This window comes from Lactuca virosa, chromosome 8 (assembly GCF_052849685.1).
Source record: "Lactuca virosa cultivar CGN04683 chromosome 8, Lactuca_virosa_CGN04683_v6, whole genome shotgun sequence".
Lineage (NCBI taxonomy): Eukaryota > Viridiplantae > Streptophyta > Magnoliopsida > Asterales > Asteraceae > Lactuca > Lactuca virosa.
In genome coordinates this window covers 265054906-265126994 of record NC_136433.1, presented here as the reverse complement: position 1 = coordinate 265126994, position 72089 = coordinate 265054906, and the positions used below count along the sequence as shown (strand labels likewise).

Below are 72089 nucleotides of genomic sequence, written 5' to 3'. Positions count from 1 at the left end.
CTATGGGGTCCTGCACCAGTGAACTCTCAAGGAGGATGTCCATACTTTGTGACGTTCATTGATGACTATTCAAGGAAGTTTTGGTTGTACTTTATAAAGACCAAATATGAGGTGTTTGGGAAGTTCAAGGAGTGGAAGACCATGGTTGAGAAAAGGACTGGAAAATAGGTCAAGACTCTGAGGACTGATAATGGGTTGGAGTTCTGCAATGCTCCATTTGATAATTTATGCAAGGCAGAAGGTATAGTGAGGCACCGCACTGTACCGCACACACCACAGCAAAATGAAGTGGCAGAACGGATGAACCAAACACTCATGTAGCGTGAAAGGTGCATGCAAATACTTTATAACATGTCCAAGCAATTCTGGGCAAAATCAGTTAACACGGCTTGCTATTTGGTGAACAAGTCACCATCAACTGCAATAGACTTGAAGACTCCTCAAGAGGTATGATCCGGAAATCCCTCTAAATATTTTGGTTTATTTATATTTGGATGCCCCGCATATGCTCACGTGAACGATGGTAAACTTAAGCCAAGGGCAATGAAGTGTATATTTCTAGGATATACGACAGGAGTAAAAGGTTATCAAATCTGGTGTACAGAAGAAGAACTCCTAAATTTATAATGAGCATAGATTTGACCTTTGATGAATCTGCCATCGATAACCAGGGAGGAGGTGAAACAAGTTAAGCATGGAACAAAGATCAGGGTGCTAGCCAAAAGGTGGAGTTTTGTGACATTCCCATTTTCAAGGCCAGAAAAGACCGATTTTGTTTATGCTTTATAAAAATCAGACTACCTCTTTTAATAAAAATGTTGCGGAATTTGTTCCCAGAAAAACATGATAAGTACGTTATTAAAGCATTTCTGAAGAAATATATTTTCATTCATTTTAAAACATTTGAGATGTCATCGTCAATACAGAAACATAAGCATAAACAGAACTTACATTCATTATCACTAGTGGTCTACATCTCTTTAATCTCTCAGTGTAGTGCAGCTTTATATCGATACCTGTGATACAAATAAACTGAGTGGGTCAGGTTGGGAAAACCTGGTGAGTACATAGGGTTTTCAACCCACAATAATATAATTATTATGTTTAATCATCAAATAATCAACCCGATTACCCATCCCCATTATCTTTTTATTCTTAAGGATTACCCTAAGAATCAGTTATCCTTCATTCATTCATTCCTAAGGTTTATCCTAGGGAATATGCGCGAAGTCCATTACTGCTAATGTCATCTATTAGGCACAGCTGCCAATATTATCCTTTAGGCGCAGCTGCGAGGATTGTGTTGTTCTCAACTAGGCGCAGCTGCCAATATCATCTATTAGGCACATCTGCCAGGATTATGATGTTCTCTATTAGGCGCAGCTGCCGATATTATCCTATAGGCGCATCTGCTAGGATGTTTAGTGTACATCGCATTTCAAAATCATCTACAGGTTGTGGTGCAGCTAACAATATTCATTTATATCATCTTTCATACCTCATCATTTATCTACCCATGTTCTACCCAACATTTTTGTAGATATAAAATATATCTATAACTTTAGATTTGGAGAAAAAAAGTTCAGATCTGAAAACAAAATACATCTACTGTCCAGATCTGAACAAAAATGTTCAGATCTATAAACAAAGTACATCTACAGCCTAGATCTGAAGAAAGAGGTTCAGATTTTTAAACAAAGTACATCTACAGCCTAGATCTGAAGAAAAAGGTTCAGATCTATAAACAAAGAACATCTACAACCTACATCCGAAGAAAAAGGTTCAGATCTGTAAACAAAGTACATCTACAGCCTAGATCTGAAGAAAAAGGTTCAAATCTATAAACAAAGTACATCTACAGCCTAGATCTGAAGAAAAAAGTTCAGATCTGTAAAGAAAGAAGTTAGATCTTTCATCCAACATAGATCTCAAAGTATAAAATACATATATACAGCTTAGATCTTAAAAAAATAAAGAAATTTAAATATTTCATCTAGCACGGATCTCAAGTAGATATGCACACATAACACGTAATTTATATAAAATACTTCATATCTATGTGTAAGATGAAAGTAACTATGCACTCACCTGATAAGGAGTGATTCGAACAACACTTCGCTTCTTAAAATAACCTTCTTTGACGAAACCGAGAAGTTTGCTTGAAAACCGGGCTCCACGCGGGCAGAGTTTCAAACCGAAAAACTCTTTTTTATTCGAGACTTCGGGCTCTATGGGGCTTTCTTCTAGTGCTAGGGGGTCACCCTAGGCTTTGGAGGGGGTTGGGGAGTTAGAGAGAGAAAGTGAAGGTTGTAAGTGTGAGAGATGAGCTTCCCCCGACACTCCATTTATAGGCTGTGAAACAGCTCTACTCAACGAGTTATTACTTCTACTCGTCGAGTCCAGGCCAGGTGTCACCATTCTGGTGGCAGAACGTGGGTGGCCTACATTGTGCCACGTCACCCCTTTTGCAGCAGTACCCTGCCGACTTCTAAACCCCATAACTTTCGTATACGAGCTCCGTTTTCGACGTTCTTTATATCCAAGCGTAGGTAAAAACAAGATCTACAACTTTCCTTTTGACTTTATCAGCTAATTCTCGATCAATCTTAAATTTAACAGTAGGAGGAGATTATACTGTTAAATGACCGCGTAACATTCATAACTTCTACATACGGTTTAACAAACACTATGACTTTTGTTTAGATTACTAAGGCTAAAAAGTCCTCTATCATAAATTCACTATTTACGTCGCGCAGCGTCATGCCGGTTTTGTTGCGAAACTTCGACGAGCCATAACTTCTTCGTTATAGCTCGGATTTTGGCGTTCTTTATATATCCGAAATCCTTGTTTCGACCACTACAACATTATGTAAAGATATCGGGTTTATATCACACTTTAATTTTGACGCTTATTTTTATTATATATTAATTATATCTTTATAATTAAGTATAAAGCACATAAATTCACATAATTCACGCAATACTAAAATAATTCATATTTATTGCTTCAAAAAGAGTTACAATAGTTGACCTAGACTATTACATCATCTACTAATGCCTAGCCCCGAAACATGGGCGTTACAATTCTCTCCCCCTTAGGATGATTCCATCCCGGAATCATGCGTTAGCAAACAAATGCGGATAGCGACTCATCATGTCACTTTCTGTTTCCCAAGTGAGATTCGGCCCATTCGTATGTTTCCAACGAACTAGCACAAAGTCGACCATCTTGCGTCATAACTTCTTAGTCTTACGGTCAACGATAGCCTCGGGCTCTTCGATTAGCCTCTTATTCTCATCCATCGTTAACTCTTAGATTGGAATTATGTCGGGAACTTCTCCCGTGAATTTCCTCAAATAACACATATGGAAGGTGTTATGAATACCGTCTAGTTCTTCGGACAATTCGAGCTTGTAAGCTTGGTTCCCAATCTTTTGAAGAACTTTGAACGGTCCAATAAACCTTGGACTCAACTTTCCTCGTTTCCCAAATCTTATAAGTCCCTTCCACGGTGAGGCTCTGAGCAAAACTGAATCCCCATCTTCGAATGTCATCGGTCGCCTCTTCTTGTCAGCATATCTCTTTTGACGATCTTGAGCTGCTAACATGCTTTACCTAATCACTTTCAGCTTTTCAGCTGTCTGATAGACTATCTCGGGGCCCACACACTGCTTTTCTACGACTTCAAGCCAACAAGATGGCGTATGACACTTTTGTCCATATAAGGCTTGATAAGGTGCCATCTTGATGCTCGAATGGTAAATGTTGTTGTAGGAAAATTCTACCAGAGGTAAGTGTTCATCCCAGTTACCTTAGAACTCTAGGGTACACGCTCTTAGCATATCCTCCAACGTTTGAATCGTTCTTTCGCTCTGACTATCGATCTGTGGATGATAAGTTGTACTTAAACACAATTTCGTACCCAATTCCTCTTGTAGACTCCTCCAGAATCTTGACGTGCATCGACTATCACGATCTGATACAATCGTTAAAGGAACACCGTGAAGTCTTACCACCTCCTTCACGTAAGCATTGTCGAGCTTATCCATCGACCATCTTTCGTTAGCTGTTATGAAGTGTGCACTCTTAGTGAATCGATCAACGACCACCCAAATCATGTCGTGACCGTCCCTTGTCCTGGGCAGTTTAGTGACAAAATCCATGGTAATGTCTTCCCATTTACCCATGGAAACAGGTAAAGGTTCTAAACTCCCACACGGCTTCTGATGTTGTGCCTTAACTCTCGCACATGTCACACACTCGGCCACATACTTCGCAACATCGAGCTTCATCGTCGGCCACCAGTAGTAGGGTTTCAGATCCCTATACATTTTCGTGCTGCCGAGATGAATCGAGTACATGGTCTTGTGAGCTTCTTCCATCATAAGATCTCTTATTCCTCCCGTCTTAGGTACCCAAATCCTATCTTGGAATACCTTTAGCCCTTGACTGTTTGTACCGAACTCCAACGTTTTTCCCAAACGCTCTTCATTTTGGTCATTTTTCTCTGAAGCTTCTTCCTGAGCTTTTTTGATGTTCCCCACGATCGTTGTGACAACCTATATTGATTGTTTCGATTATCTTTCACTTCAATCTTCTGGATTAAGTCAGATTCTACATCGAACTTGGTTCTATGAACCACGTAACATACTCATCCTATTCGGACTCAATTGATATGACCACTATGGTCGGAATAGCAATCATCTTCTTAGTCATTACCGGAACGATGGTAGCAACGGACATGAAAAAAACAGAATCATTTACTAGCTTCTTGGTAACCTTGTGACCTTCCCTGATCCAAGTGTGAGTCTTGTGCTTCCGGTATTATAGGCCTCTACTACCATTCACACCTACTCATACTCGTCTCAAGTATTGTCTCGTACTTTTCCAAGTCACCATTCAACAATTTCACACAATCATTTAACACATCAAATGACAAAATAAAGGTTTTATATTATCTCTTGAAACGATTACATAGATGTTCAAGTTCACCTAGACTATGCCATCTATATTAGGATACATCACATGATCCTATTTATACGGATACTCTATAAATTCTTCCTCTTAATTCCTTGCGTCGTCGCCTGCTTCATCAAGGATCATCTGAAATGCTCTTGCCTTTGGCGGTGCATTTGGCTTTGTAGCTTCTTCCCTCTTTGGGCAGTCTTGCTTGTAGTGCCCTTCTTCATTATATCCATAACACACCCTTTTTTTGAATGTACACTCATTGGCTTAATGCCCATGTTTCCCACACTTGAAACATGTCACCTCATCGCCATATTTTACAGAGTGTTTCTTCTTGCACTTATCGCACCATCTCACTTCACCTTTTCCTCCTTCGGACTTCTTCGAACCAGACTTCGAGGATTTTCTCTTCTCGTTGGACCTTAAGGATCCATCAAACTTCCTTTTCTTACCGACTTCAGTTCCCTCCACACCCCTTTCTCTTAACTGGGTCTCAACATTCTTGGCTGCTCTAACGGCTGCCTTCAATGTGCTTGCCATTTTGACTGTTGGGCCAAATTCTGATGGTAATCCGTTAGCAAATTTCTCTATCTTGGTGAGTTCAGTCGGCACCAGGTATGGGAATAACTTCATCTTCTCAGTAAACTCAGTAGCATATTCATCAATGCTCATTTTCCCTTTCTTCAAGTTTTGGAACTCAATGTTTAGATCGATCAGATCTATCTCGGAGCAGTATTGCATCTTCAACTGTTCCATGAACGCTTCCCAAGACATCTTCAAAGCTTCTCCTCGTGGCATCGTATCCGCCAACAACTTCCACCAGCTCAAGACTCCGGTCTTTAGTTGTCGAACCGCAAAGACAATTTTCTACTTATCGCTACAGTTGTAGCTTTCAAATACCATCTCCATTTCGGAGATCCAGTCCATAATCTCCACAGGCTTTGGGTTTCCGGAAAGACTTGGTGGTTTGGCACCCAAGAAGTTTTTATACATACGTCCATCTCGGTCGATTTCCCTCTCCGGGTCATTCCTTCTCACCACTGGGGGTTCCACATGACTAACAGTGCGACTATTATTCCCTTCTTCAGACTCTCTGTCATTCAGTTCTGGTTGTTCACCAGGAATTGAAGGTTCATTTCTGTTATTCAGCAATAGTTGTCTCATTTCTTCCCTTTGTTCAGCCATCATAGCCTGAATCATGGCTTGAACTCCAGCCATTGTGACTGGCTCAGGTGCAACTTCGACTATCGGCACCTGCTCAATCACTTCGGGTTGAGGTCGTTGATTCCTATTTTCATTCGCGTTTCCAGCTCCACTTCGGGTTCTTGCCATTTCGATCTATACACCAAATTAGGTGAATTTAGATCTTTGTTCACGATAGACGTTTAAATTCTCCTTATCACTCCGAAACGTTACATGTTATTTCTAATATCGTATTCGGACGCTTAGAATCCTAAACACATAAGGTTTCCAGATCCGGCCGGCAACAGACCATAGATCCGAACAAATAATAGCACATAAGGAATGCATAAAGCATTTACCACATAAAAGCAATTTAGGCATCTTTCCTAAAATAAACTAGTGCTCGTGTCTAAAATATGGAAGACACTCATCTCACGATCATCGCTTAGCATTCTAAGTTTAAGTCTAGAAATCCTACAAATACCTAGTTCGCTTAAACTAATGCTCTGATACCAACTGTGACATTCCCATTTTCACGGCAGAAAAGACCGATTTTGTTTATGCTTTATGAAAATCAGAGTACCTCTTTTAATAAAAATGTTGCGGAATTTGTTCCCAGAAAAACATGATAAGTACGTTATCAAAGCATTTCCGAAGAAATGTATTTTCATTCATTTTAAAACATTTGGGATGTCATCGTCAATATAGAAACATAAGCATAAACAAAACTTACATTCATTATCACTAGTGGTCTACATCTCTTTAATCTCTCAGTGTAGTGAAATTTTATATCGACACCTGTGATAAAAATAAACTGAGTGGGTCAGGTTGGGAAAACCTGGTGAGTACATAGGGTTTTCAACCCACAATAATATAATTATTATGTTTAATCATCAAACAATCAACCCGATTACCCATCCCCATTATCTTCTTTATTCTTAAGGATTACCCTAAGAATCAGTTATCCTTCATTCATTCATTCCTAAGGTTTATCCTAGGGAATACGCGCGAAGTCCATTACTACTAATGTCGTCTATTAGGCATAGCTGCCAATATTATCCTTTAGGCGTAGCTGCCAGGATTGTGTTGTTCTCAACTAGGCGCAGCTGCCAATATCATCTATTAGGCACATCTGCTAGGATTATGATGTTCTCTATTAGTCGCAGCTGCCGATATTATCCTATAGGCGCATCTGCTAGGATGTTTAGTGTACATTGCGTTTCAAAATCATCTACAGGTTGTGGTGCAGCTAACAATATTCATTTATATCATCTTTCATACCTCGTCATTTATCTACCCATGTTCTACCCAACATTTTTGCAGATATAAAATACATCTATAACTTTAGATTTGGAGAAAAAAAGTTCAGATCTGAAAACAAAATACATCTACTGTCCAGATACGAAGAAAAAGGTTCAGATCTGTAAACAAAGTACATCTACAGCCTAGATCTGAAGAAAAATGTTCAGATCTGTAAACAAAGTACATCTACAGCCTAGATCTGAAGAAAAATGTTCAGATCTGTAAACAAAGTACATCTACAGCCTAGATCTGAAGAAAAAGGTTCAGATCTGTAAACAAAGTACATCTACAGCCTAGATCTGAAGAAAAAGGTTCAGATCTGTAAAGAAAGTAGTTAGATCTTTCATCCAACATAGATCGCAAAGTATAAAATACATACACAGCTTAGATCTTAAAAAAACAAAGAAATTTAAATCTTTCATCTAGCACGGATCTCAAGTAGATATGCACACATAACACGTAATTTATATAAAATATTTCATATCTATGTGTAAGATGAAAGTAACTATGCACTCACCTGATAAGGAGTGATTCGGACAGCACTTCACTTCTTAAAATAACCTTCTTTGACGAAACCGGGAAGTTTGCTTGAAAACCGGGCTCCGCACGGGCAGAGTTTCAAACAAAAAAACTCTTTTTTATTGGAGACTTCGGGCTCTCTGCGGCTTTCTTCTAGTGCTAGGGGGTTACCCTAGGCTTCGGGGGGGGGGGGGGGGGGGGTTTGGGGAGTTAGAGAGAGAGTTTAGAGAGAGAAAGTGAAGGTTGAAAGTGTGAGAGATGAGCTTCCCCCAACACTCCATTTATAGGCTGCGAAACAGCTCTACTCAATGAGTTAGTACTTCTACTCGTCGATTCCAGGCCAGGTGTCACCATTCTGGTGGCAGAACGTGGGTGGCCTACATTGTGTCACGTCACCCCTTTTGCAGCAGTACCCTGCCGACTTCTAAACCCTGTAACTTTCGCATACGAGCTCCGTTTTTGACGTTCTTTATATCCACGCGTAGGTAAAAACAAGATCTACAACTTTCATTTGGACTCTATTGGCTAATTCTCGACTGATCTTAAATTTAATAGTAGGAGGAGATTATACTGTTAAATGATCGCGTAAAATTCATAACTTCCACATACGGGCTCCGTTTTCGTCTGTCTTTTTATTGTTGAGCTCCTATTAATGAGATATTAAATTCTCATTTAGGTCACGTTGGCCAAAAATCGCTCGATCTAAAATTCAAGTTTTGGGTTGTGCACTACTGATCCGAAACTTCGAAAAATCATAAGTTCCTCATACGAAGTCAGATTTGGGTGTTCTTTTTATGGACACTCTTGGTTTAACGAACACTACGACTTTTGTTTAGATTACTAAGGCTAAAAAGTCCTCTATCATAAATTCCCTATTTACGTCGCGTAGCATCGTGCCGATTTTGTCGCGAAACTTCGGCGTGCCTTAACTTCTTCGTTATAGCTCGGATTTCGGCGTTCTTTATATATCCGGAATCCTTGTTTCGACCACTACAACATTATGTAAAGATATCAGGTTTATATCACACTTTAATTTTGACGCTTATTTTTATTCTTTATTAATTATATCTTTATAATTAAGTATAAAGCACATAAATTCACATAATTCACGTAATACTCAAATAATTCATCTTTATTGCTTCAAAAAGAGTTACAATAGTTGACCTAGACTATTACATCATCTACTAATGCCTAGCCCCGAAACACGGGCGTTACAAGTTTGCAACTCAAACTCCAAACAGAGTTGTTATAAGTGATAAAAAGCAAGGCAACAGTGAACTACCTGGACAAGATGAAACCCAAGAACAACCCATGGGATCTTTGTCTAATGGTGTTGTTGTCGGGAAGGATGATGTGTTTGAATCAATAGCAAAGAGAAGATCAAGGAGGGTCATTTGACAACCTGATAGATATGTGGGATATGTGAATTCATGTGAACTTTACTCCATTGTTTTTGCTTTAGCAACTGGAGAAGACATTGACACTCAGGAGCCTCAATCATATAAAGAGGCTGTGGCGAGTAAAGAATAAAATGAAAGGTTGATGGCCATGAATGAAGAAATGCAATCTTTAGAGAAGAATGAAACATGGGATCCTGTTCCATTACCAAGGGGAGCAAATCTAGTGGGATGCAAATGTATATTTAAGAAGAAGGAAGGGATACCAGGATTTGAACCAGCTAGGTTCAACGCAAGGTTAGTGGCGAAAGGGTTTTCTTAAAAATAAGGAATTGATTATCGCGAGGTGTTCTCACCGATTGTGAAGCACAAGGTAATTAGGGTTCTTTTGGCCATGGTGAGTGCATTTAATCTGGAGCTTGAACAGGTTGATGTGAAAACTGCATTTTTTTGTGGAAACTTAGAAGAGAATATTTATATGTCCCAGCCAGAAGGGTTCCTTGATTCTAAGAAGGATCATGTATGTTTGCTAAAGAAATCCCTGTATGGTTTGAAGCAGTCTCCAAGACAATGGTAGAAGAGATTTGATTCATTCATGATCTCGAATGGTTACACTCGGAACCAGTTTTACAATTATGTTTACTCAAAGGAATTGTCACCAAATTCTTACATATGTTTGTTGCTATATGTTGATGATATGCTCATCGGAGCTAAGGACATGGCTATAATAAATGACTTGATAGCGACCCTGAAGAATGAGTTCGAAATAAAGGATTTGCGAGCAGCAAAGAAGATACTTGGAATGGAGATAGAAAGTGATAGAAAAGCAGCGAGGTTGTGTATTTCTCAACAAAAGTATATTGAGAAAGTTCTGCAATCCTTTAATTGTGATCAGTCGAAGCCAGTTGAAACTCCTTTGGCGGCTCACTTTAAACTTGGTCCAAATACTATACCCACTACCAATGAAGAAAGGAAGTACATGAGTAGGGTTCCATACTCAAGTGTTGTTGAAAGTCTCATGTATGCTATGGTTTGTACCAGACCTGATTTGGCTCATGCAGTTAGTGTGGTTAGTAGGTTTATGAGTAATCCAGGGAAGACTCATTGAGAAGCTGTAAAATGGATCTTGCGATACTTAAATGGAATGATGGGTGTTTTCTTGGTGTATGATGCTAATACGAAAAGTGATTTGGTGGGATATGCTGACTCTGATTATGGTGGTGATTTGTTGAAGTGTAGGTCACGGACGTGCTACATATTCACTTTGTTCGGATGTGTCATCAATTGGAAGTCAATGTTACAAGATACTATTGCTTTGTCTATAACTGAATCTGAATACATCTCCATGGCGGAAGGAATAAAGGAGGAGATATGGTTACAAGGGATTATTCAGAGTCTTGGTCTGGTCTGAAGGTGGAGAAGCTTGTCTTGTATTGTGATAATCAAAGTGCTTTGAGTCTTGCTAAGAACTGTGTGTATCACGAGAAGCATGTCCTTAAAGCTTTAACCATTAGGTCCTTCCACTTTAGACAAGCATGTCCCTAAAGCTTACATGTCTCCCATGTTTCTTATTACTTTTGATTAAACAAACATGAAAGCCATACACTTGTCTTTTGACTCTTATTTTATAAAAAATAATAAAAGGAAGAAGGCAAAAGCTTTATATTTTGATAAACCAAGTTTATAAAATATAAACATTAACTTTTTGGTAAAAGACAAAAGAATTTATCTAGTCCAAAATGTTGTGCATGACTTATTAATTCATACCATATGAATTATATATAATGTTACTTGCTAATGGAAATTATTATTTCCTAGAAATAAATAATTTCCAATTTAATTATAAGAGTTTATTGAATATTTATTAAAATCAATTTCTAATAAATAATCAATTATATCATGTTGTTGTTAGTGTGACCCATTAGTATCATATGTTAATTAGCAATATCACTTTAATATAACTCTTGAGCATACTAGACCTTTCAATCTCCCACTTGCGCAAGACTCATATTAGACTGATATAGACAGTGGTGAACGTCTAGCAACATTTCACTGCCCCCAACAACATACGCCTTTGTGACATTCTATCAACGCCCAATTCCCAAAAAGTTCAAAGCTACAAGTTGTGTATACGGTAAGTTTATCAGTTATCCCTTTGCTACAGACATCATGTTGAACATGAGATACGGATCACGATCAATCTCATTAGTTGTTCAACTTTTGGTAAGGCGCCTTAGATGTCTAACTCTCAACACATAAGAGGAAAAAATCTCATCTTGACCACATAAGACTCTTGCATAGTTCACACCATACCTGAAAATGGCTTTTATAACTACGCGGTTAAGGAACAACATTTGACCATATCAAAGAATAGTACTCCCTACACTTAAGTCCCACTATGTATCTCAGGTGCTAAGGATACAAAGATAGTACCTTTTTAATCAAGTATCATTCATGATAGCGATCCATGAGATGATCTTGATGTGGGTCAGTTCAATACTAGTTCTCTAACAAGTACCTATGAAACTTCGTTACAACCACTTGTCTACTTTCATCTAATGAGAGTCAACGAATCCAATTTATATTAGTTTTACTTTATAATTGCTCCCACAATTATAACCGACTATAAACCTTTAGAATAATAACATTATTCATGGATTAAACATGTTAATATAGAACACAACAAGTATTAATGTGATGACTATATCCCAATATATCATAACATTATCTAATAGTTATTGTTACAATGTTCCAATATCCAAATACAAAATCCAAATCAAAAACCCATTTCTAGAATAATAAAGTCTTATAGCTGAAGTGTGACCATTCATACTTAGCTCAAAAGAATGACTTTATCAATGGATCTGACAAAATTTAATTTGTGTGAATTCTGTGAATACTATCATCTCTATACTTAACTTTACTCTAAGTATAGTTAAATATCTTGGAAAATATGATTGGTGTTCTTTCGTGACATAGAGTCTCTTAGCTTGATTAAGTATACTCTCGAAGTCACAACGATTTCTATGTGATCCTTGAATGGCTGAAATCAACATAGTTTTTCAATGATCTCGTTCATTTAATCATATTTGAATTCAAATTCTAAAGTAGTGTATTCTTATTTTGTAGTAGATTGTGTCATTATGTTTTGCTTGGTCCTCATTCCAACAAGACTTACCCTTCATTCCATAATGAAGTCAAAATCCAATTATAATTCATAATTATTTATATCTGTTTAGAAATTAACATCTTGTGTAGCTCTTTCCATATAGATCATTTCTGAACTGATTGTCTCATATACATTCTCTTAGTTATTCTAAAGTACTCTTAGAATTTTCTCTTAGTCATCCAGTAACTTAACCATGTATTCTATTAGTATCCTATGACATGCTTACAACATGATCAAATACCATGTCCTATGCATAATATGGCGTAAATGATGAATTCATTTGCCAAGCAAATAGAATATAAATCATTTCATCTAGTTCAAGCCTATTAGCTATGTACTTTTGAGGCTATCTTAAAATGATGCCATATGACAATGCCAAGAATTCTCCAAATGAATCTTGTGTCTTGATCCCTTTCAAGATATTGTCAATATATGTATAAGGGCATGAAACTTTTAACATTCATTTTATCTATCCCTCATGAATTTTACATTCCAAGAATGTATTTTCTCATTCCTAAGTCTTTCATTCTAGAAACACTTTCCGAGTCAAGGTTAAAACGACTTTTCTTAGTCAGAATGTGATTTTAAATGATTAAGTATGTCTCATTCATACAAGATTAGGAATTTCACTATGCTCCCACTAGTTATTAGCAAACACACATGTTCTATTCATTTTGATGTAAAAACATACCTTGTGGTTTTACATTAAAATGATGATTGCAACATTTAGATGTTTGATTTATATCCACAAGTGGATCTCAAGCTCTACACATTTTGTTGGGACAACGCGGATTAAGAAAACCTCCAGGCTAATCTATATAGATATCTTCCAGTAGATGTCTATTAGAAAAAGCGGTCTTTCTTGAAATCTATTTACTATATTTTATATTAAGAATATGAATTTATAGTAAACAACATCCTTATTGATCTAATCATAGCTACTTGTTAGAAAGGTTTGATCATAGTCAATGTCATGAGTATGATGAGGACCATAGTCAATGACATGAATATGAGAAAATCCTTTTACTAAAAGTCTTGCTTTAAATGTGTATGGTTATCCATGCAAATTAAGTATCATTTCTAGAAGAATTATTTACTCCTTCTAGCCTTGCTATAGGGATAAATTTTAATCAAGCCCATACTTGATTCTCATACATGGATTACATCTGATGTTTATGACTCTAAGTCATTTATCAGATTCGAGATCTGACATAGCATTTTGGTATTTGATGGATTTTCCAGAAACCATCAATAAAAGCTCATCAATGAGAGATTCCACATTTCTTAAGTCATAGATGATTTCTACCACTAATGCGAACAATTTGTGTTTGTGAATAACTATTATTCAAGTTTAACAATCCTTGTTAAAACTAGTGCCAACTATTACTACATAAGGTTATGGTTCTTGAGCTGCTTCAACTTCCATGTACCTCCTACTTGCTTTGTCATTAGAAGCTTGCTTTCTACTAACTTACCTTTCACAAGAATAAGAAACTTATTCTTGGTGGGTTTGGATATGATAATCTAAGCCACATTTAGAGTATTACACAAATATTTATTTAGTATATTTTGGGCTTAGAAGCTTTAGTCCAACATCGGCTTCATCTACAAAACATTAAGTAAGATGATGATGGAGCCCTTCCATACTACATCTTATAAAGTGTTTAATCTACTTATTAGTTGTTATTTGTATTCAAGATACAATTAATAGTGATTGAAGTATTATCCCAATGAGATTAAAGAAGGATATTTCTATCGAATAGAAAGTTAATCATACCAAGTAAGATTTAATTCGTCCTTTATTATCGTTAAGGCCTTAGATGGTTCTTACCGGTTTGTATCTCAACTTTTGAAACATTCAACAAAGATTTCACAATTCTGCTTTACCACATAAAATATATTTAAAACTACTATAGTTGTTAATAAAGTTGATTTGGTATCTTGTGCTTAATCTCAAACATTCATTAGAAAGGAAGGCATACACCAAAGTGTATAGTTCCTTAATTATTTTCTCTACACCTTAGTGAAAATATCATTAGGAATCCTTTACATATAAATAAGGTTTACATATATCAAATAAACTACATTATTTGCCTTCAAAGATCCATTTCTTGAAGTTGGAATATGTGAATGCCATTTATATAATAAAGATAACAATGTCAAAGATGAGTTTGATTTAAAACAAGTTTAAGTCAAAAGTTTTTGCATATAGAACTTAATTTTATATACAAAATGTTGATATTTACTTCACAATTCTATTAAGAGATCTAGTCTCATAAATATAAGTAAATCATTTCAGAATACGAATATTATCGTTACGAAAAACGATTGAGTAAACTATTAAACATTTGAATAAAATAACTGAGACATAAATTTAGACATGCTAAATTAAAACATACATTGTTCCAAAACCAATATTGTTTTACATTACAAGTAATTTATGTTCTAAGCATAAATAATAAACTAAACTCCAAGAGGTAGTTCCAACTTGGTTGTGCTCAACTTGGTTACTCTTCAATAAATATATGCAATCCATTTACAAATATTAGATTAACATTTAAGTACCAAGTACCTAAGTGTTATATGAAAAGTATAAGTTCTATCTAGTAGATACTAGAAGTACTAGTCTCTTCCAAACTTTCTTTCCAAATAAGAGGAGTAAATTCTTTTCTAGTGTCCAGTTTCTTCACAAAAGAAACAAGATCCATTTATGTGGGCCTTAGTAGATTTCTTGGGATTAAAGGTGTTCAGTCCATAAAACATGGGTCTCCTCGATCACACAAGGTGATTCTTTTAGCCTTGCATTATTCCAATAAAATATCACTATATTTATTGGAATATTGCTTGACCTATTATATCATCATATATATGTTTAAATTATCCAAGACTTCCTAGAATTCATGAATAACTATTCCTACTTTGATGTTAGAAGCATCTTTAGTATCACAGTGATGCCTTTACTAGGTATCATTTTTCAGGCTTATTACTCAAAGCAAATGGTTTAGGACTTGGACCTTTAAGTGTATACAATTTCATATCTCTCACGAGATTTTCTCTTAATACATGAACCCATTCATTGAAGTCGTATCTATTGAATGTTATTGTTTCATTAAGTCATTAAAGAAAATGACAATTCATGATAATGAGAATGGATTATTTAACTATAAAATTTTAACAAAATTCATTTATATTTTCAATATTTAAACTTTAATAATTAATACCCTTTTAGTTTCCAAAAACATTAATTATCAAAGTCTAGGATCCAAGTTGCAAAACAAATAAATGTTTAGGTATCCTTTATCCCATCCATTTGAATTCAACTCGGTAGATATCGATTATCAATTATATCTTGCTATATAATTCATAGATTTATGGGATCTCTAATAATAAATTTAATTAGACATGTTTGATCCTATCTATGCCTGAGATTTCTCTTGTTTAGTTATCCTTTATCACAAAAGATTTCCGATCAAATCGTCCAATTTGAAAAACTTGTGTAATCGGCCTATAACTTGGTTATAGGAATCGCAAAGACACCCCGACCATCAAAAGACAACACTAAGCGGTTAGGTATCCTTTATCCCACTAGTGTATACAAGAGATGTGCGAGTGTTCTTCAAAAGGATTGCATAGATTTGAGGTTTGTAAAAAGGGTCTTTATATGTTTTATAATTCTAGTTTAAAAACATATGATATCATGGTTTTTACATGGATATAATAAACCATGGTATCAATTTTCAATAGAAAATCACTTTTAAAGGTTCTATATAAAAATATAGTTTTTATATAATTTGACGCAATTTAATTTTAGTAACCGGTATTAAGTTTTAGTGCATTTTAACTTTTTATATCTTTAATAAAACTTCATTTTATTACTTATGTATATATGGAGTTTGTATAAGTTACAAAAATCACCATTTTAAACTTATAATGGAGTATTTCAAAAATTGTTGTTATTAACAATTTTATAAAACCGGGTTTTATTTTTAAAATAATAACTTGATACATCTTATGTCCAATTTTGAAAACCCAAACTCCATGTGATCTTTATTTTGTCCAAAATTATTTTAGCATGTGAAAACTAATTTATCAACCACACATAATAATTGCATAAAATAAACAACACAAACATGCGTAAAAATATATGTGCATAAACATAGCCAACTAATGATATTTTTTTGTGAGTCAACACAAAAAAAAATGTCAAGTTCATTCTTAAAGTGACATTTAAGGGGACCACAAATATTCTTGTAATGTTGTTGAAGAAACTCCCACTTGAGAAAACATCAATTGCTTGCAAGGGATTGGAAAAACTTCTTTACGGAAAAAATCAGTTGCATTCAAGACACTTTTCAGAAAGTGTCATCTTTATGTTTAACACATGTTCAACACATGTATAACATTTATGACACTTTCAAGAAAGTCTCATCTTTCTGCCCAGCACATGTTGAACTCGAAAATTGCCCTTTTGTCTTCAAAAAATGGCTCCAACTTCATTTCTTGTTACATCTTGGTACAAATAAATTATTTCTAAGAACTAATCTATTACTTTATAAAAATAAACAAGAAAACTAATATATTTAATTTTTACATACCATATGAATAAATAAATTATTACAACCATTTTTTATAACAAAAACAACAAACACAACAACACAACAATCACAATGGTCCTTGACTAGTTTATGCACATTATACCTATCAACATACACATAAAACAACTTTTGTTTTTCTAAGACAACTTTAAATAACAAAAGATGCATGAAGCTTATGTCACATAAAATAAATAACAATTATAAAGTTGTCATATAAATTTTTATACAAAAATAAGTTATCCATATTCTCCAAAAACCAAGATTTCCAAAAAAAAATCTAACCAAACTTACAAGGTGACTCTGATACAATTTATACCCATCAAGGATCTTCTTGCAAGTTTGGTTAGATTTTTTTTTGAACATATGGCAACGGAAGACTTAAAATTTATATTGTCTTAAAGTGATTTTTTTTATACAATTTATACCCATCAAGGATCTTCTAGAAAAATATGGCAACGGAAGACTTAAAATTTTGAGCATAACATAACATATTATACCCATCAAGGATCTTCTTGCAAGTTGTAGAAAGATTTAAACACCAACCAAATAAGAGGTGAAGAAATGACAACTTTTGTAGTTATTTGGGTCCTCTTGGGAGGCTTGGAAGTTGATGAAGAATGTGGAACCTTTGAGACACCAACAATGACTTAACTTGATGTAGATGCTAGTCCATAAACTCTTAATCCTTTAAGCTTTAAGTTCATAACCAATATGAACTTAAAGAGGGCATGAAAATGCAAGTAATCTTCAAAAAGAGATAGAGAAAAGAGATAGAGTAACTTCCTCTAAGGAGGTTACAGTTTTGGTAAGCATGAATGAAGCATCCAATTCAACAGTTGAAGCCTCATATTTATATTGTCTTAAAGTGAAGTCTTTAACCATTAGGTCCTTCCACTTTAGACAAGCATGTCCCTAAAGCTTACATGTCTCCCATGTTTCTTATTACTTTTGATTAAACAAACATGAAATCCATACTCTTGTCTTTTGACTCTTATTTTATAAAAAATAATGAGGAAGAAGACAAAAGCTTTATATTTTTTAAACCAAGTTTATAAAATATAAAATTTAACTTTTTGGTAAAAGACAAAAGAATTTATCTAGTCCAAAATGTTGTGCATGACTTATTAATTCATACCATATGAATTATATATAATGTTACTTGCTAATGGAAATTATTATTTCCTAGAAATAAATAATTTCCAATTTAATTATAAGAGTTTATTGAATATTTATTAAAATCAATTTCTAATAAATAATCAATTATATCAAGTTGTTGTTAGTGTGACCCATTAGTATCATATGTTAATTAGCAAGGAATGCATGACACTCCTTTCGTAAGTACTTCTGGGCTTGTATACTCGAGATGATAGGAAGGTTCGTCCCTGGTTTGTCGCCATAGATAACTAGAGTTTCGTTAGACGGTAGATTAAGACGAACGGTCTTTTCATAACACATGATGTCAGCAGGATAAAGACTCAACCAATCCATGCCGATAATGACGTCGAAACTTTTAATTGAGACCGGCATGAGTTCGATTGGAAATGAATGGCTATCTAGAGATAGAGTACAACCTATGTATATACTGCTAGTTCTCTCAGTCTTTCTGTTAGCCATTTCTACAGTGAACGGTTCTTGTTTAAGTATGTGTTCAAATTTCTGGTTCACGAAACTCCTCTCCGCTCCACTATCAAACAGTATGAATGCATAAGAGTTATCGAGGAGAAACGTACCAGTGACCACTGTAGGGTCTGCTACTGCTTCCTCGTGGCCTATACCCAAAACTTTTCCCACTTCGCCCGCGTTCCCTGCCTTCGGGCAGTTCCTTTTAAAGTGGCCCACCTCGCCACATCTGTAGCAAGCCTGACCCACACCAACGCTGGGGACTTGGGTGATTGGCCTAGCCGGAGACTTACAGAAACGGGCAGTGTACCCCTTCCTGTTGCAGTTAGTGCACTGCATTTCCCGACAGGGTCCATTGTGGTGGAAGCTGCACTTGTTGCACTTGGGCAAGCTTCCCGCATATTGTTTCATCGACGCAGTGGCAGTAGGTGCTATCGCAGCATGAACAGAAATGACATGTTGCTTCTTTGCAGAGTTCTGCGCAGCGTTGCCTTTCTTTTTGTTGTCCCAAAACTTCCGCTTGTTGTCGGAGGCTTTTGATGGTTCTGGGATGGCAAGGGTTGTTGTCGTTGTCGGGTGTGGACTCCGTGATCGATGTGCCACTGTGCCAATCGCTTGGCACTGTCGAAGGTAATGGGGTTTGAAGCTAAGACATTCCCCTGGAATGGAGGCACCAGACCCCAAATATACCTCTCGTCTTTCTTTCCCTCCGTAGGGACCATTCCCGGACATAGAGCCACCAGATCGCTGAACCTGGCGGTGTAGGCAACTATGTCGGAGCCCTTCATGGTTAGGCTCCAAAGTTCTTGTTCAAGTTTCTGAACCTCTCCCCTCGGGAAGTATTCCTCAATCATAAGCTCCTTCAGAGCTTCCCAGCCCATAGCATTAGCCACTATCAGGGTTAGTGACTTGACATGGCTATTCCACCATGTCAGGGCTCTGTCTGTGAAGGTGCAGGCAGCAAATTTAACTTTACTCCCTTCCGGACAGGAGAAGATCTCGAAGATCGACTCAGTCTTTTCGAACCATTGCGAGAGGAAAATGATTCCTCCAGTCCCGTTAAAGGTCTTGGGCTTGCAGTTGGTGAAGTCCTTATACGAGCACTCTCTAGAGTGCACTGGAGCATCACTTTGAGTGGAATGCACAATTGTTCCACTCCCGCTAGTACTGGTGGTGTTGAATTGAGCTAGGGTTTCCGTAACAACCACATCCACTACAGCTTGGATAGCTACCGTATTGTATTGTGGAGGAGGTAGTGGTGGTTGAATTGGAGTTATCGGAGGATTACGTCTCGTTGATCGACGTGGAGGCATATTTCAACTAAAAGTTTACAAAGATGAGGATGATAGTAAGAATTCAATTGTGAGTATAATGAGAGTGGTCCATGGATTAAATCAGCATAGCCCAACAAACAGATGAGAGTATGATTGAAATAGAAATCATACAATAGAAGGATGAAAGCATTTGGATAAAGATTTCCCAAAAGATTAGATGTATGTCAATAACATTGGCATTAAAGATGTAACGGGTTCGGGAAAATGACCTTGAAGTAGGTCTTACATCAAACCATAAAGAGAAAATTTTGACAGCATAAAGACCTAGCAGACTGAAAGTCCAAGGTCTTAAAATAAGCAGGAAATTAATAATAGAGTCTATACATAGACCCCGTTATATCCAAAAGACAGAGTAGAGTACACTCTACTTGCGACGAGAACCGCTCGGATGAACCTTTGATTCTGCCTGATGACGCTCCATTTCCATCATGCGTCTTTTGAACGTTTCCTGACATGCTCGAAGTTCCCTGACTTCAGCTTGGGTTGCAGTAAGTTCTCTCTGCAAGACCTCATTGTGGTCTAGAGTTCTTCCATGAGCAGCTTGTAGATGGCTGCCCTACCCTGCTCGTCATTTCTAGCAACCCTGCGAACCAGAATAGGCAGGATTCTGTCTGCTAAGCCTCCCTCGCTCAGATTGTAGAAGCTTCGGTCTCCGTTGTAGGGTAAGGGTTGACCCTACTCTTGACTCCATCTGCCCAAGTTCTCCGCCCACAAAGGCGTCGGGCCTTGAAAATCTGGACGAGGGTTAGGATTTGGGATTGGAGCCACTAGGGGTAGATCATTGACTTCTGGCTCGGAGTCAGAATCCTCTGGGAAGTTTTCTGCGAAGTCATCATCTAAAGGAATTGCATGATTCTCTTCGAGCTCTGCATTGAGCCATCCACCATTTCCTTGGTTGGGAAAGTACGGGTCGCCGGGGAGATGGAATCCAGCCATGTTATCTACGCGAGAATAAGGGGAAAAGAAATAGTTAATAGACGTACTACTTAAGATAATTATAGGATGATCCTTACCAGTTACTTCAATACTTGCGTAGTGCATACCAATCATATGTAACCAAACCAGAATAGACCTTCGAATACGTGACCTTAACTCTAAGTCCACAACCAATAAAGGAACAGGAAGTAAAGCAAAGATCACAGATTCTAAGTCTATGACACCCTAGTCACATATAACCTTAGCCTATCCACTCAACAATTATTGACCTACGAATAAAGACCTTTTAGTTCTCAAATAAGTAATTATAGTAACACAAAATACTCCTATAGTATTTTGGGTTTATGTTCTATTCTAAAGTTTTCATTGTAATAGTGTTGGTAAGTTTTTAGACTTGCTGCAACACCACAACCATTCCTAGGCACATGCTAATCACTTCTCGGAAAGGTATAGTTGATCAGGCTATATCACTCCCAACTCTGATTATATGTCCCCAAGCCTACTTGTGCTGTCCAACAATCGCAATACTTTTGTTCTGTTCTAGTATGACACTGATCCTAGTATGAATGCTTGTATGTATACTTTAGTTAAATATTTTATTATCTAAAAAGTATAAACTCTTGGTCAGTGTATTTTAATCTCGATGTGTTTATAGTTGTATATCTTTTATGGGTTGATATACTCAATTCACTAAAAACAGAGCTCTGATACCAATCTGTCACACCCCCAAACCAGAACGGCGGAAACATTCGGGGCGGAGGACGTCATGTACAATATCATAACAATGCATAATAGTAAACAAGCAACAACATCATCCATTGCATTAATAATATAATTTATTACAAGTGTGTTCTGTGTAAAGTTTGAAAGACACCAAAATATGAATCAAAATAAAAGACGAGTCCTGAACATGCTCCGTCTTCTCAAAACCTGGTCATCGGTACGTGTCTACTGGTGACCTGAGAATACAAGTTATTTTGAAAGAGTAGATCAGCATTTAAGCTGGTGAGTTCATAAGTATTTTAGTGTCAAATGTTTGTATAAGTTTGATGAAACTGTTTGTAAGTGTTTGATGTAAAGTTCATAAGTGTTTGATGTAAATGTTTGTATATCTCCTAGAAATCCTATATTTTCTACTTATAATGAAATGTAGCCTTCTACCAAGACCCGACTGTTCTGTATGTTTGTTCTTTGTAAAAGAGAGTGTTTTTCCCAAGTATGACTAACATTACCAGAAAATAGTTTACATTACCGTTTATGTGAGAATATCACTATATGAATGTAATGGGAAAATGAAGATGTACAATAGTATTATACAAAGTAACTACTGATGTACTAACTACCTTAAACCAATTGTTTAATTAAGGTACAATGTGATGAGATTATAACCTTACTTGATTAACTAGTAAAACACAACGATCAAAGACGTCGAAATGGTATGATATTCGTCACCCGTAGACCTGCAGGTCCCACTATAGCTAGCAGCAAGGTGTAGGATGGTCAATCCCATATAGATCTATACACAAACTCACGCTCTCCCTCCAGGAGACTCTAGTTACAAAACGTGACACAGAAGTATATTGTCATGTCATGAAGTAGTGGCTCACATTAATGTTATATTGTTCTTGTATTAGTGTAGTATGTTCCTTCTGCTCTAGTGTATAGTATGTTCCTTCTGTTCTAGTGTATAGTATGTTCCTTCTGTTCTTGTGTATAGTATGTTCCTTCAATTCTAGTGTATAGTATGTTTGAACTGACTCATGTATGAACTGACTCTTGTAAGTTTCATTGTTCTAGAAATAGTGAGTAGTAATCCTCTAAACTATACCTATTATAGTTTACTAGTATTGTTGTTTGAATGACTGATCATGTTTGTACACCTTTGCTACCCAAAGGTATTGAACTGATTGGAAGAACTTTTATATCTACATACATATACATAATATATAACTAAGATTTAAGTGAAACTCGGACAAAAAATTGATACCCTAAGTCCACAACCAAACAAGGAACAGGAAATAAAGCGAGTTATCAGTCCTAAGCCCTTTCAACCTTATTTATAGAACAAATTACTGAAATAGTCCCTGTGGTTTGGCTAAAGTTACGCGTTTGGTCCCTATGATTTGTTTTGCACTCGGACCATCCCCACGTTTTCTTTTTATTACCCGCCTGGTCCCTAGGTCCGTTAGTTGTCAATTCCAAACGTTAAGTCCCCCACGTGCTTCGCACATGAGGGGTATTTCGTCATTTTATATAAAAAATCTATTAGAACACCCTTAAACCCTGATTCTCTCTATCACATACCTTTAACACACACCAAATTACTTAAAATGCAGGGAGCAAAATGTGGTTTCATAGATTGGGTTGATGAGGACAACTTTAATGGTGAAAAACTGAAAAAAGTATCTCCCCTGATTTGCAGAAGTCATTGGATGAGCTTCAACATGAGAATAGGGCCTTGAGGCTGTTATTAGTGTTCAGTTGGGTTTTTTTTGTGTCAATTTTAATTTACAAGCTTTAATTTATGCTATCAATGTACTTATCTTTTGTTTCATCAAGGCAGTTTTCTAATGGGATGGAATTTAGTGGTTTGTAATGGAATGAAATTGAGTGGTTTGTACTGGAATGCAATTGACTGTTTTATAATGGAATGGAATGGAATTGATTGTTTTATAATGGAATGGAATTGAGTGGTTTGTAATGGAATGCAATTGACTGGTTTTCTATTGGAATGGAATTGAATTGAATGATTGAATAGAATTGAATGGTATTGAATTAGAATTGAATTGAATTGAATAATTGAATAGAATTGGATTAAATGGAATTGACTGTTTTATAATGGAATGGAATTGAGTAGTTTGTAATGGAATGCAATTGACTGGTTTTCTATTGGAATGGAATTGAATTGAATGATTGAATAGAATTGAATGGTCTTGAATTAGAATGGAATTGAATTGAATAATTGAATAGAATTGGATTAAATGGAATTGAATTAAAACAAAAACATAGCAACAGATTATAGCACTAATTGTTCATACCATAATTGAAAATAGAGATACATTAAAAGTCATACCATACATAGACAATAGGTCCCAACAGTCATACCATAATTGTTCATAACACAGACACAAAACATAATGACAAATATAACAAACACAAAAGATCATAACACCATAATTGGTTCATAACACAGACACAAAATATGAAAACATAATCATAACTTAAGCAATACTCTTCCCTTTCTTCCCAGCCTTCCTTGTCCTGCTTGAAATTCCATCACATGCACTTTGAGTTCCACTTTGCCTACCACCACTTACACTTTGAGCTTTCTTCACAACATTCCCTTTCTTGCTTGAACTACCATCACCTGCACTTTGATCTTTCTTCCCATCCTTCCCTTTCTTGATTGAACTACCATCACCTACACTTTTAGCTTTATTCCCAGCTTTCCCTTTCTTGCTTGAACTAGCATCACATGCACTTTGACCTTTGCAGCTTCTTTTATTATGACCAAGCTTTTTGCATTTTGAACATGTCACACTCTTGTCCTTCCTTGATGCCCTACCACCCTTCACCATATCTTCTAATTCAACAGCTGACTTCCTTCTTTTCTTCCTTGGTCTTCCAATGGGGACATGATGATTGGGAGGAAGCAAAGTGGTTGGACATGGAAACTTTTCCCACATTCTTCTTCCATTAATTGGTTCAATCTTGAAAGAATACATTTCCTTCCAAGTTTTTAACCAGTAAGTAGAATGAACCCATTCTTCAGGTACGCCAAAGTTCTGCTTATTTTTTCGCATGTCCCATATAGCAACAAGGGCATGTTTACAGGGTATACCAGTGAGTTCCCATTTTCTACAAGAACATGTGTGTTGAGCCATGTCTACCACACATTGGTCCATCCATGGACCACTCACCTGATATTTTCCATTCCCACAGAACTTACCCACACATTGAGCTACATCAGATTTGTTTTTTTCAAGCACACTTGTTGCAGTTGGAGTTAATGGTCCAACAGCCTTATCAATTACCTTTTGGACACTCACAATCCTTAACATAAGGTACTCTCTAATGTACTCAAGGCATGTGATAATTGGTTGGCCGCGTGCTTTCTTAATTTGATTATTTATGGTCTCACACAAGTTATTCAGAAGCCCATCACAATGAGCCCTCCCTACAATATAAATAAAAAATTATGTGAGAAAGTGAATCATTTGGTAACAATTAACCCAACAAAATAAAACAAACCTGTGAAGTGTGCCCTAGACCAATGTTGAGGTGGAATAACTTTGACCCATTCGTAGCAATCATTGTTTAGCTTTCTTAACTCTTCCATAGCATGGTTGAATTCTTGTATTGTTGTTGTACTTACACAGTTCCACAACATGTCCTGAAACACCTTTCCCCTCCATATTTTCTTCATGTTTTCATGAATGTGTCGCAGACAAAACCTGTGTTCTGCACATGGATACAATGTACCAATTGCTTGCAACAAGCCCTGTACAAAAAGTAAACAACATTAGATGTAATGTATACATTGTACAATTAGAACCAAGTCCATTGAAATTACTTACCTTCTGTCTGTCAGATATAAAGGTAAAGTTGGAATTAGCTTGCAAATCAATGTCATCACCCAAGCACCTTAAGAACCAAGTCCATGAATTTATATTCTCAGCCTCTACGACAGCATATGCCAAAGGATATGTACAGTTATTTCCATCAAGACCCTAAACATAGTGAAGGAGTTAGTAATTTAAATAAAATGGAATAAAATGACACAAGATATGTGTTTACATCTTACCACTGCTGTGAGTATCATTCCAGGATAAGGCCCTTTCATAAAAGTCCCATCCAAACCAAGATAATCTCTTTTACCAGCTAGAAAACCTTTCTTTAATGGCCCTAGACAGATGTAGATCCGTTTGAAAGTTCTAGTCTCAGAAGATGGATTTGGCTCACTTTCGACCTCTATCTTAACTGTTGTCCCTGGGTTTCGAGTGCGAAGTTCTTGAACATAGTCTCGTAGTGTAGTATATTGCCCTGCATAATCGCCCCTTACTTGATTCAATGCTTCTGTTTTAGCCCTAAATACCTTCATCTTCGAAATATCTACCTGGTATTCACATTGAAGTTGTTCTTGTAAAGCTCGTGTAGGGACTGTAGGGTTGCTTTCAATCTATAGCACTATTTTCTTTGCCAAGAACTTGTAGGTACAAGCTTTCACATTTCTTGTTTGTAGACATCTATGCTCTTTTTCGTAGGTCTTGATCTCCCAGTCAACATCTTGTTCCCACTTGCTAGCATAAAGTACCCATGGACACTTGTTTTCTTCACTTTCTTTATTGCTTTGACTGGGCCCACATGGATCAAGTTGACCAAAGTCTGGGATAGTACCTTTACAAATAGCTCTCACTCTGTTTTTGTCATTTTTTATGAAGTCTAGTTCCCACCTTGTCTCCACAGCATGTTGTCTTATTGCATTTTTCAATTCTTCAGATGAGGTGAATTTTTGGTACACATAGAATGGATCACTAACTCTTGCATCACTGTTTTCCATTGCCCTTCGTATTGCCTTAATTGACTTTCTTCTCTTGTTGCTCCCACCTTCATCAGATAATGACTCATATAAGAATACCTCATTATTTACAACCTCAATATCATCAATTTCCCTTGTTTCTGTTTCCTTGACATTTGACCCTCCAAGATCACCCACCCACTCTATATCTTCATCAATATTTAACAAAAACTCATTCATGTCTATCTCAGGTTCATCTAGGAGGTTATCTAAGTCTACTAAGAACTCACTATCATCACTATCACAACTATCACCACTATCATCAGCATCATCTCTATTGTCACTTTCATGAGTAATCCCTTCAGGTTCTTCATTTAGAAATTCATCAAATATACCTTGTGTTTCACATTAGGCATCAATTTGGTCACTTTCAGTTTCTTTTGTTGGCACAACATTTGGTTTACTTGATCCAATACAATCCCCTGTTTCAGTTTCCTTCCATTCTAAAAAAAGCCTTCTACTACACGAAGGTTGATCAACGATTTCTTCTATCCTAACTTTACTAGGGGTAGATGACATTGTATATTTATGCAACATTGTTTTACCATGTTCAACATAAACTTCAATCAGTTTTTGTTTACCCACGTATGTACCCAAATGGTTAATGTCACTGTCACTAGCCAATGCAAACAACCCAAAGTCCAAATCTGAAAAGGGTCTTTTGAAGTGGTAATAAAGCAACTTACCCTCCTCAACACAGCCTAGGGTCTCCATCATCTCATCAATATCGTGCACACAAAACTCATCAATGTCCAATAGATCAACGTATCGTTCTTTTCCCTTGACGTACCTCCTTCCAGGAAACTTCGTAAACTCTCCACCATAGAATAATCTAATGGAGAAGATAGTTGGTGACCAGCTGTAAAAGAGAAAGCTTCAACTTATTAGCTTGAAATTTGTAAGTGATAAATTTAACTTTTGAAAATAAGGGGTTACCGTAATGTTTTTCAACGTCTATTTCTTCCATGTTTGCTCTAATCCTCCAACCCACCATTGTTGCTTCGATGATTCTTGCAAAATTTTAAGGAGTTAGGGTTTCTACTCGATTTTGATGAGTTACAGATTAAGTGAGAGAGAGAGTGTGTGTGTGTGAGGGAGGTGATCGTAAAATGATCGGAATGAAGAAACGATCGGCATTGCATTTAGGCGCCATGTATAAAATGACGAAAATACCCCTCATGTGCGAAGCACGTGAGGGACTTAACGTTTGGAATTGACGACTAACGGACCCATGGACCAGGCGGGTAATAAAAAGAAAACGTGGGGATGGTCCGAGTGCAAAACAAAACATAGGGACCAAACGCGCAACTTTAGCCAAACCACAGGGACTATTTCAGTAATTTGTTCTTATTTATATAACTATATCTATAGATATGATTTTGACAATATATAAGTTTAAAAGAGTTTTGTAAAACGATAAACAGTTTATCGTATAAAAGAGTTTTAACCATTTGAATGGTTATTGATGACTTGATGTCAGTTTATAAAATGATTTGAAACTTTTTGTTTGATAACACGGTTTTGAAGTATAAGAAATTCTCTTGTTTGATAGTTATAAATCACATGTGATTGATACTATAACTATATTGTTTTCTACCTGTATTCCCCCCCCCCCCATAAAAGCATTTAAAATCATTAAAAGATAAGTTTAGGGGTATGAACTCACCTATAGTGAGTGATTCGAATAGAAAATCGATATAGGATGCTAAGTATGCCAAGTGAAGTCTTGAGCACAAACAGATCCTATTAAACATATAATGACACATATATGTATATAATTAGTGTATTTAACAACTAATCATGCAAGGGAACAACATTAGGGACTAGGAAACACTTGAAATGAAGTGTTACAATCACATATGATTGTATGAAAGGGTGTTCACGGCCACACAAGGATGTGTTCACAACCAAGGAGTGTTCATGGCCACACTTGAAGTGTTTACGGCCCTAGGCTTGATCCAATGAAGGGTTTACGACCATGGGTTGAAGGGTTCACGGCCACCACATGAACTAAAAAGGGTTTAGGACCATAACAAGATCCTAAGAAGGGTTCACGGCCACAAGAAGTGTTTATGGCCGTAAACACTTGAAGATCTTCCATTTTGGATCTTGATTCACGTTTAAAGGGTGTTTGTTTCATGAGGATTCAAGAGCTTCTAATGGATAACAAGTATATTGAAAGGATACTTACGTTTTGGAAGCTTTTAGGGTGATTACGGCCCAAAGAACAAGTGTGTGTTCTTGGTGTTCTTGGTGTTCTTGATGATTTGACGATCTAAACTCAAAAGAGATGAATTCATGGGTGAAATCATAGGGTTTCACTTGAATAAGAAGGATATCAAGAAAGAATGGAAGAATCACTTACACTTTTGAAGATCAAGAAGCATATCCTTGATGATACTTGAGAGAGAAATGAGAGCTCTTGACTTGAAGATGTGAGAAATGAAGAATAATGAAGGATCTTCATACTAATGAAGAGGGGTTCACGGCCAACATGGGTTTACGGTCGTAAACCCTAGTTTGCGGTCGTAAACTCCTTGTGAAGGTGGTTCCGGCTCGATTGCAACTCAATGATCTTAAGTTTATACCTCCTAACACCTAATCCTTGAGTGTATTAGGCTTAGAACTCTCAAACAGACCCTTAACAAAGCTAAAAGTCAACAGAAACAAGTCTGACTTTTGATTGAATTGAATAGCTTTACAAGATAGAAATTTCGGGTTGTCACATCATCCTCCCGTTAAAGGGAATTTCGTCCCGAAATTAGAGTTTAAGCAATTACAGATAACTAAGGGAAAAGATGAGGATATTTCAGTTTCTTTTGATCCTCGCGCTCCCAAGTGAATTCAGGTCCCCGCTTGGCATTCCAGCGAACCTTCACTATCGGGATACAGCTTTGCTTCGTTTGCTTGACCTCACGGTCCATGATCTCTACTGGTTCTTCCAATAAGTTGAGGCTCTCGTTGATCTCGATTTCGTCGAGTGGGATAACAAGAGTCTCATCGGATAGACACTTTTTTAGGTTCGAAACGTGGAAAATAGGGTGTACGTTACTAAGTTCATGAGGTAGTTTGAGTTTGTAAGCTACAGGGCCGATTCTAGCGAGAATCTCGAAAGGTCCTACGTATCTTGGATTTAGCTTCCCACGCTTTCCGAAGCGTATCAAGCCCTTCCAGGCTAAGACCTTCAATAGAACACGGTCACCAACCTGGAATTCCAAAGGTTTCCTTCTCTTGTATTCGTAGCTTTTCTGTCGGTCTCTAGAGGCTTTCAATCGTTCACGAATCTAAACGATCTTCTCTGTCGTTTCCCGAATGATTTCCGGACCTATGAAAGTGCTGTCAAGAACTTGTCCTTTAGCTAACTGTGTGTCACCCACCTCAGCCCAACACAGAGGGGATTTGCACTTTCAGCCATAGAGGGCTTCAAATGGAGCAGCCTTTATGCTTGTATGATAACTGTTATTGTAGGAGAACTCGACAAGGGGTGAATGAGTATCCCATGCCTTCCCAAAGTCTATCACTCAGGCTCGCAACATATCTTCCAAAGTTTGAATAGTCCTCTCACTTTGTCCGTCGGTTTGCGGATGGTAGGCTGTACTCAAGCCCAGCCTAGTTCCTAGGGAACCTTGTAGTGACTGCCAGAACATTGAAGTGAATCTACTATCTCTATCAGAGATAATGGATATGGGAACACGATGCAGTCTTATGATCTCCCTAATGTAGGTTCTCGTTAGTTTCTCCATCTTGTCAGTTTCTTTGATAGGCAGGAAGTGTGCGGACTTTGTTAACCTGTCTACGATCACCCAAATGGTATTGAGACCACCCGTTGTCTTGGGCAACTTGGTTATGAAGTCCATTGTGATCCGCTCCGACTTCCATTCTGGTATCTCCGGTTGCTGTAGTAAACCTGAGGGTTTCTGGTGTTCGACCTTAACCTTAGCGCAAGTAAGACACTTACTCACGAAGGTAGCAATCTCTGCTTTCACGTTAGGCCACCAGTATAACTTTTTGAGATCCAGATACATCTTATCTGAACCTGGGTGGACGGAATATCGAGTGTTGTGCGTTTCGGTCATGACCAAGTCTCTGAAACCACTGTGCCTCGTTGTCCAGATCCGATCCATGACATACAAGGCTTCACCACCCTTGACTTCCAAGTTTTTATCCATCCCTCTCAGGGATTCACCCGCCACATTTTCAGGTTTCAAGGCTTCTAGCTGAGCCTCCTTAATTTGTGTGGACGAATGTGAATGGATAGTCATAGTCAATGATTTGACTCTACGACCAGAGTATTATTTCCAACTTAGGGCGTCACCTACTACGTTGGCTTTACCCAGATGATAACAAATTTCGCATTCGTAGTCATTGAGTAGCTTGACCCACCGTCGTTGTCTCATATTGAGCTCCTTCTGGTCGAATATATGTTGAAGGTTTTTGTGGTCTGTAAAGATAGTGCTTTTTGTACCATACAGGTAGTGTCTCCAGATCTTCAGAGCAAATCCTAACTCAAGATCATGTATGGTGTAGTTGACTTCGTGTGTCTTTAGCTGTCTTGAGGCATAGGCGATGACCTTACCTCCTTGCAAAAGAACACAGCCAAGCCCTTGGTTGGATGCATCGCAATAAACTACGAAGTCTTCTATCCCTTCTGGGAGGGATAGTATCGGTGCGCTGCATAAGGCTCGCTTCAGCATTTGGAACGCCTTTTCTTGTTTCTCTTCCCAGTCAAAGGCCACGCCTTTCTGGCTCAATGTAGTAAGCGGTTTCGTGATCCTATGATGATGTATTGAATCAAGTAATTAAATTAAAATCAGAGTATCAAGAACGGAGAACACAGAATGTAAATAAGATCTTGTTTCAGCTCATATTATGCTTCACGGTTACAGAGAGAAAATAGACAAGAACAACTCCAAACCTCTTATCTAACTCTAAGTAACATTCCCTATTTATAGGAAAACAGTAAAGCATACAAAAAATTACAAAGGACTAAACTTCACAGTTTCGACATAAAATGCCTTTGCAAAATAACATTACATTTCGACACCTTACAATACAACTTCGACCCTTACAATCTCCCCCTTTGTAAGCAGTGTTGAAATCAGTTGATCAAAACTTGAGCAGCCAAATGTAATGTTCTTCGAATCTCAGCATACCAATTCATCACCTTCTTTAGTTCCGCCTTATCTCCATCATTATTCTTCTTACAACTATTCATACGAACAATTAAGTTTGTATACTGAGCAGTTGTATATCTTTCAATTTCGCTTGTTTGGAAAAAGAATTTCGATGGTTTTCCCTTCTTATTCTTCCTAGCAAAAACTACACCAAATGGCTTCAAACATATTTCACCATCCACATACTTCTTCAACTGAGCTTCACCCATTGTCTTGATTTTAGAAACAGTAACTTCTTTTTCCAATGTCGCAGCCAACTCAACGTCTGTCATAGCTAGACAATCATAGTAATTGTCTATGAAAAGTTTTATATGACCTAGACCCAATTTTAACACATCCTTGCTTGTTTTTTGGAGTTTAGAAGCATCCATATCCTTGAGTATATATGCAACTTGAATCAAATCATTCAAGTTCATCAAAGGAGAATCAGCAATGGAAAATTCGAAAGGTACTTTGTTTGCCTTCACCACGTGATATCGAAAATTCTGAAGCATATTTTCGAACATTTCCCCTTTCGTTATACCAAGTACCTGAACAATTTTCACCAGTGACCAAACCTCCTATTGTTCCTTCCCCAACACTGCATGGAACCTCAACTTCATGTGAGAAAAATCATCCTTGTTCTCAAATATATTCACAATCTTATATTGAGCAGTGAGAAACATCATCTCATTGATAGGAAAATCAAGCTGATTCATATCAGAGTTCTCAATTGCATAACTCTTTCTTGGCTTTTTCTCGAATTCATACATGGCTTCAATATTTTCATAATTGTGCAATTTTGTTGGATCACCTTTGTTTATTGTAGGTGGATCACTTGCACGAAGCATCAAAATACTCTGAATATGACGCTGCTTCTCCATCTTTACTTCAATTTCTGCCTTTCTTTCTTCTTTCGTCTTTTCAAGAAGAATTGTTTTCCCTTTGTCTGAGGTTATTGTTGTTTCCTTACGTTTTGCACTACTCCCCCCTTTAACAGTTGACCCAATTACAATGCCTTTTGAGATTGGCCTTGTAGTAACAACAGTTGATGTTACAGGATCAGCTTGCGAAATTATTGGTTTTGAACTGGGAATGTGAGTTGAAAAAACTTTTCCAACTATTTTCACTTCTTCACTTGTAATACCGGATGCACCTTCTCCTTTACCAACATTCACCTTTTCTCCCCCCTTGCGCCCCTGTAATAACAGGTGGGGCATTCGTTGATAAGATAGTGACAAACTGAGACAATGGAGTCAGCATCTTTTGAATTACAGCTTCGAAATAACGAAACTTCTGATCAATAAACTCAGGAGTAAAAATTGATGAGGAACCAGGTTTCGAAACAATGCCCTTCAATTCTTCAAGCAGTGAAATAACTTTTCCAAAACTTGTAACATCAACAGTTGCTTTCTCATCAAACTTGTGATCAAAAGATTGATGAGTTTTAACGAACGTAGTAACAGCATCCGCTATAATATCAAATTTCTCTAGAAGAGAAGAGTATTTGTTATCCATCTCATGAAGCTCTTTGGATACATCAACCTTCAGTTCTTCAAGCTTGTGATTGACATTCTCACGAATCGTCATAACATCTTGCACAAAAAGAACATGGCGTTCCTTTGCAACCCGTTTCAAATCCTTGAGCTCATCATTAAAAGTCGAAGATGAAGATTTGACTCGTAACTCGTTACTTTTATCCATGGAATCAAGCTTTTCGAAAAGACGAGATTCAGATTCATTTATCAACTTCTCCACTTTCTTAAACAACCGAACTTCCTGAGCTTTAAGCATCACATCAACTTCAATACTTGAAACGGAATTCTTACCCCCTACATCTGCTTGGGATTGAAGTATTGAATAGAGCTTTTTGTTTAGAATCTTGAACTGCTTCCCGGATATCAGCATATGATCTGGGATATCTTCTTCTTCTGGATCAAATTCCAAATCAGCAAATGATCCTCCAAACCCTCCATCATCAGTATCATCATCGTTAAGCGGTTTAGGTGGGTTAGTGGATTGGGATGAAAAGAGAGAAGTAATGGGATGATCGATGACCATATCAAAAGTAGGAGAATGAGTGGTTGTAGAAATAGAGGTGATTATTGGTGGTAAAGAAGTATTGGTTTGAATAGTGACAAGTTCAAGAATACCTTGAGAAGCAACAAGATGTTCATTGTTCGAAACTCCTTCACCCATATTGACATTTGCATCCGTATTAGATACGTGTGTGGAAATGCCTGAGGTTCGAACCTCCTCATAAAATGATTCAGTTAGCGAAACCTCGGGTAGTATGGCCGAAGTCTGCATAGGAATCGACACTTGTGTGGAATCACCAAAAATAGTAGATGTGTCAACTATCAAAGTTTCCACAGAGCTACTTACAACTCCTGTCATTTCGAAAGTTGACTTGGCAGGTGAGTTTTGTTGAGGTGAAAGATTACCTAGTGCAGTATCATGAACAATTTCTTCATCTTCATCTTCCTGAAGGATCAACTTTCGCTTCTTTGGTTTCTTAGTCTTGTTGGAAATATGCTTTGCAACATCCTCAGCTCTGCGCTTCTTAGATGATGGTGATATTGGAATAGGAAATTCATGAAGAACTACGCCTTTCCGAGTGACATGGGGCTTTCGAACCATTGTTGGTGAGAAACTGGATGACCTCTCAGGAGATTTTCTGGATCTACGAGACATCTTTTTGAGACGCTTTAACACACCATACTTTGTAGGAATTAGCTCCTTGGTAGAATCAGGTTGTGTAGTCTCCTGAGATTTTTCAGACTTCTTCGAAACTTTCACGACCTCTGCAGACTTTTTATTTGGTGACTTAGAAACAGTTGTTTCTTTATCATTTTTCTCAGGAGTTGAGACAGTCTTTGACTTCCGAGATTTCTTCGAAGAGCCTTCATCATGTTTTGACAACAAAATACCAATTCCATCATTTGTGTTGATGGATAGTAAATAAGCCTCCAACACAGGATTCGAAGGATCAACCTTCTTGAGCATCGCATCAGGAATCCTAGCAACTGTTGGAAAAACATTCATATCATCTTCAATCGTCCTGGGATAGTGATACTTCAAAAATTCAGCTTTAGGTTCCTCAACAGGCACCAAAATACTTTCCTTTTCATAGGGAAATTGGAGAATGAGACTCCAATACCTTGCACATGAAATCCCATCAACCACATTCATATTTTCAATGCTCTTTAAAAACTCTTTCCATAGATGACTTGCATAGTCAACAGGTATATCATAATAAATACCTGCGACCATAGCATACACCTCCATACGCCCTTTATCTAAACCAACACTTCGACCAGTAAGACATCGAAGGTAGATCTCAAAAAGAAAATTCCACAAACTTGGAAGACTTGACTTATTAAATTCACTGATCTTTGAGAGAGGAGGTTGATAACCCATCTCATTGAACATGTGTAACACCTGTTCATTAGTGACTTTGTAGAAAGGTGGAGAATTAGGGATTTGAAGAATTTTGACAAATAACTTCTTGGTTAGACGAAACTTCTTTTCATTGATTAAATTGAAAGTCACAGTATCCATCGTCTTGTTGTAGGATGCAGTAGAACCCGTCATTGATAACCATGACATTGGTATCGCAAATGCATTGAACATTGCAATCGATAAAACAGAATGTTGTAAAGCCACAATTAGCATCTTGAGTTCTTCAGGGTACACAGAAAGATCACCGTCAACTTGGTAATTTGTACTCTGGATCTTCATGATGGGTTGTTGAGAAGAGGCATCGTTAGTTGTATTTGATTGAAGAGAAGCCATGATTAGGGTTTTCTTTGAGAATGATGAAGAATCAAGAAAGAAATAGAGCACAAATCGTTTGAAGATCTTGTAGAACGCCTAAACCTGGAATGATGATCCAGTTGCCCTTTATATATGTATCCCCTTTTGAATTTCAAACGGTTATCATAAAAGATCGTGACACGTGGCCCTTGAAATTTGCACCAGTAACCATCATATACTCCAAGTCAGAAAAAGTATAGGACACGATCTCCGGGAATTAAGCACAGTAACCAAACTGTCACATCAAAAGTCTCTTCGTGAGTATAAGTGGATAAGGACAAAACCTTCGGAATAGAGGTTAGGTGCTTTCGTTTTAGGGTTTGAAAATGAAGTCATATGCCAGACTGTCGAAATCATCAGCCTGAGTTGGTAATACTCAGAACCTCAATGATTTCGTGAGTGCAGTGTGTCAAAGAAAAAGATAAGAAGCAAGAAAATAAAATTTTGGTTTTGTGATGTCGAAAAAATTGTTTTGACATAAAGGCAGATAAATCCCGGGCAAAGATTATTTCGCTATTCATCAAGAGAGATGACTAGCAGCTTTTGTGTTTTCCCGTGAATTACAATCGAATACTTGTAGAGAAGTATCGAAGGGCCTCTTTTTGACAAGCTTCTTGGGTGGTTTGTGATTTCGTTACATATCCGCACTTAACATAAATGTGAGTAGTTGTAACAGAAATTACTTGTATGACTAGTGTAGTCAGTGACAAGTATGCTTTGGAAGAAATATATGTAGGTGTTGTTTGTTTTTTCTGAGGCAAAATGTCTGCAGTCTGCTGACCACATCTGTAGACCTCTGCAGTAGAAGAGGTGGACCAAACGTCTGCAGTCTGAAAAAAGAAGACTGTTTGTTTTTTTAACATCTGCATGCTACTAAAATAAACTAAAATCTAAATAAACTGATTTTTTAAAACTATAAAGTGATTTTTTAATATATTTATGACTTTGTTATAAATAATTAACAAATATAAATGAACTTTTATGTATTATTGTATAAAAAATGAAAATAAAAATGGTATAAATTAACGTATATATTTAATAAAAACCAACAATTTTGGTCGCAAAGTTATGCCTAAACATTGTAATTAGGAATCAAAGAATTTGATATATAAATGAATGGAAATAAACTTCGATTTTTTCAATTAAATCAATTAAAAACGTGTCATAAATATTTTTTCTAAGAAATTGATGATGCTTTATTAAATAATATTTTATAAAATTTGGCACAATAAATATAAGAATATAATATTTTTTTTCATATTTATACTTCAACGACCATTATTGTAATAAACTTTTATTTATAAATTTGTCAAAAAATATCATGTTTGTGTCGTCGAACTTTTTTTTTAAGTATTGTAACTTTTTTTTTCAAATTGTCTGTCACTAATAAAGTTGGAATAAATATAAATTTAAAAAAAATAAAAAAAATAATAAAATATATGTGTTTTTTTAGGCTAGAAGATGTCTGAAGATGTTAGAAGACTCTGGTCTACATCTGCGCCAAGAAGAGGGTGCGCAGACATTTTTAGGTCTACAGTCTTCAAAAAAACAAACAGTTTGCGAAGGCTAATGTCTGCGCGTGGTCTGTGCCGCACAGACAGAAGAGACCAGAAAGATCTGCGGACAAAAAACAAACACCACCATAGTGACATGGAATTCAAATGAAACTCACCCGGAAATCATATTCAAGAAAAAAAATGTTTGATGGATCCTGTTGGGTAACAAACATCATGGGATTCGAACATTTGATCAAGATCACTCAAAAGAGTTAAATATGATTTGGAGTTTCGAAAGTTGCTACTGAAACAAATGTTTCGTTAAATCTGGAACAAAGTTCCCCGTCAATTCCTTAATTGAGTTGGACATTTTGGGTTTCACTTTCATCACGGTCTCATGATGTTGGATCATTAACACAGAAATTTGATATGTCTAAATCCTGATTGGTTTGACCAGAGATCTCTTGGACATATGTCATTGTGTGTGAAAGTGTAAGAACTTTGCGATGAAAAAGATTGGTTAAAGAATTTCGAAAGTACCACTGCTTTTTAATGGACTCAGCAGATTACTCTAAACTCATTTTAGCAGAGTATGGTAGCTCATGGACTAATGTGAATATAGCCTGATTGGGAAGAAATTTTCGTGATGAAAATTTCATTAAGGCTTCAAAAACACACATTGAGTCAAAAGAGACTTGGGTCGAAATGCTGAAGCATGCTTCTAGGGACAACCTAACTAATACATAAGATGTCGAAAATGTACCTTCCCGTGAAACAGCAAGCATGTTACCTCATAAAACTTGTTCACCCTCTGTTTCATGTTCCAAGCTTTTCTACAAAACAAATCAAACAAAAAGAAAATATTTTTGATTTTAGGAACAATAACAAAAATAAGAAAAAAAATTTGGAATTTTTCAAAAACAAAACAAAACGAAAATATTTTTGGTGTTTTTAATTTTTCAAAAAGAACACAACTTAACAATCTAACAAAAATTTTGTACCATACTATCGAAAAAAATTGTGTGAAATTAACAAAATTTTGACAAACTATCGAAAATTTATCTACAAAGCGAATTTCACGCTGAATGTGAACAGTAACCACTGAATACTTAATGAGATTCTTTTGAAGATCATTCAGCACCTGTGATTCTACATTTTTGCAATTTGACTCTTTTTATTCTTTCGAAATTGTTCCAGGAATTGAATTTCCATCTATCATTCCGAGTGCTTCCAAAATTCTCACATATGATTTTTCATCTAATGGTTGTATGAAAATATCAGCCAATTGATCAGTTGTTTTCGAAAACCAAGCATATTGTTCTTCATTATCATTTTATAAAAGATCATGTGGAAGATGGAAACATTAAAAGCGTATTGCACTTTGTGAATCACAATACAACGGAATTTTCTTCATGTTGATTGCATAATCACGCAGTTGACTTTGAATCCATATGATTTGTGAAGTGCAAGTTACAGCAGCAACATATTCAGCTTCTGCTGTGGAAATCGAAACACATGTTTGCTTTTTCGACTGCCAGCTTACTAACTTCCCATCCAAAAGTTGACATCCGCCACTTGTGTTTTTTCGATCAAGATTGCATCCTAAATCAGCATCTGAAAAAGCTTGTATGAAGAATCCAGTTTTCGAAGGATACCACAATCCTAACGAAATTGAGCCTTTGAGATAACGAAAAATATTCTTAACTGCAGTGAGATGTGGTTCTCGAGGATTTGACTGATACCTAGCACAATTACAAACAGAAAACATAATATCAGGCCGACTTGCTGTTAGATAAAGTAACGAACCTATCATGTTTCTGTATACAGTTAAATCAATAGCAGGTTTATCTAACGAAGGTGTAAGCCTTGTTCCAGTCGCCATTGGTACTCGTAATTTCGTGCTATTCGTCAATCCAAATTTTTCAAGCAAATTCTTGGTATATTTTTCTTGATTGATAAAAATTCCTTCTCTGTTTTGACGAATATTTAAACCAAGAAAATTGTTGATTTTTCCCATCATACTCATCTCAAATTTGCTTTTCATCAGATTTTCGAATTCATTAGACAAAGCAGGGTCAGTAGAGCCAAAAATAATATCATCAACATAAATTTGAACAAGCATTAGATGATCCCCAACTTTCTTTTGAAAGAGAGTGGGATCAACTGATCCTTGTTTAAATTTCGATTGTTTTAAGAAAGAAGTTAAAGTTCCATACAATGCTCTTGGTGCTTGTTTTAACCTATAAACAGCCTTATCTAAAATATAGCAATGATTAGGATATTCTTCATTTACAAAACCTGGAGGTTGTTCCACATACACTATCTCTTCGAGTTCTCCATTAAAAAATGCACATTTCACATCCATTTGATAAACATCAAAATCTTTATGAGCTGCATAGGACAAAAATATCCGAACTGCCTCGAGTCTTGCGACAAAGGCGAAGGTTTCTTCATAGTCTATTCCATCTTGTTGTGAATAACCTTTTACTACAAGCCTAGCTTTATTTCGAACAATATTACCATCTTTGTCTATTTTATTTTTGAAAATCCATTTTAACCTAACTACTGAAACATCTTTTGGCTTAGGAATTAATCTCCAAACCTTGTTTCTTTCGAATTCAGCCAATTCAGATTGCATTGCAACAACCCAATCTGAGTGTTCCATTGCAACCTTAACTATTTTTGGTTCAATTTTCGAAATGAAAACGTTAAACATGCAAAACTCATGATGAAAATTAAGTACCTCATTCTTTGCACGAAGTTGAGCTCTTGTTAACACACCGTCTTGTGGATTTCCAAGAACTTGTTCCTTTGGATGATTTATTGTCCATTTATCTAATGGTGGATATGCTGGATCAAAATCCAATGGTGCATCTTCAAACAATTCGTCATTTTCAGATCCTGCAACAGAAACATTGTCATTTGAATCATGAAAATTTTCATTATGATCATTATTCGACATAATTGAATCATTTTGCTCCCCCTCAATAGGATGCTCCCCCTCAACATCATTATCCAATCTCCTATACTCCCCCTCGAAAGAATGCTCCCCCTCAACCTGAGTTGTCGAATTCAAGTGCTCCCCCTCCACTTGATCATTTAGCATGCTTTCGCCAATTCTTGGAGAATTTGATGTTGAACTCAAATCTAAAGCATCTTGGGTTAATGTCGAATTGTCAATAATAACTAAATTGTACCGTTGCATGTCGAATTTTAATAATAACTAAAATGTACCGTTGAACTCAAATATAAAGCATCCTTTAGATTTTAACCTGAGAAAATAAACCCAAGTAAACCGTGAAAAATCATCAATAATAACTAAAATGTACCGTTTCTTGTTGAGTGTCTCAACAGTCGATGGTCCACATAAGTCTATGTGAAGTAATTCCAACGGTTCAACAATCTTTGAATCAATTACCACAGGATGACCTTTGCGATGTTGTTTTCCTTGCTCGCAAGCTGCACATAAAGTATCATTATCAAATTTTAACACAGGCAAACCTCGGACAAGATCATCAACTACCAATTTGTTGATATTTCAAAAATTCAACTGAGAAAGTCTTCAATGCCAAAGCCAGCTAACATCAGCTGAAGCTTTTGAGAGTAAACACACTGAGGGTTTTCCGATGATTGGTTTGATATCGAGAGTAAACATGTCTCCATGTCATTTGGATGTGATCAAAACTTCTTTAGTGTTAACATTTGAAATGATGCTTCCTGCTTCGTTAAACACCGCTTGATTGCCAGTGCCCACAACAAGTTGTGAAACACTTATCAAGTTATGTTGAAGACCTTCAGCATATGCAACTCTCTTAACAGTAAACGTTTCATTCGTGACTTTGCCATATCCTTTCACCTGACACTTGTGATTATTTCCGAATTTACCTACTCCTGCATTGTCTAAACTTCGATAATCTCGCAAATTCTCCTTCTTTCCAGTCATGTGACGAGATCAACCACTATCAATGTACCATTTATCATCATATTGCTCGTCACATAAAATCTGCAATTAATGAAAGAATTTAGGTACCCAAGGTTGTTTGGGTCCTTGGTTATTAGCTTTTAAAACAGAGTGAAAGGAAGAACCTAAAACCCAATTACGAACTTTTGATTTGAAAGAATCAATTAAGTTGACATCATTAGGTAAAGGAGCAGAAACATAAGTTTTTGAAGGTTTAGGATTGTCACTGACATTCGCCTTTTTGTTCGCAACTTGTTTCTCAACATGTCTATCTTTCGAAACTGATGTCCATGTTTTCACAGAAATATTTGATTCTTTTGAAGATGAACTTTCGTTTGAAGAATCATTCACATATTTCTCATAAGCTTCTCGAATTTGTTGTTGGGAAAAATTTCGAGATTGAAACATCTTTCCTTTTCCTTCAAGCCAATGGTCGATATTTTTCACATTTGACGAACCCTTAGTGTATGAAACTTTCGAATTCTGCTTCCCAGAAGGATTTGGAAATTTTGGTTTTTGTGGAGTGAAATCAACATTTGATTTAGGACGAAAATTTTCAAGTTGTCGATTTTTAACATTGTTTTCGACATTTGTGTTTCGAGAAAATCGATTTTGAAAATTCTATGATTGAGTTGGTGGAGGAGTGTACTTTAAATTTGTATTTTGAGAAAATCTTTGTTGTGCATGAGGAGAAAATCGATTTGCGAAATTTTGATTTTGAATTTCTGTGGTGAATGATTGAGATTTTTTGAAAATGATGTAGTGGCTTGAGTTTTATCTTTCGAAAATGTAGTGGCTTGAGTTTTATCTTTCGAAAATGTAGTTTGTGAAATGGATTCAGACAATGATTTATTAAATTGAGTGGGATTTTACTGATTGCCTGGTTTTGACAAAGACTTAGTCTTAACAGATTTGAATTCTGTCTTTTCAGATGTTTTCTTCCGTGCTTAGTCTTAACAGATTTGAATTCTGTCTTTTCAGATTTGTCAATCCGTTTTGTTTCTTTCGAGACTCAACAGTTTGCCAGAAAATTTTCTTCCGTGCTTATCTTTTTGAAATTTCATTAATTTCGAAAATTTGTCAATTTGATCTTTAAATTCTTTTGAGTTGATTTTGACAAATTGTTCAGTTTTCTCCTCAATTTGTTTTGGAATTTCGTTTGAAACTTTATGTTTTTCAATCCATTTTCTTTGAGGTTTTTGTCTTTGAAAAGTGTATGTATTCTTTGTGAGATTATTTTCGATAATACTCTGATTTGCAAAAAATCCTTCATCAGATGTTTGTTTGTTATCTTGTTCAACCAATTTGTTAATTTTGGTTTAATGTTTTCGACATTTCCTTTTGTCACAAACACTTGGTTTGGAAAAACAACATCATCTGAGCATTTGAAGTTCGGTTACACCACTTGATTAGTTTCGAGATAATGAGCACCCTTTTCAGTCATTACCTTGTCGAATTTTTCAGTGTCACCATACACCTGATCAACAACAATTTGTGGAATTGCTGTTTCTTTCGAACCTTTACTTGTTGATGGTGTTTTGTTCGAAACTTCATCATCATTTTCATCATCACTACTATCAGTTTGACTATCTTTGACATTCACATGATCGAAATCAAAGACTTTCGAAGTTGAGGGTTTGTCAGTGTCAATCTTAACCAACGAATCATTACACTTTTCTTTTCCTTTAGACTTAGATGCAACATTAACGATAGACAACTGAGAACAATCAACATCTTCAATATCACTAATTTCACTAATATTATCAAAACAATTTGTATATACTTGTAATTAAAAGCAAATTCCTTTTTGGGTTCCCCTCATAAACTAGAAATTAATTAGACTGATGCTTGTAGAGGGCGAAGATATTTGTTAGTTTATTATATGATTAATAAATTAATTAGAAATTATATGATTTGTTAATATATTATATGATTAATATATTAATTATAAATAGAAAAACTGATGTGTTAATTTATTATGTAATTAATAAGTTAATATGAAATCAATAATAATTAATTTAGAATTAATCAGAAATTAATTTGAATTAGTTTCGGGATTAATTATAATTGATTGAAAGTGTAAGGATTGAGCTGCAATTGTTCAAAAGTTGAACAAGAGAATCATTCCATAACCATCCATATGATGGATGGTTTAGAGAACCCTCGATATGGTTTTTGGAATGTTCCTGATAGTTGATAGGGATAAGGATTTGAATTGGATTAAAGTACTATGATTTTAAATTCAAATTGGGGTTTATCCTTGAGGTTCCCTAGCTATAACTAGGGCCTCCTAGCTTGTAAATTTGGTTCATACTTGTAACGTCCGTGTTTCGGGGCTAAGCATTAGTATAGTGATGTAATAGTCAGATCAACCGTTGTAACCCATTTTGAAGTAATAAAGATGAATTATTTGAGTATTATGTGAATTTATGTGTTTATTACTTATTTATAAATGTATAATAAATAACGGATAAAAATAAGCACCAAAATTTAAGTGTTAGATAAACTCGATATCTATACATGAAGTGGTAGTGGTCGTGACAAGTATTCCGGACATATAAAGAACGTCGAAATCCGAGCTATAACGAATAAGTTATGGCATGTCGAAGTTTCGCGACAGAACCGGCACGACACTGCGCGACGTAAATAGTGAATTAACGATTGAGCGATTTTTAGCCTTAGCGATCTAAACGAAAGTCCTAGAATACGTTAAACTGAGAGCATACACAAAAAGAACGCCCAAATCTGACTTCGTATACGGAAGTTATGATTTTTATAAGTTTCAGATTAACAGTACACAGCCCGAAGTTCAAATATTAGATCGGACGATTTTTAGCCGACACAACCTAAACAAGAATCGAAGATCACGTTAATAGTAGCGTAACGATAAAAAGACAGACGAAAACGGACGTCATATGAAGAAGTTATGGATTTTAACAGACTAATCCTGTCCCAGCCTGTTAAAAATATAAATTTAAAAATAAATTCAAAATTAGCCAATGGAGTCTAAACGAAAGTTGTAGAGTACGGTCCCGCCTACGCATGGATATAAAGAACGTTGAAAACGGAGATCGTATGCGAAAGTTATGAATTTTAGAAGTTGAGTATGCAATTTGTGAAGCTGTTGCGAAGTTGCTGACGTGGGCGAATCTCAGCCGTCACTTGTTGCCCACGCCTTGGTTCGGATGGGTGACACCTGGCCTTGCATACGCCCAACGTAGCCGATGAACGCCCAACGTCCGAGTACGCCCCGCGTCGGAAGAAGCTACGCCCAACGAACTCACCTTGCTTGGACCGAAGAGCGTCACGATGGTCCACCAAGATTCGGACGTGTGTTGTACGATCTCCCCATTAAGCGCAACGTAGAGCTTCGGTACACCCATCATACTTGCGAGGCTCCGCCTATAAAAGGGCTGTGAGGGAAGCCTCTTCTCTTCACCAATTTACCTTCTACTTTTTCTCTCTACACTCTCTCTAGCCCCTAAACCCCCCTAAAGTCTAGGAAAACCCCCTAGCACCCGAAGGAATCCCCGGAGCTCCCGAAGGCTCCAAGAAAAAGAGCTTTTCGGCTCGGAAACGCTGCTCCAGCGAAGCCCGGTTTAAATAAAAACCGGTTGTAAGTGAGATACGCCTACCGTATTTTAAATATAGCTTATATTTAAATATAATATCGTTATTATGAACCTATAAATAAGATTTATTAGTGATTCAAAGTCGTTATACTGATTGGTCTACTTACGGGAATGATGTCTAGGCTGTAATTTGGTGAGGTGTTTAAAGTAGGATATCCAAACAGTATATTTCGTATACCAAACGGACCCTACCTCCGATATGATCCTACCTAGTTGTTCCTTACTTGATAGATCATGAAGTAGACTCTGAGTTAATGATGAATCTAGACTAATAATTAGTCGCAATGAATATTAGACTAAAATCTAGTGGTAATGATACTAGGTTTCGTCGAAGAAAATCATATTGTTAAGAAGCGATGCGCTGCTCGAATATCGAGTCGTTACTTTAACAAGTGAGTGCATAGTTACTTTCATCTTACACATAGATATGAAGTATTTTATATAAATTACGTGCTATGTGTGCATATTATCTGAATACTTGCTGTCTATGCTGGATGAACATTTTTATACATGTTTTAAATGATTTAAACTGTGTATGTATTTTATATCTACAAAATGTATTGGGTAAAACATGGGTAGATGTAATAGTTGGGTGTGATGAAATAAAATGATCGGAGGCCTCAATGTTGACGATGTTTCCAGTCATCTAGCGGAGTATAGATGATGACCACGGACTTTTCTAGACAGTGCAGTGGAACGCTAGCAGGCTCGCAACCTATAGGTGTTTGTGAACGATGTGTTCACCGGTGTACTCCATCCCCCTCATGGTTGACTTTAGGACATTTATTGTTGAGGAACCCCCTTAGCAGTAGTGTCCATCCCGATGATGATCCTTAGGCTAGGTCCCTTATGATAGGTGTTTAGGGACGTAAAGTGAGGATAACGGGAACGGGTAATCGGGTTATTGTTGGTTGATGAAATTAATAAACTTATTTATTGTGGGATGAAAACCCTATGTGCTCACCAGGCTCCCAAGCCTGACCCACTCAGTTTCTTGTATTACATGTAGTGGCACTTGAGCATAGATGTGATGTTTGGCTGAGGGATTACGGATTATAGGCCTGTAGATATGAATAAATGTTGTAAGGCTTATATTGTACGGTTTATGATTTTGATCTATATCGAACATGACATCCCGAGGTTTTAATGAAATACAGTTCTTCGAAAATGCTTTGATAAATCTTTATCATATTTTCTTTTGGGACAAATTCCGCAACACTTTTATTTAAAATGTTACTCTGATTTTCAAACAAAGCATAAAAAATCGGTCTTTTCTGGCCGTGAAAATGGGGATGTCACAGTTGGTATCAAAGCATTAGTTTAAGCGAACTAGGAATTTGTAGGATTTCTAGACTTAAACTTAGAATGCTAAGCGATGATTGTGAGATGAGTGTCTACTATATTTTAGACACAAGCATTAGTTTATTTTAGGAAAGATGCCTAAAAAGCTTTTATGTGCTATATGCTATTATTTGTTCGGATCTATGGTCTCTTGCCGACCGGATCTGGAAACCTTATGTGTTCAGGATTCTAAACGTACGACTACGATATTAGAACTAACATGTAAAAGTTTCGGAGAGATAAGTATGATTTAAACGTCTATCGAAAATAAAGATCTAAATTGTATAGATCAAAATGGCAAGAACCCGAAGTGGAGTTGGGATCGCGAATGGAAACAAGAATCAACATCCTCAACCACCAGTGATTAAGCAAATACCTGTTGTAGCAGTCGCTCCTGAGCCAATCACGATGGCGGAGTACAAGCGATGATCCAAATGATGTTGGATCGTCAAATGGAGGAGACCAGACGTTTACTTTAACAGAATCGAGAGGAAGCTACAATGCCTGTTAAACAACCCGAATTGAATGATGGGCAGTCAGAGGAGAGAAACTACAGCAGGACTGTTGGTCAAGATGATCCGCCAATGATTAGGAGGAACAACCAAGATAATGGAGTCTAGAGGAATAGATGCAAGTACAAAGATTTTCTAACTTGCAAGCCATCGACTTTCACTGGGAAGGAAGATCCGATTGGAGTTATGGATGGGATCTCGGAACTGGAGTTGGCCTTCATGACATGTGACTGCAAGGGCAAGTTACAAACCACATTTGCAGTACGTCAGTTCAGAGGAGGCGTTGTTCGCTGGTGGAACACCCTGGGGAAGACTCTAAGCCCTAATGAGCCCCTACAACTGACATGGGCAGAGTTTTTGGTGCAATTCAAGCGCAAGTACTGCTCAGTCCAAAACCTGCTCGAGCTAGAGAACCAATTCCTAACTTTGAGGAAAGGGAGCATGTCCATCGATGAATACACCAACAACTTCACAGACAAGATGGAGTTTGCCTTGCGCCTTGTCCCGGACGAGCTGACAAAAATTGACAAGTATGCAAAGGGACTTCCATGGGAGTATGCAGTGCCAGTACGTCAGGCACCTACTCTAGAGGCAGCTATCTGGGCTGCCAAGTCTGTTGAGGAGATGATCAAGGGAAGAGCCGCCGACAAGGTTGAAGTTGGCGAAAAGAGGAAATTTGAAGGGTCTGCAAGGCCCAATAAGAAGAGCAAGTCCAGTTCAAGGAAGTTTGGAGGAGGAGGAGCCGAAGCGAAGTGGTGCGACAAGTGCAAGAAGAAACACTCTGGGAAATGTGACGGAGAAGTCACCTGTTTTAAATGTGGAAAGCCCGGGCATTATGCCAACGAGTGCACGTTCAATAAGAAGGTCTGTTATGGGTGCAACGAGGAACGGCACATCTCGAGGGAATGCCCGAAGAAGAAAGAGGCAACAAGACCCAACGTTCCACCAAAGCCGAAGGCAAGAGCCTTCCAGATGACACTAGAAGCTGTGAAGGAGGCAACAAATGTCGCTTCAGGTACCTTTCTTGTAAATGGATTACCTGCCAATATACTATTTGATTCGGGAGCGAACTACTCCTTTGTATCACATAAAATTTGTGGGAAACTAGCATTGCCTGTAGAAAAACTTGATAATGCCCTAATTGTGGAAGTTGCTAGTGGCAAATTCATACCTGCTAGTGATCGTATTAAGAACATCGTCATCAACTTAAACGGAAACAAATTCCACGAAGAGTTGTTACCCATAGAGTTTAAAGGTTTCGACATCGTTCTAGGAATGGATTGGCTTAGCGCCAACGACGCCAAGATATTATGCCGAAAGAAGATATTAAGAGTAAACCCACCCGGAAAAGAGTCATTTTTGGTGTACGGGGACAAACGCAGAGTGAATTCTGGAATCATCTCCCTGATGAAAGCTAGGAAATGTTTGTCCAAGGGATGCACATCATATTTGGCATTCGTGATTGATGCAAAGAAGGATAAAAAGGAGGTGCAGAGTATACCAGTGGTGTGTGATTATCCGGAAGTCTTTCCCGAAGATCTTCCCGGATTACCGCCTGATAGACAAGTAGAGTTCCAAATAGACTTGTTACCAGGAACGACACCAATAGCAAAAGCATCGTACCGATTAGCACCGACGGAAATGAAGGAGCTCATGACTCAACTTCAGGAGTTGTTGGACAAAGGTTTCATTCGACCTAATTCATCACCCTCGGGAGCTCCAATGTTATTCGTGAAGAAGAAAGATGGAAGCATGAGAATGTGCATAGATTACAGAGAGAGATGAATAAGGCAACGGTGAAGAACAAGTATCCATTGCCAAGGATTGATGACCTATTTGATCAGCTGCAAGGTTCGAGCTATTTCTCAAAGATCGATCTTAGGTCAGGATATCATCAGCTGAAGGTGAGAGAGCAGGATATTGAGAAAACTACATTCAGAACTAGATATGGACACTATGAGTTCTTGGTTATGTCATTTGGACTAACCAATGCTCCAGCAACATTCATGGATTTGATGAACAAGGATTGTAAACCATTCCTTGATAAATCTGTGATAGTGTTCATAGATGACATTCTGATTTACTCGAAAAGCCAGGAGGAGCATGGCAGACACTTGCGAGAAGTGTTAGAAGTATTGAAGAAGGAGAAACTGTATGCAAAGTTCTCCAAATGTGATTTTTAGATCCGAGAAGTCCAATTCTTGGGTCATGTGGTTAACCAAGAAGGGATAATAGTTGACCCAACAAAGATTGAAGTTGTAATGAAGTGGGAACGACCGAAAAGTCCCATGGAGATTCGAAGCTTTCTAAAATTAGTTGGATATTACCGAAGGTTTATCCAAGGCTTTTCTTCGATAGCTGCTCCATTAACAGCTTTGACCCATAAGGGAGCTACTTATACATGGAGTGAGAAGCACAAAGAAGCATTCGAGAAGTTAAAGAATAAATTATGTGAAGCACCGATTCTTTCTCTACCCGATGGAGTTGAAGACTTCGTAGTATATAGACGCATCTTGAGTCGGATTAGGATGTGTTCTAACTCAAAGAGAAAAGGTGATATCATATGCATCTCGACAATTGAAAGAACATGAAAAGAACTACCCCACTCATGATTTAGAGTTGGCAGCGGTAGTATTTGCCCTAAAGATATGGAGGCATTATCTCTATGGCACAAATTGCAAACTTTTCACTGATCATAAGAGTCTCCAGCATCTCTTTAATCAGACGGAATTGAATATGAGGCAACGACGTTGGCTAGAGTTACTCAAGTACTACGACTGTGAGATACTTTACCACCCTGGTAAAGCAAATGTTGTCGCTGATGCTCTCAGTCGGAAGGTAAACCTTTAAAAGAAAAGGCCAAGAGCGTTGAGAATAGAAGTTGTCTCGACGATTGTGGAAAGTATCAAGAAAGCGCAGGAAGAAGCTTCAGAGAAAAATGACCGAAAGGAAGAACGCTTAGGCAAAACGTTAGTGTTCGGTACAAACCATCAAGGATTAAATGTATTCCAACATAGGATTTGGGTACCTAATACAGGAGGAGTAAGAGATCTTCTGATGGAAGAAGCTCACAAGACCATGTACTCGATTCATCCCGGTAACACTAAAATGTATAGGGACCTAGAACCCTACTACTGGTGGCCGACGATGAAGCTCGATGTTGCAAAGTATGTGGCCGAGTGTGTAACTTGTGTAAGGGTTAAGGCACAACATCAGAAACCGTATGTGAGTTTAGAACCTTTACCTGTACCTATGGGTAAATGGGAAGACATCACCATGGATTTTATGACTAAACTTCCCAAGACGAAGCTTGGTCACAACATGATTTGGGTAGTTGTGGACCGCTTCACTAAGAGTGCACACTTCATAGTAGCCAACGAAAGGTGGTTTGTGGATAAGCTCGCAAATGCGTACGTGAAAGAGGTAGTAAGACTTCACGGTATTCCTCTAACGATTGTATCAGATCGTGATATTCGTTTCACGTCAAAGTTTTGGAGAAGTCTACAAGAGGAATTGGGTACGAAGTTGTGTTTAAGTACAGCTTACCATCCGCAGACTGATGATCAAAGCGAAAGAACGATTCAAACACTTGAAGATATGCTGAGAGCATGTACCCTGGAATTCCAAGGTAACTGGGATGAGCACTTACCTTTGGTAGAGTTTTCCTACAACAATAGTTTCCACTCGAGCATCAAGATGGAACCTTATCAAGCTTTGCACGGATAGAAGTGTCGTACGCCGTCTTGTTGGCTTGAGGCTGAGGAAAAGCAGTTTATGGGCCCCAGCCCCCAAGATAGTCCATCAGACTGCTGAGAAGTTAAAGGTGATCAGGGAAATGATGTTAGCAACTCAGGATCGTCAGAAGAGTTATGCTGATAAGAAGAGACGGCCGATGACATTCGAAATTCGGGATTCAGTTTTGCTCAAAGTCTCACCGTGGAAGGGACTTATAAGATTCGGGAAACGAGGAAAGTTGAGTCCAAGGTTTATTGGACCGTTCAAAGTTCTTCAGAAGATTGGGAACCAAGCTTACAAGCTCGAATTACCTGAAGAACTAGATAGTATTCATAACACTTTCCATGTGTGTTATTTGAGGAAGTTTACGGGAGAAGTTCTTGACATAATTCCAATCTCAGAGTTAAGGATGGATGAGAATAAGAGGCTAATCGAAGAGCCCGAGGCAATCATTGACCGTAAGACTAAGAAGTTACGACGCAATATGGTCGACTTAGTGCTAGTCCGTTGGAAACATACGAATGGGCCGAATCTCAGTTGGGAAATAGAAAGTGACATGATGAGTCGCTATCCGCATCTGTTTGCTGACGCATGATTCCGGGACGGAATCATCCTAAGGGGGAGAGAATTGTAACATCCGTGTTTCGGGGCTAAGCATTAGTATAGTGATGTAATAGTCAGATCAACTGTTGTAACCTATTGTGAAGTAATAAAGATGAATTATTTGAGTATTATGTGAATTTATGTGCTTATTACTTATTTATAAATGTATAATAAAGAACAAAATACTCAAATCGTCCCTGTGGTTTGGGTAAAGTTGCGTGTTTAGTCCTTAACTTTTTTTTTGCACTCGGACCATCCCTATTGTTTATATTTGTTGCACGTTCAGTCCCTACCACACCTGAAATGACTAAGATACCCTTTATTTTATTTTTTATTTGTTTTTCTATTATTGATTTTAAATTCAAATTAATATTATCTTATTAACAAAAAGGTTTAACAAAAGTTATTTGTGGGTCCCATATCTTAAACCCACGATCCCTATCACTTATCTTGCTTCTTACTGCCCCAAATCAGCCATTGTGGGGGTCATCTTCTCCGACTGTCACGTTCTCCAGGGGCCTTCCTTCTCCTTTACCGTCGGCAACCATTAAACCCCTCACCATAAAAAATCTTCCTCGCCCTAGATCCACCCTCCACCCTGTCATTTCTTTCTACCTCTTTCTACACCTACTGAAATCAATTCAAAATCAACCAAAATCAAATCAAAACCAAATCAAGAAACGAAACCTGCAAAAAAACCAACTGAAATCCAAATCAACACCAAAAAGCAACAATGTAATGCATATTAAAGAAGAATTTATTGAACGCATATGGGTGGAGACAAATGACAACCCCGGTATCCTTTTCACGGAAACCCAAAATTCGAACCAGAAGAAGAATGTGAAAGTATGTTTCTCCTGGTTCATCAACAGATAGTCGAGAAAGAAGACAATCGAGAGATAGGGCGTAAGTGTTCTGTTCTTTTACCGATTTGGTAGGGGAATGAGATAATCGAGCAGAAGAAATCCATTGAAAAGGGTTTTATTGGGTATTTAGTCGTCGGTTGGGGTGGGGTGGTGAGAGCTCAAGCCAACTGTGGATGGTGAGGAAGTGGCGATGTAAGGTAGAAGAAGATGGTCGTCGTTTGGAGGTTGGATGGTCAGAATCACAACAATCTCAACAGGAACAACAACAAGAAAACGACTTCCTCCCCTCCACTGCCTCCCCTCAGTTGACGTTCCAGATTTGTAGTTGACTGAACTTCGATCATTTTTTGTAGGATTTGATTTTGATTTGTGGTTTGGTTTAGTATTGATTGAAGGTTTTGATTTTATAAAGAGTGGTGGGGGTAGTTGCTAGTTTTGATTTTATAAACGAAGGTTATCGGATGTTGCCGGAGGTAGATGGTGGAGGGGTGTAACGCCCGTAGATCCGGGCTAGTCAATTTAGAGGCAATGAGTGTCGAAAACAAATTTTCTGCAAAAGATTATTTATAATAAATAATCTTAACCAAGTTGTAGAATATTTCTCAAGGTTTCCGTACATATAAAGAACTCCGAAATCCGAGTTATAACGAAGAAGTTATGGCCCGTCGAAGTTTTACGGCAAAACCGGCACGGCACCGGGAAGCGTAAATAGTGAATTTATGATGGAGCGACTTTTAGCCTTAGTGATCTAAACAAAAGTCGTAGAAAACGTTAAACCGAGAGCGTCCATAAAAAGAACGCCCAAATATGACTTCGTATGAGGAAGTTATGATTTTTCGAAGTTTCGGCTTAGCAGTGTACAGCCCGAAACTCGAATTTTTGTTCGAGCGGTTTTTGGCTTATGCGACCTAAATGAGAGTTGAATATCTCATTAATAGGAACTCAACGGTAAAAAGACAGACAAAAACGGAGCTCGTATGCGAAAGTTATGGACGAAGCTTAGTCTCTACTTTTCGAGCGCGGCGAATTCGATACAGTTTTGTAAATCCGAGATAGAATGAGAATTAGCCAACGAGGTCTAAATGAGAGTTGAAGATCTCATTAATAGGAACTCAACGGTAAAAGACAGACAAAAAAGGAGCTCGTATGCGAAAGTTATGGACGAAGCTTAGTCTCTACTTTTCGAGCGCGGCGAATTCGATACAGTTTTGTAAATCCGAGATAGAATGAGAATTAGCCAACGAAGTCTAAATGAGAGTTGAAGATCTCATTAATAGGAACTCAACGGTAAAAAGACAGACAAAAACGGAGCTCGTATGCGAAAGTTACGGACGAAGCTTGGAGACTACTTTACTATAGAATTCCTATAAATAAGAGATGAACTCTTCATAATTTCCTCACACCTTCAAACCTTTCTTTCTCTCTCTAACCTCCCTAAACCCCTCCCAAGTCTAGGGAACCTCCCTAGCACGAGAAGAAATCCCCAGAGCGCCCGACGGCTCCGAGAAGAAAAGCTTTCGGCTCGGAAACGCTGCTCCAGCGAAGCCCGGTTTTTAATAAAAACTCGTTGTAAGTGAGCTACGCCTACGCTATTTTTAATATAACTTCTAATTAATTATAGTAACATTATTAGGACCTTAAAAAAATTATTTGGGATATTATTATGAGTTATATAAGAGTGTTGTTTAACGCTTATATAATAATAATAATAATAATAATAATAATAGCTAGACTATTAATTAGTCGCGGTTAACGTTAGACTAAACCCTAGTGGTATTGATACTAGGTTTTGTCGAAGGAAATTGTTTTAAGAGTAACGAAGCGCTGTCTGAGTTTGGAATCATCACTTTAACAGGTGAGTGCATGGTCCCTTTCATCTTACACATAGATATGAAGTATTTTATATAAATTACGTGCTATGTGTGCATATTATCTGAATACTTGCTGTCTATGATGGATGAATGATTTTATACATGTTTTAAATGATTTAAATATATATTTATTTTATATCTACAAATACGTTGGGATAAAACATGGGTAGATGAAATAGTTGGTGTGTGATGAAATAAAATGATGAGAGATAGGTGATGATAATTAGGTGATGGATAGGTGATGATGAATCGGTGATGTAGGATGAAAGATACTATAACCTTGTCCGACAATTTGGAGATGTAGTCATCTACTAGACTATAGATGGCGACCACGGAATATTCTAGACAACCCGTGGAAACACCAGCAGACTTATAACCTGTAGGTGATGAATTACGAGTCCAGGTGATGTGGTGACTGTATATTCATGCGATGATACTCTAACCCTTACTATGAATTACGAGTTCAGGCAACATTGTAACTACGTATTCATGCCTTAGGAACGAGCATATAAGGAAATGTGAGGTTGAAAGATGAGAGGTAAATATGATATAGGAGATGACCCTTAAGATAATTCTTTAAGGAATATTAAAGAAGATAACAGGGATGGGTAATCGGGTTGATTGTTTGATGTTTAAATATAATAATTATATTATTGTGGGTTGAAAACCCTATGTACTCACCAGGTTTCCCAACCTGACCCACTCCAGCTTATTTGTATCACAGGTGTCGATACGAAGCTACTTTGCACTGAGAGATTTAAAAGAGATGTAGATCACTAGTGTAAATGAATGTAAGTTCTGTTTATGCTTATGTTTCTGTATTGACGATGACATCCCAAATGTTTTAAATGAATAAAAATACATTTCTTCGGAAATGATTTGATAACGTATTTATCTTGTTTTTCTGGGAACAAATTCCGCAACATTTTTATTAAAAGAAGTACTCTGATTTTTATAAAGCATAAACAAAAATCGGTCTTTTCTGGCCGTGAAAATTGGGATGTCACAGTTGGTATCAGAGCATTAGTTTAAGCGAACTAGGAATAACGATTTATTTCTAGACTTAAACTTAGAATGCTAAACGATGATTGTGAGGAGTGTGTCTAATATATTCTAGGAAGTACACCTGAATAGACACAAGCACTAGCTTATTTAAGGAAGATGACTAAAATGTTTTTATGTGCTAACTGATTTATGATGCTTTATGATGTTATTATTTGATCGGATCTATGGTCTGTTGCCGACCGGATCTTGAAATTTTATGTGTTCAGATTTCTAAACGTTTAATTACGATATTAAAACTGGCATGTAACGTTTCGGAGTAATAAGGAGGATTACACGTCTAAATCTTCTCTATCCATATTCTCGTCTCAATGCAATGAATGCATGCTTCCGTGAAAATAACGTCATGGTAAAGACTCATAGAGAATTGAGTAAATAGAGGAAATGAAAAGGGTTATGATAGTGAATGACACCTATCAGAAGATATCGTAAGAGTGGTATCTTGCCTTAGAATATGTTAGACAGTACGTTTAGAGGAGTACGGTACGTCCGAAGAACACCTTCGATTGGCGGGATGATGGAACGATTGGCATAATTCCTGAAGTTGTCCCATCGTATGGCATTTCCACCACCAACCGAGTTGAATCAGAATTGATGATTGAAGATACGCGTGGAAGAAGTCCTAGTAGAGTCTAGGGGAAAATTTTATGATTGATTGGACACATTTTTATGTGTTAAAATTGTTTATGTGATAGTAACTTGGAAAGCTGCGAGACAATACTTGGGACGAGTATGAGTAGGTGTGAATGGTAGTAGAGGCCTATACTACCGAAAGCACATGACTCACGCTTGGATCAGGGAAAGTCACAAGGTTACCAAGAAGCTAGTAATTGATTTCGTTTTATTTGAGTATGTCGTTACCATCGAAGATGATTGTTATTCCGACCCTAGTGGTCATATCAAATTGAGTTCGACTACGATAAGTAGGTTACGTGGTTCAGAGAACCAAGTTTGATGTAGCGTCCGACTTAAACCAAAAGATTGAAATCAAAGAGATCAATAGAAGTATCGCGATTGTCGCTAAAAAGGCTTGTATCTAGAGATACTAAGTTTTAAGATGTTATTATGTCACATTAGAACATGAAGGAAGGTATAGTCTGTTCTGGAATTTAACTCTAAGAGATTTGAGTTTAAGCACACGATGAGAGGTCATTAGAATATGACACATCGGTACGTTGTAGTATCAGAGGAGCTTATCTTAAGCTTTCTAAGAAGAATAAGGAGTCTCCATCAAGGATCGATATTGTGACTCGAATGTCATAGTTTGGAGTCTAACGAGCAGGTGCAAGTTCGAGCACCGCTTGTAGTCAAGAAGACCAAGAGTTAGATACACATTTGAAGGAACATAGAAGTTACGATTAATACCTAGGATGAAGAGATAACGTATGGAGTCATTATACAACCCTGTTTCGTTGATGATTCTGGGACGTAATCATCCTAAGGGGGAGATAATTGTAACACCCGTAGATCCGAGCTAGTCAATTTAAAGGCAATGAGTGTCGAAAACGAATTTTCGGCAAAAGATTATTTATAATAAATAATCTTAACCAAGTTGTAGAATATTTCTCAAGGTTTCCGTACATATAAAGAACTCCGAAATCCGAGTTATAACGAAGAAGTTATGGCCCGTCGAAGTTTCACGGCAAAACCGGCACGGCACCGGGAAGCGTAAATAGTGAATTTATGATGGAGCGACTTTTAGCCTTAGTGATCTAAACAAAAGTCGTAGAAAACGTTAAACCGAGAGCGTCCATAAAAAGAACGCCCAAATCTGACTTCGTATGAGGAAGTTATGATTTTTTGAAGTTTCGGCTTAGCAGTGTACAACCCGAAACTCGAATTTTTGTTCGAGCGGTTTTTGGCTTACGCGACCTAAATGAGAGTTGAATATCTCATTAATAGGAACTCAACGGTAAAAAGACAGACAAAAACGGAGCTCGTATGCGAAAGTTATGGACGAAGCTTAGTCTCTACTTTTCGAGCGCAGCGAATTCGATACAGTTTTGTAAATCCGAGATAGAATGAGAATTAGCCAACGAGGTCTAAATGAGAGTTGAAGATCTCATTAATAGGAACTCAACGGTAAAAAGACAGACAAAAAAGGAGCTCGTATGCGAAAGTTATGGACGAAGCTTAGTCTCTACTTTTCGAGCGCGGCGAATTCGATACAGTTTTGTAAATCCGAGATAGAATGAGAATTAGCCAACGAGTTCTAAATGAGAGTTGAAGATCTCATTAATAGGAACTCAACGGTAAAAAGACAGACAAAAACGGAGCTCGTATGCGAAAGTTACGGACGAAGCTTGGAGACTACTTTACTATAGAATTCCTATAAATAAGAGATGAACTCTTCATAATTTCCTCACACCTTCAAACCTTTCTTTCTCTCTCTAACCTCCCTAAACCCCTCCCAAGTCTAGGGAACCTCCCTAGCACGAGAAGAAATCCCCGGAGCGCCCGACGGCTCCGAGAAGAAAAGCTTTCGGCTCGGAAACGCTGCTCCAGCGAAGCCCGGTTTTTAATAAAAACTCGTTGTAAGTGAGCTACGCCTACGCTATTTTTAATATAACTTCTAATTATTTATAGTAACATTATTAGGACCTTAAAAAAATTATTTGGGATATTATTATGAGTTATATAAGAGTGTTGTTTAACGCTTATATAATAATAATAATAATAATAATAATAATAATAGCTAGACTATTAATTAGTCGCGGTTAACGTTAGACTAAACCCTAGTGGTATTGATACTAGGTTTTGTCGAAGGAAATTGTTTTAAGAGTAACGAAGCGCTGTCTGAGTTTGGAATCATCACTTTAACAGGTGAGTGCATGGTCCCTTTCATCTTACACATAGATATGAAGTATTTTATATAAATTACGTGCTATGTGTGCATATTATCTGAATACTTGCTGTCTATGATGGATGAATGATTTTATACATGTTTTAAATGATTTAAATATATATTTATTTTATATCTACAAATACGTTGGGATAAAACATGGGTAGATGAAATAGTTGGTGTGTGATGAAATAAAATGATGAGAGATAGGTGATGATAATTAGGTGATGGATAGGTGATGATGAATCGGTGATGTAGGATGAAAGATACTATAACCTTGTCCGACAATTTGGAGATGTAGTCATCTACTAGACTATAGATGGCGACCACGGAATATTCTAGACAACCCGTGGAAACACCAGCAGACTTATAACCTGTAGGTGATGAATTACGAGTCCAGGTGATGTGGTGACTGTATATTCATGCGATGATACTCTAACCCTTACTATGAATTACGAGTTCAGGCAACGTTGTAACTACGTATTCATGCCTTAGGAACGAGCATATAAGGAAATGTGAGGTTGAAAGATGAGAGGTAAATATGATATAGGAGATGACCCTTAAGATAATTCTTTAAGGAATATTAAAGAAGATAACAGGGATGGGTAATCGGGTTGATTGTTTGATGTTTAAATATAATAATTATATTATTGTGGGTTGAAAACCCTATGTACTCACCAGGTTTCCCAACCTGACCCACTCCAGCTTATTTGTATCACAGGTGTCGATACGAAGCTACTTTGCACTGAGAGATTTAAAAGAGATGTAGATCACTAGTGTAAATGAATGTAAGTTCTGTTTATGCTTATGTTTCTGTATTGACGATGACATCCCAAATGTTTTAAATGAATAAAAATACATTTCTTCGGAAATGATTTGATAACGTATTTATCTTGTTTTTCTGGGAACAAATTCCGCAACATTTTTATTAAAAGAAGTACTCTGATTTTTATAAAGCATAAACAAAAATCGGTCTTTTCTGGCCGTGAAAATTGGGATGTCACAGTTGGTATCAGAGCATTAGTTTAAGCGAACTAGGAATAACGATTTATTTCTAGACTTAAACTTAGAATGCTAAACGATGATTGTGAGGAGTGTGTCTAATATATTCTAGGAAGTACACCTGAATAGACACAAGCACTAGCTTATTTAAGGAAGATGACTAAAATGTTTTTATGTGCTAACTGATTTATGATGCTTTATGATGTTATTATTTGATCGGATCTATGGTCTGTTGCCGACCGGATCTTGAAATTTTATGTGTTCAGATTTCTAAACGTTTAATTACGATATTAAAACTGGCATGTAACGTTTCGGAGTAATAAGGAGGATTACACGTCTAAATCTTCTCTATCCATATTCTCGTCTCAATGCAATGAATGCATGCTTCCGTGAAAATAACGTCATGGTAAAGACTCATAGAGAATTGAGTAAATAGAGGAAATGAAAAGGGTTATGATAGTGAATGACACCTATCAGAAGATATCGTAAGAGTGGTATCTTGCCTTAGAATATGTTAGACAGTACGTTTAGAGGAGTACGGTACGTCCGAAGAACACCTTCGATTGGCGGGATGATGGAACGATTGGCATAATTCCTGAAGTTGTCCCATCGTATGGCATTTCCACCACCAACCGAGTTGAATCAGAATTGATGATTGAAGATACGCGTGGAAGAAGTCCTAGTAGAGTCTAGGGGAAAATTTTATGATTGATTGGACACATTTTTATGTGTTAAAATTGTTTATGTGATAGTAACTTGGAAAGCTGCGAGACAATACTTGGGACGAGTATGAGTAGGTGTGAATGGTAGTAGAGGCCTATACTACCGAAAGCACATGACTCACGCTTGGATCAGGGAAAGTCACAAGGTTACCAAGAAGCTAGTAATTGATTTCGTTTTATTTGAGTATGTCGTTACCATCGAAGATGATTGTTATTCCGACCCTAGTGGTCATATCAAATTGAGTTCGACTACGATAAGTAGGTTACGTGGTTCAGAGAACCAAGTTTGATGTAGCGTCCGACTTAAACCAAAAGATTGAAATCAAAGAGATCAATAGAAGTATCGCGATTGTCGCTAAAAAGGCTTGTATCTAGAGATACTAAGTTTTAAGATGTTATTATGTCACATTAGAACATGAAGGAAGGTATAGTCTGTTCTGGAATTTAACTCTAAGAGATTTGAGTTTAAGCACACGATGAGAGGTCATTAGAATATGACACATCGGTACGTTGTAGTATCAGAGGAGCTTATCTTAAGCTTTCTAAGAAGAATAAGGAGTCTCCATCAAGGATCGATATTGTGACTCGAATGTCATAGTTTGGAGTCTAACGAGCAGGTGCAAGTTCGAGCACCGCTTGTAGTCAAGAAGACCAAGAGTTAGATACACATTTGAAGGAACATAGAAGTTACGATTAATACCTAGGATGAAGAGATAACGTATGGAGTCATTATACAACCCTGTTTCGTTGATGATTCTGGGACGTAATCATCCTAAGGGGGAGATAATTGTAACACCCGTAGATCCGAGCTAGTCAATTTAAAGGCAATGAGTGTCGAAAACGAATTTTCGGCAAAAGATTATTTATAATAAATAATCTTAACCAAGTTGTAGAATATTTCTCAAGGTTTCCGTACATATAAAGAACTCCGAAATCCGAGTTATAACGAAGAAGTTATGGCCCGTCGAAGTTTCACGGCAAAACCGGCACGGCACCGGGAAGCGTAAATAGTGAATTTATGATGGAGCGACTTTTAGCCTTAGTGATCTAAACAAAAGTCGTAGAAAACGTTAAACCGAGAGCGTCCATAAAAAGAACGCCCAAATCTGACTTCGTATGAGGAAGTTATGATTTTTTGAAGTTTCGGCTTAGCAGTGTACAACCCGAAACTCGAATTTTTGTTCGAGCGGTTTTTGGCTTACGCGACCTAAATGAGAGTTGAATATCTCATTAATAGGAACTCAACGGTAAAAAGACAGACAAAAACGGAGCTCGTATGCGAAAGTTATGGACGAAGCTTAGTCTCTACTTTTCGAGCGCAGCGAATTCGATACAGTTTTGTAAATCCGAGATAGAATGAGAATTAGCCAACGAGGTCTAAATGAGAGTTGAAGATCTCATTAATAGGAACTCAACGGTAAAAAGACAGACAAAAAAGGAGCTCGTATGCGAAAGTTATGGACGAAGCTTAGTCTCTACTTTTCGAGCGCGGCGAATTCGATACAGTTTTGTAAATCCGAGATAGAATGAGAATTAGCCAACGAGTTCTAAATGAGAGTTGAAGATCTCATTAATAGGAACTCAACGGTAAAAAGACAGACAAAAACGGAGCTCGTATGCGAAAGTTACGGACGAAGCTTGGAGACTACTTTACTATAGAATTCCTATAAATAAGAGATGAACTCTTCATAATTTCCTCACACCTTCAAACCTTTCTTTCTCTCTCTAACCTCCCTAAACCCCTCCCAAGTCTAGGGAACCTCCCTAGCACGAGAAGAAATCCCCGGAGCGCCCGACGGCTCCGAGAAGAAAAGCTTTCGGCTCGGAAACGCTGCTCCAGCGAAGCCCGGTTTTTAATAAAAACTCGTTGTAAGTGAGCTACGCCTACGCTATTTTTAATATAACTTCTAATTATTTATAGTAACATTATTAGGACCTTAAAAAAATTATTTGGGATATTATTATGAGTTATATAAGAGTGTTGTTTAACGCTTATATAATAATAATAATAATAATAATAATAATAATAGCTAGACTATTAATTAGTCGCGGTTAACGTTAGACTAAACCCTAGTGGTATTGATACTAGGTTTTGTCGAAGGAAATTGTTTTAAGAGTAACGAAGCACTGTCTGAGTTTGGAATCATCACTTTAACAGGTGAGTGCATGGTCCCTTTCATCTTACACATAGATATGAAGTATTTTATATAAATTACGTGCTATGTGTGCATATTATCTGAATACTTGCTGTCTATGATGGATGAATGATTTTATACATGTTTTAAATGATTTAAATATATATTTATTTTATATCTACAAATACGTTGGGATAAAACATGGGTAGATGAAATAGTTGGTGTGTGATGAAATAAAATGATGAGAGATAGGTGATGATAATTAGGTGATGGATAGGTGATGATGAATCGGTGATGTAGGATGAAAGATACTATAACCTTGTCCGACAATTTGGAGATGTAGTCATCTACTAGACTATAGATGGCGACCACGGAATATTCTAGACAACCCGTGGAAACACCAGCAGACTTATAACCTGTAGGTGATGAATTACGAGTCCAGGTGATGTGGTGACTGTATATTCATGCGATGATACTCTAACCCTTACTATGAATTACGAGTTCAGGCGACGTTGTAACTACGTATTCATGCCTTAGGAACGAGCATATAAGGAAATGTGAGGTAGAAAGATGAGAGGTAAATATGATATAGGAGATGACCCTTAAGATAATTCTTTAAGGAATATTAAAGAAGATAACGGGGATGGGTAATCGGGTTGATTGTTTGATGTTTAAATATAATAATTATATTATTGTGGGTTGAAAACCCTATGTACTCACCAGGTTTCCCAACCTGACCCACTCCAGCTTATTTGTATCACAGGTGTCGATACGAAGCTACTTTGCACTGAGAGATTTAAAAGAGATGTAGATCACTAGTGTAAATGAATGTAAGTTCTGTTTATGCTTATGTTTCTGTATTGACGATGACATCCCAAATGTTTTAAATGAATAAAAATACATTTCTTCGGAAATGCGTTGATAACGTATTTATCATGTTTTTCTGGGAACAAATTCCGCAACATTTTTATTAAAAGAAGTACTCTGATTTTTATAAAGCATAAACAAAAATCGGTCTTTTCTGGCCGTGAAAATGAGGATGTCACAAGGTGGAAGGTGGAGAGGAAGGGAAAATGGTAGTTGGACCCACTTATTTATAAATTACTTATAATTTATTTTCTTTAATTAATAAATAACTAGGTGGGGACCTCCGCGTTGCGGGGGTCGGATGCGACAATTTTTTCCGTTGTTTGTTCTTTGTAAATGTGATTTGATGAACTATTTGTTTATAGTTTGAGTATTGTTATGGGGCAAGTCAATTTAAAAAACATAGACTGTCCTATTTTACTGTTATGGGCCCTTTTAAAGTTGTATCTTTATATAAGTTCATAAGAATCATTTATATAAGTTCATAAGAATCATACAGCTTGCCTAATTGCACCTAGTCCAAATACGACCACTGTAGTTCCAGTTTTCATATTTGCAGCTTTCCAGGCAACAGCTACCCCTGAAAAAAAAGTATTTTCATAAACTCAATTTCCCAAATGCATGATCTATTAATGTTCATTCATTTTATTACCAATCTATATATTAAACATGGTAAAAGGAACATAAAAATTAACAAAAGTTACCTGGTGATACTACAAATCAACGAAAAATGGCGGTGACAAATTCACCTAAAAAAAGCTTCATTCTTGACATGTAGATTCATGTAGGTATTTCAGCAAACAGCTGATGTGCAACAATAAAAAATAAAAACAAAATTAGAAAATGTAATCTTAGACAACAAAACAACAAACATAGCATACGTCCGGTATAGAAGTTACCTTAAAGAATGGTGAAGTTGTGAAATCGGAGATTAAATCCGACGGCTGGTGTATCCATGGTTCTTCTTTCCTAAATGAGAATGCACTTGGGGCATGTCACTAGTAAAAATGGAAAAAAAAATACATATAAATTGAAAGTATGTTGCCATTTGGGTCATTTTACTCGTAAAAATGGAAAATGCACCTAATAGCAATGTAGTTTGGTTTTTGGAAAAAAAAATAAAAGAAAAAAAAACCGAAAAAAATGTGTAAATTCAAAGCCCGTTGCTATTTATTGCATTTAGTAAATAAAGATGGAAAAGCAAAAAATGACTATGTACTTTGTTTTTTGGTAAAGGAATAAAAACAAAATGCAAGGTATATCGCTATTTAATCAATTTACTACTTAAATATATTCAACATCAATCTGAGTTCAAAACCGTTGAAGTCAAAAAAAAGATTAACTATAAAAACGATATGCAAGAGTTGTGTCATCCAAAATTATTAAATTCAATTTTTTTTAAGTATAAAAACATTATGAAAGAGCATTTTTGTCCAAAACTGTTAAAATAAAAAAAATTAACTATAAAATTAGTATGCAGGGGCAGTTTGGTCTAAAACTGTTAAAAACAATTTTTTTTACAGGTTAAAAACAATATGCAGTGGCAGTTTCGTCCAAAAATCGTAAAATCAAAATTTTTAACTATAGAAACGGTATGCAGGGACAGTTTGGTCCAAAAATGTTAGAATAAAAAATTTGTAACTATAAAAATAGTATGAAGGGGCAGTTTTCAGATACGTTTTGGTAAATAGTTCTGTAACTATAAAAACAGTATATAACATATAAAATATATATGTTACAGATAATTACCATATGAAGGAAATAGAGTGTTTACAAAGAATAGAAGAGTGATAGGAACGTACTGATCTTTGAATCTAGCAAACCAATTGCGCCGACAAAGCAGAATTCAACGGAGAAGGCAAACGTAGGTCTGGTTTCCTGTCGATGTCCTCCAATCTGTAGCAATTGATTCCAAAACTTTCTTAATACACCCGATGAGGCTGATCTAAAACCGATTGATCTGAAACTACCTTATTTGAGTGGATAAAGAATCCGTCTGGAAAAAAATCCCGGATTCCCAGACACCGCTATCACCGACATCGGAGACACCACCGCATAAAAAACAAACAGACGTAGCTTTGGTGGTGTTGGCGACATGCGACGGAGGTGAAAGGGTATTAAAATCTCACTTAAATGATGCAAAACATAATTTTAACGATTTATATGAAAAAAGAAAACATACCTTCACACCATTCAGGAACTTCGAAGTGCCACTTTGAGAAACAGTTCCAAGGGTAATCTATTACTTCTTTTTTGGTCATTCCAATATCATTAGGCAGAAGTGATGGAATAAAACATGGACGTATGAAGCTACAAACCTTGTCTTCAGTTACTTCATCCGGATTCAATATAATAATAAGAAAAAAAACAGGGATGTATGACATCACAAACCTTTACTTCAGCTTGCCAAAGATTTTAGAGCTTTCATGTCGTCTATGTGGAGAAGAAAACCTGTAAAACCAACCAAGAATCATATATGCATCGAAATATCACCAAAATTCGACATTATATCAATGTTAATCAACATGAAAAAAACCGAGATAAATGGTGAAGTTTCAACTTTTTACAAATTTGCCCTCGTTAATGTATTTAAAGGGTGTAGTTTTTAGTCATTTCCTACTTCTAACTTTCTTAAGAGCATTCTTGAGTATATGTATTTGTTATCTTTTGGATGTTTTCAGCAGGTCCAAGAAAAACATAAATACTAATTTTGTCTGAAATTGAAATTGTTGGGGGAGGTCCTCCCTACCTCGTAGCTTGGGTTTTCCCCTGACCCCAATCATCACAGTAGATCTCCCCCAAAATAGTTGAAGAAGACTTCCACAAGTCATTCTGAAAAAAAAACCACATGATTATATATATTTGTTAGCTATGTGGGGGTAGAACGCACCAGGTTTTACTCTCAAAGTCAACCAATTAAAGCAACTGAAATGAATCATAGTAGAAACTATGAATATACACAAAATTAACCCAAAATCCCCCAAACAACATGTCTTCACAATGATAATGACGAAGTAGAAACCCCATACAAAATTCCAAAATTACCCACATATTTCTAACCGAAATCCCCCAAAATACGAAGGAATTACAGAAAAATGAAGAGAGGCCAGATAAAGAACGTCATCAGAAGCTTATTGAAATGTAACCTGAAGGGCGACAACTGTAGAAGATAGTGGTGATGGGGGTGCCGACCTTACCGAATCCCTAAAAATGGAATTCAAAGTGAAATTGATTTAAAATAACTTAGAAAATCAGGAAACCAAACCCTTTCCTACAGATTTTGGAGACAATTTCTACTCTAATTCGATTTCAGATAATTAGAAGCGGAACTTACCAAGGCGACGCGGACTGTCGCGGTGGTGGTGAGCCGCTTCTATGGTGCTCCGGTGGTGGTGTCGATCTTAACATGTAAGACGACAAAGCGGAGGAGGAAAGGGGGGCGACGGTGTTGGACGGCGTAGTTTAGGGTAGTAGGGGTGGTCATTCTTCGATGGTGGTGACACTGTGGCGAAAGCGGTGGATAATTGAACAGCAACAAAGCAACGAATGACCTTCTCCAGCAGGAATCCTAATCTTACTGGCGGTGGAATCCAAAAAGAAGCAGACGCTGGTGGCATCTGTCTATGGTCGGTAGCGATGAGAGATGTGGGAGATGGGTAGGGTTTTCTAAGAATCGGTGGAAGTAGTCAATTGATATGGGAGAGAGACGGTGATGGGGAATCGTCTATGGAAACGGTAGAAGACCATCACCGTAGCCTCCGCTGCAGACCGGTATCTTCCACTCACACCCACCAACTCACCTCCAGTTAGAAACCTCCTGCGTTTCACCAACATCAACCGTCGACTTCAACTTCATGTCGGAGCGGGAGTACATCAAGGATCAGAAAGGAGAAATTTATGGAAAGCATGAGAGAGGGGAAAGCAAAAAACTGGACCGTATGTGGGAAGTTAGCGGTGGAGACATCGATATCAGGTGAGCAGGCGGTGGGAAGTTAGCGGTGGAGACATCGATATCAGGTGATCAGGTGGTGGAGAAAATACGATCGGGATGAAACGGTAAGAGGAAGGCGGTGGGTATCTGGAGCAATGCTATTGGAACTTTGAGTCGGTGCATCGTGGCTGAAGAACACGTCACAACCTCCACTGACAACACCTAACTCATGTAATCTTCGCCGTTACCCCCTCTCCCTTACCTCCTCCACATCCCTACTCACCAACACCGAACATATGGAAGAAAGAGGTGGTGCTTCTGTTGCTGTGATTGTTGGTGAACAGAACGATGTGGGAAAAGGAATATCAACATGAGTAAAGGTATGGAGAGAGTGGAGACGGTGGATTGGATGCGGTGGCGATGAACGTTATCCGAGGAAAGAGGAAAAAAGAACAGAAGGTTTGGATAAGGAAGGAAGAAACTGGAAGGATCGATTACCTATGGGTGAGGGGATAAAATGACCGGCAAACCGGCACTATTCCTAAGGATGGTCATCTTTAATATATATATATATATATAAGAATTTATAAACACAGAAAAACTGAAAAAGAAAATGTCAAGGGTAATATAGTCTTTTTATCTCTAAAAGGGACCATAGACGCAACAAAATGATATGTTAGGGACTGTTCGAGTGCAAAAAAAAAATTTAGGGACCCAACGCGCAATTTTGCCCAAACCACATGGACGATTTCAGTAATTTGTTCTATAATAAATAAAGGATAAAAATAAGCGCCAAAATTTAAGTGTTAGATAAACCCGATATCTATACATGAGGTGGTAGTGGTCGTGACAAGGATTTCGGACATATAAAGAACGCCGAAATCCGAGCTATAACGAAAAAGTTATGGCCTGTCGAAGCTTCGCGACAGAACCGACACGACACTGCGCGACGTAAATAGTGAATTTACGATAGAGCGACTTTTAGCCTTAGCGATCTAAACGAAAGTCCTAGAATACGTTAAACTGAGAGCATACACAAAAAGAACGCCCAAATCTGACTTTGTATGAGGAAGTTATCATTTTTCTAAGTTTCAGATTAACAGTACACAGCCCGAAGTTCGAATATTAGATCGGACGATTTTTAGCCGACACAACCTAAACAAGAATCGAATATCACGTTAATAGTAGCGTAACGATAAAAAGACAGACGAAAACGGACGTCGTATGAAGAAGTTATGGATTTTAACAGACTAATTTTGTCCCGGTCTGTTAAAAATATAACTTTAAAAATAAACTCAAAATTAGCTGATGGAGTCTAAACAAAAGTTGTAGAGTGCGGTCCCGCCTACGCGTGGATATAAAGAACGTCGAAAACGGAGCTAGTATGCGAAATTTACGAATTTTATAAGTTGAGTATGCAATTTGCGAAGTTGTTGCGAAGTTGCTGACGCGGCCGAATCTCAGTCGTCACTTGTTGCCCACGCCTTGCTTCAGATGGGTGACACCTGGCCTCGCATACGCCCAGCGTAGATGATGAACGCCCAACGTCTGAGTATGCCCCGCATCGGAAGAAGCTACGCCCATCGAACTCACCTTGCTTGGACCGAAGAGCGCCACGATGGTCCACCGAGATTCGGACGCGTGTTGTACGATCTCCCCATTACGCGCAACGTAGAGCTTCGGTACGCCCAGCGTACTTGCGAGGCTCCGCCTATAAAAGGGCTGCGAGGGCAGCCTCTTCTCTTCACCAATTTACCTTCTACTTTCTCTCTCTACACACTCTCTCTAGCCCCTAAACCCCCCTAAAGTCTAGTAAAACCCCCTAGCACCCGGAGGAAGCCCCGAAGCTCCCAATGGCTCCAAGAAAAAGAGCTTTTCGGCTCGGAAACGCTGCTCCAACGAAACCTGGTTTTTAATAAAAACCCGTTGTAAGTGAGATACGCCTACCGTACTTTAAATATAACTTATATTTAAATATAATATCATTATTATGAACCTATAAATAAGATTTATCAGTGATTCAAAGTCGTTATACTGATTGAAATACTTACGGGAATGATGTCTAGGCTGTGATTTAGTGAGGTGTTTAAAGTGGGATATCCAAACAGTGTACTTCGTATAACAAACGGACCCTACCTCCGATATGATCCTACCTGGTTGTTCCTTACTTGATAGATCATGAAGTAGACTCTAAGTTAATAATGAATCTAGACTAATAATTAGTCACAATGAATATTAGACTAAAATCTAGTGGTAATGATACTAGGTTTCGTCGAAGAAAATCATATTGTTAAGAAGCGAAGCGCTGCTCGAATATCGAGTCGTCACTTTAACAAGTGAGTGCATAGTTACTTTCATCTTACACATAGATATGAAGTATTTTATATAAATTACGTGCTATGTGTGCATATTATCTGAATACTTGTTGTCTATGTTGGATGAACGTTTTTATACTTGTTTTAAATGATTTAAACTGTGTATATATTTTATATCTACAAAATGTGTTGGGTAAAACATGGGTAGATGTAATAGTTGGGTGTGATGAAATAAAATGATCAGAGGCCTCAATGTTGACGATGTTTCCAGTCATCTAGTGGAGTATAGATGACGACCACGAACTTTTCTAAACAGTGCAGTGGAACGCTAGCAGGCTCGCAACCTGTAGGTGTTTTGTGAACGATGTGTTCACCAGTGTACTCCATCCCCCTCATTGTTGCCTTTAGGACATTTATTGCTGAGGAAGCCCCTTAGCAGTAGTGTCCATCCCGGTGATGATACTTAGGCTAGGTCCCTTATGATAGGTGTTTAGGGACGTAAAGTGAGGATAACGGGAACGGGTAATCGGGTTATTGTTGGTTGATGAAATTAATAAACTTATTGTGACAACCGTCAAATTTCGGTCAAGTCAAAGTCAAACAAAGTCAACAAGTCAAACCGGTCAACTCCAATAACCCTTGTATGTTAGGGTTTACGTTATGTAATCACTATACAATTCGCTATTTTAATGAGAAATCATCATTTGGAAAGTTCATGTGTTTGATTTTCCTTAGCCTTAACAGTGCTAAACAACGAACCAAAGCAATAAAACACTATTGCACAATCATCGGGATTGTGTACGACACTAAAACACGGTTTAACGGGGTTTACGAACCTTGCGTTGTGAAGCCGGACACTCAAATTAATCACAAACGAAACCTCTCTAAATCGTTTTCACTCTATCTCTTTCTATTTGAAATCTCTCCCAAATCTCTCTCAAAAGTTACTTTAACTTTTTGTAATCATTTGGGTCATATCGACCCTTAACCGGATCAAAAATCGCTTGAAACGGGGTAAAAACGGGTAAAATAGCCTTAAGGACCTGGAACCGAAGCTTCAGGACCGAAGCTGAAGCCTCTCAGGAGACCGAATCCGAAGCCATCAGACAGCAGCCTCGCATGCGAGGGTCCGAATCCGGCCTCCATGCGAGAGGTCTCGCAGACGGCCCCTTTTTACCGGTTTTTCGACTACGACTTCGTTTTAACTCCGTTTTTCATTATTTTAATGTGGGATTTTCACCCAAAACTTTATTTTATAAACTAAGGCCCCAAAATATATAAATCTCCAGGGTTTTATAAAAATATATTAAAAGAATTAGTGGTTGAACTAATTATTGAGGGAATATTTGCTTTTCCTTAATTTATGGCAAAAGCAAACCACCACCACCTCACTCTATGATCAGCCACTCTTTCCCACTACCCCTTGTCTCCTTAGTGGACCTTTAAACCCAATCTCCAGCTCTTCCCACGTTCTAAGAGCTGGAGGATTGATCCTCTCTCCTCATTCTCCATAAAGTTCTTTCATTCTACACTTAGCAACCAAAGGACACTCTCCAAAATTCTCTCATATTTTCTCTCAACTTCAAGAACTTCAAGGCTTTCTTCAGGGATTTCTTTCTTCAATTAGTAAGTATCTTCATCATTCATATAATTATTACACTCCATTCTACTCAAATCATTGATATCTTACACAAATTCCATCTTATTCGATGTTAGATTCTCGAATCATCAAGACATCTTCTTAGTGTCCTTGGGTTGAACACTTCCTATCTCTCACTTTCATCTACTGAAACCACACAGGGTGAGTTCATACCCCTACATTTACATGTTTTTCTTAAGTTTTAAGGGGGGAATACAAGTAAAATCATCAAGAACACAATTAAACTTTTTCTATCAGATTACATCAGAAAAGATGAACTTCGATCACGGACTGTTTTGGTCAACTTAAATATTTTAGTTTTCAAAACTGTTCCAGGTGCAAGTAGTTCAAACTCTTAGCTTTAAAATAGCTACTTGCACATCTCCATATGATTTTTCTACAATTTATGGTGATTTTTACAAAACTGCCTGTCATTTCAGAGGCAAACCCGGACCAGTATGTGATTATGAACATTTTCACCTCTGTTAGAGATCACTAAAAATCATGATAAAATTTACGAACAAACTAGACTCATATTCCAAACTCTCAGAATTTGCGGATCTGGATTTAGAGCTTTGATGATTTTTCTATAAATTTTCTAAGAACAGTAACAGAAACTGTATTCAACGAAAAGTTGCTGTCAATTTCATTTCACCTTGTAACATGTTGAGCAAGGTGTATATCTTTATGTGATTATATGTTATTGCAATATATGACATTTCATCTTAATATTTAGACACACATCAGTTTACAAATGGATTTGGACATATAAAATATAAAGAATAACAAGTGATTATAATCAAAGTACAACCGATACATTCAAACATTTAATAAACTATTTTGAATATAGTTTGCATACATTACTATGTACTACCCTTGGTTGATAAACTATAATAGGTATAGTTTATGATACATTACATAACACATACATTTAAAAAGGGTACATTTATACAAAGGATATTTTCATTAAGCAAGGTACGGCCATACGGTACCAAGTTTTCATAACACGTAATTTCGTTAATGACTTTGTGAGACATTTACTTCAAACTACCATTAAGTCCTGTATTGTAACCAGAGTCTCCTTGAGGGAGAGCGTGATAGTTGTGTATAGATCTATATTGGGTTTGACAAACCCACACCTAAACTGCATGCAACAGTTAGACCGATAGGTCTGGGGTGACAAATGTCATAACATTTCCGACGCCCGAAGAACGTCGTTTTAGGCAACCTTGGTCATAGCATGGTTATAATAAACTCACACAAAGTATTAATAAATATTGGAATTTACGGGAACTTCATTAAAATTAAACGAGTTTATGTCGATTTAAACTTACATTATTTATTATAAGTAAGAAAAGTTACTTATACATTTCGGTCTTTGAATTTAAGACTACATATACATTTTAAGGAAAATATTGGATTTTCTAAAACAAATACTACTTTTACAAACGAAAGGCTTTTAATAATACCAAACAAAAGCTTATGAACTCACCAACCTTCGTGTTGACACTCTTTCAAAACAACTTGTATTCTCAGGAAATCATTAAACAGGTAACCAAGTGCTTTTGAGGATGGGGCGCTAAGGCGTCTACTATTTCATATTTTGTCAACATATTGTAATTGATTCGTAAACATGTAATTCATACAATGATGTAACTTTTTCAATTATATATATGTTGGTTGTGTTTGCTTCAATTACTATTACAATTGTTGTTATGATACTATACATGAAGTCCTCCACCCCTGGACGTTTCCGCCATCCTTGGTTTGGGGGTGTGACAGATTGGTATCAGAGCACAGTTTATAGTGAATTAAGTATATCAAACCACATAAGATATACAAACTATAAACACAATTGGGACTAATAGTCTCTGAATTGTGCATTTTTCAAATAAATATACTTTTAGAAAATAAATGATTTTCTTGATTAAAGTATACATACATACATTACATGCTCGCATGATATCATGACTAGAGAAAACATAAAGAA

At 37.2% G+C, this 72089-nt stretch overlaps 1 protein-coding gene and 1 long non-coding RNA gene across 2 annotated transcripts; both read right to left on the bottom strand.

Annotated features, from left to right (window-relative positions):
* Positions 1 to 24241: 24241 nt before the first annotated feature.
* LOC145131494 (putative protein FAR1-RELATED SEQUENCE 10) lies at positions 24242 to 26121 on the bottom strand. Its single transcript, XM_079066171.1, has 4 exons — positions 25825 to 26121; positions 25598 to 25750; positions 25272 to 25521; positions 24242 to 25197 (listed from the first exon to the last, which is right to left on the bottom strand). Exons 1-4 carry the CDS (start codon positions 26119 to 26121, stop codon positions 24242 to 24244), a joined length of 1656 nt encoding a protein of 551 aa, XP_078922297.1.
* A 36534-nt stretch (positions 26122 to 62655) lies between these two features.
* Positions 62656 to 63020, bottom strand: LOC145128354 (uncharacterized). The gene is made up of 2 exons (XR_013716832.1): positions 62919 to 63020; positions 62656 to 62794 (listed from the first exon to the last, which is right to left on the bottom strand). It is a non-coding gene; the product is annotated as an uncharacterized LOC145128354 (long non-coding RNA).
* Between the last annotated feature and the right edge of the window lie 9069 nt (positions 63021 to 72089).

Coding starts and splice junctions, on each gene's coding strand:
- LOC145131494 (XM_079066171.1), bottom strand. CDS start 26,121: ATGAAGGTATTTAGGGCTAAAACAGAAGCATTGAATCAAGTAAGGGGC. Junction 25,751..25,824: donor GAATGATACTCACAGCAGTG/GTAAGATGTAAA, acceptor CACTATGTTTAG/GGTCTTGATGGAAATAACTG. Junction 25,522..25,597: donor TTATATCTGACAGACAGAAG/GTAAGTAATTTC, acceptor CTTTTTGTACAG/GGCTTGTTGCAAGCAATTGG.